The following is a 67,036-nucleotide window of genomic DNA, read 5'->3' on the forward strand; positions in this document are numbered from 1 at the left end:
GAAATAAATGATAGCACTTCACTAAATTCAGTGAAAAAAGTAATGGGCAAGTAAAATATACAGGACTGATCCCATTAGTGTGAGCACAAAATCCAATTACGAAGTCTCTTTTTCCCTTTGGGTATGTGTCAGCTTCATGAAGAAAATAAGCTATATATTACTCCATTGTTAATTTTGCCTCTCAAGGCTATTACCCTGAAATTAACCAGGTCTCCTGCTTATCAAAGCAACATTTTGATTGTTTCTGACTCTGAGGTATCTATTTCTGAAAAGAGTGGAAAATGGAAATGTCTTGTAATTTATCTGCTGGCTATTGTTAAGGGGAAGAAAGGTATCTATGCAAACTGCAGCTTTTATATAAGAAAAACTAAACTGTGTTGCCACCTGTTACTCTGCTGTGAAGAAAACATTTCTGAGGAATTAAAATTTTTAGGTAATTCACAGACTCTATAAAGCAGAGGGATGTTTATCAAATGAGGTGTGTCATACAATTAATGTAAAACTGTAGCCAAATCTTTGTGCTATAATCTTGTTGCCTGAGGCTATAATAGAAATGAGGAAAGGTGGTCAGTAGAGACAGGAAACAGTTCAAACATTGATTCTTGCCCCAAACTCCAAAAATCTACATATTCAGGATAGATGTTCTTTGCCTTTTCACATTATGAGCAGGGATAGATATAGGAGCTTATTTATTTAAACAGCACTATTCTACTTAATGATGAATTCCATCTTGCAGATACATCCATGGCAAGTTAAAGCCATGTTGCTATGGAAGTCTCCCTAGCTGCTGAGAGAGGAATAAAAATGCAAGTTATTTATTCTATTGAATTATACTTTTACATTTAATTCTATTAATATTACATGGTAAACAATTGTATTGCAATGTATCAAGTAGTATGCTAAGTTCTGAGAAGAAATTCAAAGATGAATAAAAAAACAAATTTCACGGGTTAAAAAAAAAAGATCTAGAAGGAGAGACATTAAAAGTTCCCAAGTTAGAAGTGATTAGACATTTTGCAGAGGCTATGAAAGTTCAGAGGAGCATGATAGCTTCCAGTTCTGTGGATCAGAAAAAACAATTCAGAAAACAACATGTTATGTTATACAGTAAGAACCATAAGGATGTTTATAATCACAATCATTTGCAGGAATTTAATTATGAGAAAAAAATTGAACACTAATAAAATAAATACCTACAAACAAGAAGATGCTCAATGCAATGTTATCTATAACACACATCTAATTGCCAAAATAAAACTATCTAAAGGTTGAACAATAGAAGTTAGCAAATTAAGATAGATAATATGAAATATTATTATGCAATCATTTAAAATAGTAACTGTTAATATGATTTTAAAAAACTGGAAATTTTAATAGTGAGAGACAGAATATTATATTTAAAAAGCATAACATAAAATAGTGTGGTTGAAAATATATAAAACACATAGGCCTATGAAAAGAACTATAGAAACTATTATGTAAAAATATATATCATTAAATGGGGAAATGTGATTATGAATTGTCTTTAAATGTGTGTTTATATTGTTGGTGACCTTTATTAAAAATCACAGGCATTTATGAAAAAAAAAAAAAAAGAAGAATGTGTGCATGCCAAACTTTGACTTATGATCAAAATTTAGAATTTAAAAATTTAAAGATGATGCAGTTTAAGCAATTCCAGAGGGGGGTCAAAGTATGAACAAAGGTACACAATGAGTAAATTAAAGTGGGAAAAAGACAGTTTTCCTAATCTCCAATCTACTTGAAACAACACACTCTGGAAGAAAATCTAGAAAATCAGACTGAAACCAGAGGTAGAAGATGCTGAAAGTCATCCAAAGAAGTTTACATAAAATTTAGGAAGAAACAGAGACATATAAGGTCCTAGGACAGAAACTAATGAGATTATATCTGTTCTCAGTAAGACTCTTCTAAGACACATGAGATGAGTTGGAGAGAAAAAAGAATCTGGAGACAGCACAGTTAGTGAAGACAAATGTGTTAGTTCAGTTGGATACTTGGGTAATGCTGGTTGATTTGTGTCATTCTTGTTGTTCAGACACACAGCCATGTCCGACTCTTTGTAACTGCATGGACTGCAGCACACCAGGCTTCCCTCTCCTCCACCATCTCCTTGAGCTTGCCCCAAATCATGTCCAGCAGTGATTCCATCCAACCATCTCTTCTGTCATCCCCTTCTCTTCCTGCCTTCTATTTTTCCCAGCATCAGGGTCTTTTCCAATGAGCTGGCTCCTCACATCAGGTGGCCAAAGTATTGAAGTTTCAGCTTCAGCATCAGTTCTTCCAATGAATATTCAGGAAATACTGTTTTCCTATAGGACTAACTGGTTTGATCTCCTTGCAGTTCAAGGGACTCTCAAGAGTCTTCTCCAACACCACAGTTCAAAAGTGTCAGTTCTTCAGAGTTCAGCCTTCTTTATGGTCCAACTCTCACATCCATACTGGACTACTGGAAAATGCATAACTTTGACTAGATGGACCTTTGTCAGCAGAGTAATGTCTCTGCTTTTTAATATGCTGTCTAGGTTGGTCATAGATTTTCTTCCAAGGAGCAAATGTCTCTCAGTTTCATGGCTTCAGCCACCATTTGCAGTGATTTTGGAGCCCAAGAAAATAAAGTCTTTCACTGTTTCCATAGTTTCCCATCTATAGGCCAAGAAGTGATGGGACCAAATGCCATGATCTTACTTTTCTGAATGTTGAATTTTAAGCCAGGCTTTTCACTCTCCTCTTTCACTTTCATCAAGAGGCTCTTTAGTTCTTCTTCACTTTCTGCCATAAGGGTAGTATCATCTGCATATCTGAGGTTATTGATATTTCTCCCAGCAATCTTGATTCCAGCCTGTGATTCATCCAGCCTGGCATTTCACATGATATACTCTGTATATAAGTTAAATAAACACGGTGATAACATACAGCTTTGACGTACTTGTTTCCCAATTTTAAACCAGTCTGTTGTTCCGTGCCTGGTTGTAACTGTTGCTTCTTGACCTACATACACGTTTCTCAGGAGGCAGAAAGGTGGTCTGGTATTACAATCTCTTTAAGAATTTTCCATAGTTCACTGTGATGCATATACATGACTTGTGAGCTATATACATATGTGAGGGATATCTAAATCTGATAATACATTATCTTCATGCATGTATGCATGCTAAGTCGGTTTAATTGTGTCTGACTCTTTGAACCCAACGGACTGTAAGCCTGCCAGGCTTCTCTGTCCATGGGATACTCTAGGCAAGAATACTGGAGTGGGTTGCCATTCCCTTCTCCATGGAATCTTCCCAACTCAGGGATTGAAACTGCGTCTCCTGAGTCTCCTGTATAGGCAAGTGGGTTCTCTACCACTAGTGCCACCTGAGTAGCCCATATTAATTTACATAAATAACATTAATAATACCAAGTATAACGTTTACATAGGAGAGACTGAGGGCATAGTAATGGTCATAAGCAAAAACTGAAGAATCAGTGATAGAAGATGAAATGTAAGAAATTCATTTTTGACACATTGGATTTGATGAGTTTGAGGGATAATCAGCAAGGAGGTATGCAACAATTGGCAATGTGGCAATGAGACTGATTTTGGTAATTAATTAGGTGGTTATAACATAGCAGATTGTATTGATTTATATACATATATATATATGAATATATACACACACACACACATATATATATATATAGGCTTCCCAGGTGGCCTAGTGGTAAAGAATTCACCTGCCAATGCAGGAGATACAGGTTCAATCCCAGGGTCCGGAAGTTCCCTTGGAGAAGGACATGTAAACCCAATCCAGTATCCTTGCTTGGGAATTCCCATGGACAGAGAAGCATGGTGGGCTACAGTCCATGAGGTCACAAAGAGTCAGACATGACTGAACATGCAGGCATGAAAATATATATATGGTGGTAGTTTATTCCCTAAATCATGTCTAAATCTTGTGACCCAATGGACTGTAGCTGATGGGATTTCCCAGGCAAGAATACTGGAGAGGGTTGCCATTTCCTTCTCCAGGGGACCTTCCCGACCCAAGGATCAAACCCGGGCCTCCTGAATTGCAAGCAGATTCTTTACTGACTGAGCTACCAAGGAAGTCCAGGAGATTGTACTGATTCCTATATCCATATACAGTAATAACAGTTAGCTATAATTGGATGTACACAGTTTAGCCATGCCACCAAGGCCACCTAAAGCAGAGAATATGGAACCCTGGGTAAATAGGAGTTCTGCATTCTTGTTTAATCTGACTGCATGTAGCAGTGCAAACTCTTCACCATTTACTTTCTCCCTTGCTCCTGGATCAAAGAGCTATAGGTAATCTGATAAAAATTATATTATTTTAAATAATAGATGTGTTTAAACTGTTTTTCAGCCTTATAGAGTTATAAACAAATGACAACTTTATACAGTTAAAACATATAACTTTGTGTTTTGATATAGGTAGACAATGTGAAATAATCACTTCCTTCACATCCTCATCAACACTTGTTATCTTTTGGGTTTTATCATAGCTATCCTAACAGATGTGAGGTGATAGCTCACTGTAGTTTTGATTTTCATTTCCCTGTTGATTAGTGATGTTGAGCACCCATTCGTTTACCTGTTGACCATTTATATGTCTTCCTTTAAGAAATGTCAGTTCATGTCCTTTGCTCATGTTTTAGATCGGGTTACTTTATCTGTTATTGAGTAGTATGAGTTTTATTTACTTATTTATTTTGACCATGTCACATGATATGTGGGGCCTTAGTTCTTAGACCAGGGATCAAACCTAAGCCCCCTTCAATGGCAGCTCGGAGTCTTGACCACTGGACTGCCAGGGAGGTCTCCATATGAGTTTGTAATATATTTTGTATATTAACTTCATTAACCCCTTATTAGATATATGAATTGTAACTACTTTCTCCTATCCTGTAGTTTGCCTTTTAATTCTATTAATTGTTTTCTCTGCTCTCCAGAAGCTTTTTCATTTCATACAATTCCATTTGTCTATTTTTTCTTTTATTGCCTGTGCTTTCGGTGTCATATCCAAGAAAACATTGCCAATACCAATGTCAAAAAGCTTTTCTTTTTGTTTTTTTCTGTTAGTTTTATAATTTTAGGATGTGTGTAAGTCTTTAATCCATTGAGTTGATACTTGTACAACTGGTGTAGATAATGGTCTGTCCACTTTTTTTTGTATGCTAATACATACTGTTCAGAAAATCAGGCATACCTAAATACCTAATAAGTGGCATAGTGAGAGTAATGGTTAAAAATTATGCCACAGGTACTTAATTCCTGAAATCATTAAACTGATAATTTAATCATTGTTAATCATTAATCATTGTTGCTTAGTTGCTAAATTTTGTCTGACTTTTTTGCGACCCCATAGACTGTAGCCCTCCTGGATCCTCCATCCATGGAGTTTCCCAGGCAAGAATACTGGAGGGAGTTGCCATTTTCTTCTCCAGGGGATCTTCCCAACCCAGGGATCAAACTTGTATAGCCTGCATTGGCAAGGGGATTCTTTATCACTAAGCCACCATGGAAGCCCCAGGGTAATCGTTAAATTCCATGAAATCATTAGACTCATAGGCTAGAAAATTATAATGCTATAGGAAATAATGAAAATTATGAAATAATAATGAAATAATGAAAAATAATTTTCATTATGAGATAATGAGAAGTATTTACTAGGGACTTTAAAAATGGATATAAAATTATTTCTACTTTTTGTTAAAAAAGTAACATTGAAAATATATTTACTGCTTCTCCTTCAAGAGAAGGAATACCATTGTGAAGTAATATTAAAAGAATAAATACTGTATATAAATACTGGATATAAATAAATATATATCCAATATAAAAAAGACATTTGGAGAAGAGTCTTGAGTAAAAAAGATATTTTTAATTTGAAAAAGTTAAATGCTATAAAAAAGAAAAAAAGATCATGCATCAGGGCAAATGAAGCAGAATCTTAGACTAAAGGTTCACAATGGCTGAAAAAGACCAAAAATATAAATGTAAACCTCAAGATGTTCACAATCTACTTGGTAAATTGAAGATTCAGAAAAAGAAAACAAACCTTAAGAGAAGAAATTATTGGAAAATAATGAAGGAAAAACTTTCAGATCTAAAGAACATAAAGCTCTATATCAAAATGATCATGTGTCCAGTTTATTAGGTGAATGAAATAGAACCACACTAAGTAATAGTATTAAACTATTTCATGAATCCAGCAACAAAAAAAATATAAAGAGATGAGAATCATATGGTATCAGTCATCAGCAGTGTTGGATGGAGGAGGATTGGGCAGCAATACTATCAAAATTACAAGGGAAAACGGTTTTAAACCTAAATTCTATCCCACTCAAATTATCAGTAGTATATCCATAGGCAAAAAAAAAAAAAAAAATCCCCATACAAAAGAAATGCAACATCTAAATTTCCACTTTATATACACATGAACTCTAAATGGATCACAGAATTAATCATAAAGCATAAAACTCTAAATTGTTTAGAATAGGAGAAAATGTTTAAAACCTAGGACTTGAGGGGGAAAGTCTCAGAAACAGCCTCAAAAGCACATCCATAAAAGAAAAAAAAATTAATACGTTGGACTCCTAATATCAAAAATGTTGCTCTGTGAAAGACCCTGGTAAGAGGATGACATACATTAGGAAAGACTATCTGGAAGCTACATATCTGATATATATATATATATATATATATATATATATATATATATTTTTTTATCAAAACTCTGATATATATAGTTATCAAAATTCAATAGTTTAAAAAATAAATAGAGGTCCAATTAGGAAATGGACAAAACATATGAAGAGGTACTTTACTGAAAAGGATATACAGACTGTAGATAAGCACATGAAAATATGCACAATATTATTAGCTATTAAAGAATTAAAATTAAGACCACTAATGAGTTATCATTACATGCCTATTAGAAGAGATAAAATTAAAAATAGTGACAAAACTAACGCAAACAAGGAAAATAAAAGCTATCTTAAAATACTTTGGTTATTTTTAACATATATTTATGTATATACATATATGTAAATGAATACATATGTATATATACATGTATATACACAGCTATGTGAAAACATTTTGGCTATATTTTTTTTACACACATATATATTTAGATGTATATATATATGTATGGGCTTCCCAGGTGGCGCTAGTGGTAAAGAACCTGCCTGCCAATGCAGGAGATGTTAGAGATGCATGTTTGATCCCTGGGTTGGGAAGATCCCCTGGAGGAGGAAACAGCATCCCACTCCAGTATTCTTGCCTGGAAAATCCCATGGACAGAGGAGCCTGGCGGACTACAGTGTGTAGGGTCGCAAAGATTTGGACATGACTGAAGCAACTTAACACGTATGCATATATACACACATATATACACATATGCACTTATCCTATGACCCAGCAATTGCAATTCTCAGCATTTATTCCAAATAAATGAAAACTTTGTTGCTGTTGTTTACTGGCTAAGTGGGTTGCCATTTCCTCCTCTAGAGGACTTACATCCACACGAATGTTCATAATAGTTTTATTTATCATAAACCAACCACTCTAAACAATTAATATGTTCCTCAGTAAGTGAATGGTTAAGCAAACAGTGCTACATCCATACTATGGAACGCTATTCATCAATAAAATGGAACAACTTGGGTGACAAAACAACTTGGGTGACAAAACAACTTGCGTGGATCTCAAGGACGTTTTCTAAGTAAAAACAACCAGTCTACAAAGGTCACATGATATTCGATTTCATACATGTATGATAATGTAACAAGATCAAAAGACAAGAAAGAGAGATGAAAACAGCCTATTAATTCCCAGGGGTTAGAGATGAGGCGGAGGGATGACTGTAAACGAGAAGAATGGGGAGGTCACTGAGGTTCTGTGTCTCTATTGCAATGAATCTAGATGTAGCAAATGACAGAAACAAACACACATGTACAAATGTCAGTTTGCTGGTTCTGACATGGTGCTGTGATTTTGTATGACACAAGCCCTGGGGAAGACTGAGTGGAGGGTACACATATGGTTCCCCTCTGTCCTATCTTTATAATTTCCTGAGAATCTATAATTATGTCAAAATAGAAAGCTTATAAAAAAGTAAAATAAAACATATTGTATGGCTTAAATATAACTCAAAATTATACCATTAGTCTCATGGAAAGAGTGAACTACTTTAACATATGGCTCCTTAAACGCATGCTGGATATAAAAAGATGGACTTCCTGTACACATCTTTGAGTCTGCATGCCCTTTGCTAATCTAGGCTCCATGTTAAAACAGAACTTCTCATCAGAAGTGTGGTGGAAAACAGATTAAGATTTAGAGAGATGTGAGCTTCAATCTAAGATCCAGCAGTTATTAATTTAAGAAGTTTGCTACTTATGTGTATGTGTTGTGTGTCAGTCACTCGGCTGTGTCTGACTCTGTAACTCCAAGGACTAGAGCCCCCCAGGCTCCTCTGTCCATGGGATTCTCCAGGCAAGAATACTGGAGTTCATTGTCTTTCCCTTCTCCAGGGGATCTTCCTGACCCAGAGATCGAATCCGGGTTTCCACACTGCAGGCAAATTCTTTACTATCTGAGCCACCAGGGAAGCCCAAACTACTTACACAGTCATACATAAAAACCTTACTGTATTTTCTAAGGTTCAGCTTATAATATTAAAAGTACAGATACTAAATAGTGAATATACAGTTTTGTGGTCCAGAAAAAAACACGATTTACGAAGTGATCTCTACCAACTTCCTTCCATTTTATTTTAAGAATAGAATTATTGGTATGCTGGGAAGAACTTACATTTCTTCACATAAAAATGAGTATAACCTACTTTTATGATTGCATCATGAAAGGTCACCTAACGTTGGCTTTTCTCTAGTCGAGAAACTTTACAAAATAAAGAGAACAAATGATGTCTAATTGATGAAGTGATGTCTAATTTATGCTAGGATATATGTAGGAAACTTAGGATGACCACCACCCAAAAAATATCAGAGAAATGCTGAAAAGGGCAGAGATGGTGGAATAAAGAATGAGTTGCAAAATTAGGAAGAGACATGAGGAGATAATACATAGTGTTTATGAGTGTGTGTGTTTAGTTTAAAAAAGCCCATGTAACAAAGGCATTAAGTATGTTAAATCGTATTGGCTAAAACTGCAAAAGTAAACATGCCCTATATCTACCCATTTCCTTTCCCTTGTCTCACCAAATTTAGGCTGATACTAGTGTAGTGCTTCTTTTAAAATAAATCATAATCCATACACCACTTACGTTACTACCAAACTTGAAAGCCTACCTAATGAGTTTGCATAAATTCTATTTTCATGTTTTATTTCATATATTCTTCCAATTAAATATTTATTAGTATATCTGCATCTACAAATAAGAGTATTCAGATACGATCCTGAATAAATACATTCATTATATTATTCCCCCAGACATATCTTCCATAAAATAATAATTTCATAGGTTGTTAGAAAAATGCTTGATACCTTTGTTCCTTTAAAGCTATTACAAATACCTTTACAGCAAAAGATTAATCTAATTAGAGATTTTAAATTATATGCAAGGAAAGAACATAGGTTCTGGGATCTGGGAAGCCCATATTTAATTCCTTACAAAATCACTTAAACCAAATAACTTTTGGAAGGAAAAAAATGACTTTTTTAGTTTGTTTTCTCACACATGGAATGAGAACCTTAGAGCTTTTATAAGAATGAACTTGAACATGCTATATAAAGCTATATACACATCTGGCACACAGCAGAGGCTTACTAATGGAAATCACTATCATTAATTATTTTATTTACCCTCTTCATTGTTACTTGTGGGTTCTTTCATATTTCCAATATGTCTCCTAGATTTCTATATGGTTTCCTACCATATCTGGCTCACTTTATTCTTTTTACAAATATTCAGAGGGCATTCTTAGAGGACAAGGTACTATGCCATGTGCTGTGAGATGAACAAAACTTTATCTTGGCCTCAGAAAAGAAAATAAAATTGAGACACAGACTGCGACAAGTAGAACACAGATACTAAGAGCCTTGCAGTATTACCAACTGAAGGTGAATGACACAGTGGTTCTCCGAAGAATACCAAAGGCTTCTAAGTAAAGGCAACTTGAAGAAAAACTATTGATTTACAACTGACCGTGAAGGGTCTTTGTTGCTGTGGGAGGGCTTTCTCTTCTTTCAAGGAGCAGGGGTTACTCTCTAGTTGTGGCGAGCAGGATTCAGCAGCCGTGGCTCACAGGCTGAGCTGCTCTGTGGCGTGCGGTCTCCTCCTGGACCAAACCTGTGTCCCCTGCAGTGGCAGGTGGATTCTTAACCAGTGGACCAGCCAGCAACTCCCCATAAAGGCAACTTTTAGGCTATGCTTTTAGAGGTATTTCTAAAGACAAAAAAAAAAATGGATAGAATAGTAAAAAGTCCAAGAACGGAATGGTTAGATTGCAGAGGCACCCTCAGGGAATGCAGGCACTCAGTTTGTCTAAAGGAAAAAAAAATCTGTGTCTTAGAGAAACAATTTACATGCTGCCATGCTAAAGACTGTGGGCTTACTGGATAAGCAATGGGAAACTAGTGCTCAGGAAAGCACACTCACTGTAATAGTATAGGCTAACAACTCATAATATCCTTCTGTGTAAAGTACACTGTCTAAAAATCAATTGATTGAAAATTAATGTACGTATGACATTTCTGAATTTCCTGTAGCCAGTCTATAAGTCAAGCCTAAGCACCAATGATCAGAAGATTAAAAGGCTCAAGTAGTCAAAGTGATAAATTCAATGGAAGACGTTGCTACTGTCTGATTCCCAGCAGTGCACATATTTGATGACTTCCTGCCTACTTCATAATATTGCAAAGAGAGTTCTTCCAGCAGTAATCTGCAAATTAAGGGAAACCCATTCAGCCTTTCAAAAATTAAATGGTTTAAAATCTTGATGTATCTAGTCAGATATTTTACTAATACCTGCTACAAAGAGTGAAAAGCTGTTCATTGCCTTTACCCCTTCTCCATTCTAGGAAAAGATATTTCACATTTAAAAGCTGAAATATATATGGATATATATACATACACAGACAGATATACATACATATATATATATATATATATATAATACATGACAGCAAACTATTTTCTAAGGGGAAATACATGGCTAAGAAGAAAAGAAGTAATCTTGTTATGTGTTGAGGAAAAAGTTGATCGCCTTGGTGAGATTTTTCTTTGCCTTTTTCCTTTTTGATTCTGGGTAACTATAAAAGGGTGTGTCAAGTTATCCCTAGTAGGAATCTGAATCTAGATATAACAGCAGAATTAAATAAACTTTAATTTGTATCATGGCTTAAGTATCTGATTTAGTAATATATTATAAAAGGAATGGAATCACTGGTGTTTAAAATAGTACAGGGCACTGTTTGCTATGTCTGCAACGTATTTGGATGTAACAGAGTTTTGATTCAGGCATATATAGCCTGAATTTGTATTTTATTCTTTCTTTTCAGGAATCAGTGCTCTCAAATACAAGGAGCGTGTAAGCATCTTCTTTCTTTTGTGTATTTTAAGATTATATTGTAATCTTAAAAGAAGACTCATTCTTCTCATTATATCAAAATTCCACTACTCAGACCGTGCGAGTCCCTACTAATGTATTTTGAATATTCTGTTGGTGCACATAAAGTGAACAAAATATTTTTAGCCAAAGATGTACATTGATTCCAGTGGAAATATTGTTTTAAAAACTATAGAACTTACTTTTATTGCTGTCTCCCATGACTGCTACCCTGCCCCACATGCTTTTGTACAGGATTGAATACTGAACTCTATCAGATGATGAGGAAAGGGAAGGCTAGCTCAGGAGAAAAGTCAGATACGTTCATACAAGATGGCAGCACAGAAATTTGAAACATGAGGGGGAAGAAAGTCAATTCAATGGTCATTTTCCTCTAAATTAAAATGTTCAGCTAAAGTAAAGAAAAACCACAAATAGTCAATTAATAATAGATATTATATAGACTATGAGATTATACCGTGCTGTTAAATAGTCTTTACCAAAGGAAAAAGAGAAGTTGATCTTTTGATTTGGTTGATACATTTAGCTTTACTCATTTCTATTATACAAACAAGCTTAATTCTAATTAATTAAGGTATATAAATGCATTAAAATTTAAAATATTTTTTAACTTTTAAAACGTAAAAGACCATTTTACTTGCTTCTGAAGCTTGGTAAACTTTGAAAATTTCACTTTATCAAGGCAAATCAGTGTCCTGGTATCCTACAATAACAAAAAAGTACATTTAAGACATACAATCGTGAGATGTGACTAGCAAGTAATGTGACTGATTTGTCAACCAGCATACTAAACTAAACATTCAAACGAGCATTATATTTCTAACCAGCCACTATGGGAGATCAGACACATTTCAATGGTGCTGCCACTGCTCAACGCATTTCCAACTTTTCCTTTAGAAGGCTCTCAGAAATAATTTATGAGCCACACAATGCTCAGGCTCACTGCTTTATAAATTACACTTCATGCAGCAGCAACTTGAGGCAAAGCAGAAATGAAATATGCAATTTTCTCTTTTCTTTGCTTACAAAAAGAAACAAATGTTAAATTATTAAGCCCCCCAATAAACCGCTTTTATAAGCTTATTATTTAAATCTAAAAAGACAATTGCAAAAATAATAAACATAATCATCATCATTGTTCTTCTCCCCTTTGAATCTACCTGGGGACATAATAGGAACCCATAATCAGTGCAGCTGTGTTGTAAGCGGCCTCACTCTCCTAACTTCATGCTTGATGGTCCTGTTTGTTCTTCCAATGACCACCTTGGCAAATTCCAGTATTTTATTTCTCATTTTTTACAACCTCTTAGTCATCTGACATTCTGGATCATCCTTTTTCCCGTCAAAAATGCTATGAACAGCATTCTTAAAAGGAAATTCCACACCACCACTCTACATCCTTAAGTCTTTCTCTGACTTGCTGTGCCATGTCTCCGTCCCCTGTTCATGTAAGTATTGCTGATCATACAGAGTTACAAAAGCATTTAAATATTTCTTGAATAAATAGTTAAGAACTCTGTTCTTGGCTTTGCTTTTCTGTGCTGTGATGCCGGGAGCCAGCACGAGGAGTCCCGCCTGTGGCAAAGGTCATGAGGTTAAGGGGACCGACAGGCAAAGGCGAGTCGGACCTTAAGGGAGCCTCGCTGGATCTGCTCATGCATCTGCCCCAAAACCAGAGTCTGCCTGCCTTACTGCATTGTGCTTTTCGCCTACTCTTCTGACATTATACAGGGGGCTATCCTCCACCACCTCTCTCTGAAAAAGAGTTAACTTAGGACTCCAGTTAATAAATCTCCTGGGCATGACAAGGGTGTTTCAGTCCAAAAACCTCTCTGCTGGCAGACTAGCTTGTGTGACAGGATGATTGTTTACAACCTCTCAACCGACTTCCCTGGTGGCTCAGACAGTAAAGCGTCTGTCTACAATGCAGGAGACCCAGGTTTGATCCCTGGGTTGAGAAGATCCCATGGAGAAGGAAATGGCAATCCACTCCAGTACTACTGCCTGGAAAATCCCATGGACAGAGGAGCCTGGTAGGCTACAGTCCATGGGGTCGCAAAGAGTCGACACGACTGAGCGACTTCACTTCATTTAGTTATCATAGGGTTTTTCTAAAGATAAAAATCATGTTGGTGAAGGGTTTCATTGCTGAGTTAATGATTGCCTCCAGGCCTCCATATCCTTAGGCACCTGGTAGTTATGTTAATTGATGTAATTGGAATGTAGAAAAAGAAATATAGTAGTTTTGATGTTAGCAATACTAGACTTTTGAGTTAATTAATTTTCTCTTTTGTTATAGATCACTGTACTCCTCTTTCTTTGTTATAAATCATTGTGTCCTTGCTATGTAAACATGTAACTTTATCACTATCTTAAGACTAAATAGATCTTAAGGGGAAACAAGTTTTCTGATTAACTTTTATCAATAGAAAGAAAGGTGGGGACATAAAATGTTAATCGGTCTCCAGACAAGAAGATATTGTAAAACAAATGTAAGACCCTTGTAAGAACAAAGATATGCTAAGAACACTGTCTTTAGATAAGGGTCAGAGCAGCTGACCCTGTGTGAGTCTGTTACATTTATCTCTACGTATAACTAAAAGTATAAAAGTGGACCTAGAAAATAAAGAAATGGACCAGTTCCTGGAAAGACTGGTTTCCCCCACGTGGTCTTTTCTCGTTCCCTTCTTTCCTGGCTGAATTCCCATCTGGAGCGTGGAGGCTTGCCAAGCCTTCCAATTTTGCCAGGGTTTCTAAGATCTGACCGGGGAGGCCTTTGTGTGTCCTCTCCTTCGGGAGAACAGGAAGACGCCTGTGGCCTATGTAGGTGGTGCAAACTCCTTGTCTTGGAGTTTTATTGGTTTTCCACGTAAACCAAGTTATTCAGCATCTTTTTCTCCACTTATTTTCCTACTACACTGTTTCTTTCTAATCTCCCTCCATATGTTTAATTAAACAATTAATTCCTCAGACACCAACACCATCCCCACTTCAAACTACCCTGGATCAACAGGGGCTGGACCCCGGCAAGTGGCACCATTGTTAAGCTAAATATTACACATTTAACTATCACTGCTACTCAAATATCAGGTGCCACTACTCAGACTCAGTCCATTCATATCACTTTCTGGTTATGCAACCTTGATCAAGTTCTCTGACCTTCTGAGTCTCACTTTCCTTATGTGTAAAATGAGGGTAAAATAACAGTCTATCTCATAGAGTAATGATCAAGGAAATCATGCTTAGGAATTCTTTGTTATATTTTAAGTGTTCAATTATTTCAACTATTATGATCCACCCCCACACCAATACTTCATGACATCTTCACTTGGATATCATAAAATCCATTCAGCATATTTTTTATAGATATAAACTTTGTCTAGAAGTTGCACCGAAACAAAATGTTATGCTTTCACAAAACATGGATCTATTAGTTTAATAGATTAAATTTTGTAAGAGAATTAAATTCTTTTAAAATGACTTTTCTCCTACTTAAAGGGACTGAAGGATAGACAGAAATAGCCTTTTTAAGTTAACAGAGAGGCTTCATATGGATGTAAAAGCTCTGTGTTGTCTTGGGGTATGCTGTCAAAAATGCTGTGACCTCTGACTGACAGGAAATTTAATCAAAACTCTGCCAACGTACTGTGTATCCCTAAACTTTCTTTTACCTATTGATTTCCCTAAACTGGCTTTTCTTTTGCTATTACCATGGTCACTCGGGAACACCATTCTTTCAGGCTATCAGGTTTGAAATCTGGTCCTCTGACCTTCTCTCTTCCATCCCTTCTACACAGCCACCAGAATACTGATGGCTACTCTTCCATTCTTCTACAATTGTCCTTATACAAACCCTTGGCATCTCATATGTGGACCACTTTATTATCACATTCTTTCAATTCATTCCACATACAAGTTCATCATGCTAGTTTTCCAGAATCATCAATCTCAGATTGCCTGATTACAGTTTTATATTCCTATCATGCACGTCATTTTGTACACCTATCATAACTCATTATACAAAGTAAACACTCAAAAATTCATAGACTAAATCTCAACTCCTTACACAGAAACCCCCATTGATTGCATGATGATAGTGTTGCCCCATACAAGCCCCATACTACATCTTAACCACCATTATTTGACATTCACCACTCTGTGAATGTCAAATAAGGGAAAAGAATAAGAAACAAACATACAAATACTATATGTAAGGTGTCTTGGCTTAGCATATTTTCATTTGGTTTCACACAATAACCCGTGAAAGAGGCCCTATCTCCATTTCAGTAGCAAAGAGGCTCAGAGATGTCAAGATTACTGTTCGGTAGGAAGGATCCACATTTTATGTGAACTCAGTACTCTGGTCTCAAAATTCATGCCCATTTTATTTCATTCCTGTCTTCTTTTAAGCAGCATTTTTTAAAGATTAGAGTTCCATGGATGCATTAGTTTCCTACTGCTTCTGTAACAAAGGGTCACAAATTGAGAAGCTCAGAACAACACAAATTTGTTATTTGTTATCTTAGAGACCAGGAGGTCAGAAACCCCAAATCAGCTTTACTGGACAGTGCTGGTTGCTTCTGCAGGCTCTTAGAGGAAAACTCGTTTTTCTGCCTTTTTCAGCTTCTAGAGGCCACCTGCATTCCCTGGCCCATCCATACGCCACACCAGCCTCTGGCTTCTGTCCTCATGTATTTTATGACTGGCCTGAACCCTCCTGGCCCTCTCTTGTAAGGACCCTTATATTACACCGGGCCCATCTCGCTAACCTAGAATCATCAACCTCCATTTGCCGTGTAGGGTAACACACCCACAGGTTTCAGGCTATAGGGACATGAACCTCTTTGGGGGCCATCATTCAGCCTGCCACACTGGGCATGACCTCTGATGACAGAGTCTGAGTCCCCTGAAACTAAGAGCTGTTGATAATTAGATGTCCTAGCAACACCAACACGACAATCTTCTCTCAACGCGTATTGAACACAGTTAAGAATCATTTAGCTTAAGAAGACAAGTTTATTTACTCACCTGCTCATTTTATTATGAACTTTCAGGTTGGTAAATAAAATTCAATTCTGTTCTTCCTGAGCAATTAAAAGAAGCTTGAAACGCATAGGAAGTACACATTAAAAAACAATTTATATGTGGGGGAGGAATTATGAGAACGAATATACTTGCAATTGCATTGAACTCAAAACAGAAATTTCATTTTTTTAAGTTTTACTGTAAAATTAGTCTACTCCTGGCTCTTATTTCTTGTAGACTTAGCATGGTTTTTACCATGAGGATCTTTAAATTTGGACAGCTTATTTTTCTAAAATGTACTACATTCAAGGCATATGTTTGTATACTTTATAAGTTAGTACTTCATTATCCCCCTTCAGCAAAACAACAAGCCTAAATATGTTTAATGATTCTGTTTTTGCATCTCATAAGAACATTACTTAATGGTGCTTGAATTAACCAAATGAATGGAGCTAACTGATGGCTTCCTTTCTTAATGATACTGACTTTTTAGGTCATTGCTTCTGCTTTTCTTGGTCTCATTAGCCCAGGGCCACTTGCCTAGGGAATGTCCTCTGGCATTTCTGTAGATCAATGAAACGGGGATGCTTCCATGCAAACTCAGGGACAAGCAGTTTTTCTGCCATCTTCTGACTCCTATTTCTTCCACCCTGAAAATTGTCAATCTTTCAGGAGTGTTTAATTTACATTAAGGGTCATAAATATACACTGGTAGAATTTTATTACCAAAGAACTTTGTCATATTGGCATAAAAGCTTGATGAAACATGGGGTTATAGGTACAAAATTTCAACTACAAATAAAAATACCAATATAAGCCCTTTACCTTGATAAATATATTCAGCTATTATCATCTCAAACATTAGCATTGCATGAAGAAATATTGGCACAGAATGCCTTGAGTTTCATGGTAAAATAAATTGACAAATGTATGTTATTAAACTATAACAAATGCACAATTTTTCAAAAGTATGATGCCTTGTGCTAGAATATTTTAGTTCATGAATAAGATTGGAAAAATCTTAAACACATATACATAAGCATATTAAAACACATATATACTTATATATACATAAAATATATATACTTAAAACATATATACACATATATACTTTAAAAATGTACACATTTTGTACACATATATATACATATATATTTATGTACACATATATAACATGTGCACACACACATATGTACATATGTATGTACACATGTGTATACACATGTGTGTATATGTACATATGTGTATACAATGCATATGTGTACACAACGCATGTGTATACACATACATGTATGTGCACATATATGTGTATGCATGTGTGTAAATATGTGTACATGCATGTACATGTGTGTGCACACATGTGCATATGTGTGCGTATATATATGGACACACGTAACATATGTACACATATATTTTAAATATATGTATACTTAAAGTATATATACACATATATACTTAAAACACATATATACTTAAAAATCTTAAACACATATAGTTAAAATAAGAGTATTAAAACACATATATTAAAACACATGTAGTTTAAATAAGAGTATTAAAAAAAAAGTCTTTCTCGGACTTTGAGAACCGAAGAAGAGAAACAAAATGACTTTTTAGTCAGATTAAAGACCTAAAGGTATACAGAACTATATCTATATGTTTTTTCCTGAGTTGATTTAACCTCATGTGAACAATAGTTGTCTTGGAAATGGATGTATATGAACTTTAGAAACCAAACTTCCAAATGGAATTTGTTCCAGTTATGCTACAGACTGGAGGAAATGCCACACTTATTCAAAGAGTTATTTGTTACTTAGAAGTTTAAGTGTTCTGACCAGTGAAAAGTTAACAACAAAATGAAAAAAGTCTGAGGACAGCTTGATTTAAAGAATGCCAGTTTGTGACCCAGGGGATAGCTATTTGCATACTAATTGTACTGTTCCTGCTGTTGCATTCCCTTCAGCTGGAAGATCAGTCAGAAAGAGAAATTTGGCATCATCTGTGACAGTCAGACAGTGGAACGAAAAATGCCGGTGAAGTGAGTTGCTGTTTAAAGTTCTTTTTATCTCAGAGATGTACAAATGAAAACACTTGAGTCTCCATGAGTCTCGATGTTGCATTTCTTTCATTTATTATAAATATGTTAATTGTTGTCTTCCCTCCTGATTTATACTTTTCTCCTTTCTCAACTGATTTTTCCTTCCTTTCTAAAATCTGTCCACAGTGCATGTGTTTACAGTTAATTCTTTATATTTACTAAGATAAGGCAAGGTTACAAAGTGGAGAAAACCCACTCTATGTGAGGCTCTCCCAAATTATTCGATGCTCAGGTTAAAGACCTAAGATATACACAATCCTAGCAAAAATTATTCGCTGTTGCAACATGGACTGAGAAACTTGAACACAGATATATCTGTTGGTAAGGCAGCAGCTGTCACTTCCTGAAGCACCCGGCTCCTTGTGTGAATCTCCTGCTTGCTAATTGAGTGTAGAGAGCTCAGTTGCTGGAGCCCACATTTTTTTTTAATGGAATACAACAGGTTCTAACGGGCACCATTAGCAAGATAACTGGTAGCTTTCACACAGTTCCCATCTGGCCTGACTCTACTCTGGACACGTAATATGAGGACTGCTGGCCTTGATGGCACTCACATAAGGAAAGAAATCAGCCCAAACCCCATGAAATGCTAAGTGTGATTCTGGTTCCAGATACATAAGTGAAATCTTCATGGCAAGTCATACACACACACAAGTTACCCTGACCATGCATCACAATTTTACAGGAAATATATGCACACACACAAAGGAGACGAGCTGGACAAAAGCTGTGTAAAGTTGCAACTAAAACACAAATAAAAGAGAAAAAAAGAAAACAAGAGAGACAGGAAGGAAAGAGGGAGGGAGAGAAATGTACAATGTCCATTTATTTACGGTACCACATGTCAAGTAAGTTCAACCCAGTCCGTATGTTCTGAAGCCAGCCACCCTCTTTATCCCTCAATTTTAATTCAATAGATTTTTCTTAACATTGGTATAGTTACATTTCTAAAAGTTTAAAAACTATATGTCAGTCACATCTAAAATAAGAAAGGTCCTATTTTGGTTTGACAGCATACAAACTAAAGAATCTCTGTCTTCTGAAAAACTTTCTATTGAGTAGAAATTAAAATTTAACTATGTAGAGGAAATATTTGCTGTGACAGGTAATAAATCCTATTATAGGAAAAGCACTCTAAAATTTATTTGACACATTATATATGTTCCAAAATGTGAACAAAATATACAAGTATATGTATATTGACTCATCTATGCCAAGAAGAATTGTGAAAAGAGTTTGTGTATTTGAAACACAAAAATAAACCTGTGTTTGAACTCTAACTGCCCATTAATATATATGTGATATTACACCAGTTATTAACATCCCTTCTTCTTACTCATCGGTAAGTGAAGTGAAGTGAAGTCACTCAGTCATGCCCGACTCTTTGCAACCCCATGGACAGTAGCCTGCACCAAGCTCCTCCATTCATGGGATTTTCTAGGCAAGAGTTCTGGAGTAGGTTGCCATTTCCTTCTCCAGGGAATCTTCCCGACCCAGGCCTCCCACATTGTAGACAGAGGCTTTATCATCTGAGCCACCAGGGAAGTCCCTCATTGGTAACATGGGATTAAAACAGACTGTCATTTTTAATATTAAATAAGGTAAAGTATGTGACATGTTTAGCACAATATGATATAGACTGTAAACATTTGGTACATTGTTATGCATTTTTGTGCTATTATAAAAATTGTCTTTCAGTTTATTCACATATAGCAATAAATTACTCTTCCACAGAATTACATATAATCAACCCCCAATTTTTTATTTGGACAGCAAATTAACATTGTTTCTTAAAATAATGAATCTGAAAAGCATTGCCTTACAACCAACCCTTCCATTCTATCAGGTTTGATACTGAAACTTTAAGTCAAATTTGAACTCTTAGAAAAGAGTGAGCTGAGGGCATTCCAGGCACAATCACACACAGCAGCGGGTATTTATTCAGAGAGCTGAAGGACAACTTTTTTCCTTTATAACATCCTAGTATCTATAATTCTATTATCACTAATATTCTATACCTATAGAATATCTATAATATCTTAGTATAATCTAATTCAAAGCATAAGGAATTTTCTTTTGTTCTTAGTTCTACACCAGCTCAAAGACTTTGCTTGCTTTTTCCTGTTTTTACTGTTTCCCTACCTTTATGATGATAATAAGAATAGCTACCATTCATTTGAATAATTCCATTCTAAAAAGACTCTTTTACATTCCAACCAGCACTTCACTGAATATTCCTTTTGCTTTCAGCTTAAGCAAACTCTGGCTCTCCCTAAAGGACATGGTTTGCTTTGATGCTTTCAAAATGGATGTTGTCCATTCCCTATAGTTTCACTCATTTGTTGCTGCCCAGTGATGCTTTTACATCACTTCTCCTCTTTCCTCACCCAAAACACACTTTGAAGCTAATAAAATTCAGCTACACCTTCTCATCACTGTCATCTACTAGCATCTTAAAAGTCATTGCACTTCTTCTGCTGAAGGCTTTAATGCCTGCCACTGTTTGGGGCTTGGCCATTCAGTCATTGTTTGTTTATACGTCCAAGAAATATTTCTCAAACCAGGCACACTGCTCTCTGTGCTGGACAATAATATTTTTTTTCCTGTCATTGTACAACTTACAAACAAATGGGGGAGTACATATTCATCCCTGAATGATTCTGCCTAGAGTCTACTTCTCAGGGTTTTCTTTGATGGCTGTTCCTTATTTAAAATGAACGTACTTTGCAGCCAGACTGGAGATCAAATCTCCTCTCTGCCCTCTTCATTAACACACATTCCACAGGCACTAAGGAGAAATTTGAGTACCACGCTAAGCACCAAATTTCAATCTACAAATACAGACAACATTTTAAACACATGCATTTTAAGTTATCATACGAGAATTTTAACACCAGGGAAGCCTGGCGTGCTGCAGTCCATGCGGTCGCAAAAAGTCGGACACAACTGAGAGAATGAACTGAACTGATAGAATTCCTAAAATTTAATAGAAGAACTAATGTTGGACTCATATGAGATATAACATGATCATTTTAGAGTACTAGTTTTTATAGTACACACAAGCTCTTCTACGTAAAATTAGATCTTATATAGGGTCCCATTCTCCATTTACGGAAGATGATAACTGAAAATGCCCATTTGAATGAAAGAACACCATTTCAAAATAGCTTCATGGGAAACCTTGTGTCCCCAAGATTTAGTAGATCAAGGGAGAAAGGAAAATCAGTTGCCTGTCATTGAGGAAACAGTAAAAGAAATGGCAGATAGGAAATCCAAGTACTGGGAGATATCAGCATGTGTTCCCTGTCACCCAGCCTCCCTGTGTGGCCTCTGAGTACAGACATTACCATCTGAAAATATAAGTACAACAGCAGGAGAGAGAAGAGCAATGCAAACTGGGGCAAACCACACAAAGTAATAGAATGTAAAAGCATAGGGACTGCATGACCCTAGCATATTTAAGATTAGTCACCTTGATATGCAAATATAAATTTTATAAGAATGACTGGATGTGAGACTATCAATCTTTTTAATAGAAACCTTCAATTAGATCATTGCTTTCCATAGCTAATAAGTAATTTGCACATCACAGCTACATCATCCAAGATTTTTCTTCTGGGTAGCAGCTGTTTTCTATGGATGGGGGCTTATTTCATTAGGAGCTTTGCTTATTAAGGGGAATAATGCATGATATATTTACATCTCAGAAAGTTTATATCAGAAACTTGATTTATTATTTCTACATCACATCCCCCAAAGTATACCTTCTTCAGAAGACTTAAGTCAATAAGTTTTTTGACTGCTTTGGAAAAGATATTACTCTGTCCTGACAGATACCTAGATTTAAATAAATCAACCCAGATGGAAGCATACCTTTAAAGAGAAATGAAGACTGTCTCAAAATGGGGTAAAGACTCCTTGAAATACTATAAATAAACATTTTCAAGCTCATTCCACATTAAAAATCTTTAAACTGTAAAGAAACTTAAGATGCATAATTATGAAATGGACAATTTTGTATACTGTGAAAACTTAGAAAATAGTTCATTCATCACTATTGCTCTCATGATAACTCTTCAGGAACAGTCTAGTGTAACCCACATAAATTAACAATTAATATAGTTGAGATCAAATTCACTAGGCTCCACAGAGCAATGAGCAATCTCTCTTGTACTTTCATTAGAAATCAAGAATTTGCAAGTATGATCAATACTGTTGGTTAGAAGAGTAAATAATTTGCTGGTGTCAAATCACATTCCCCTTTCTTTGCTATTGCTGTCCACTGTGGAAGATATTATATAATCCTTGTTGACCTTTTGTAGCTTAATTAGTGATGCAAAGCTCATTTAAATGATCTAATTCAACAATACGCATAACTCAGATATTACTAAAGATCACAGAAGAAAAAGATCACAATGCTATTGTCAAGGGTAGATGTTGTTTCCACAGGTCACCAACTACAGAAACAATGGCATGGTCTGAAAATATGGACACACTTTTAACCAATCAAGGTAAGATCCAAATGATATCAGGCCTAAAAATGCAAGGATTAAAATTAAATCAATAAATTCTGAAAGTTGTAGACAGGTTATAAACAATGAGTTTGATCAATATGTGAAGTATAAGATTCCCCAAAGTCTTACAAAACTTATACAGGCCCAAAGTTTAAATGGAATTAGGTTGAGTCTAAATGAAGACAAGATTATAGAAATTACAGACATTAAAAGAACAAGAAAATTCCAAATAGAAAGGAAGTAATAAAGTTGTCTTAGTCTCATTATCATTTGATGTATATCAAATACTGAATTGCATAGCTATCCCCTTCTACAGGGAATCTTCCCAACCCAGGGATCAAACCCAGGTCTCCCACATTGCTGGTAGATTCTTTACCATCTGAGCCACCACAGAAGCCCAAGAATACTGGAGTGGGTAACCTATCCCTTCTCCAGGGGATCTTCCCAAAGCAGGAGTATAATCAGGGTCTCCTGCATTGTAGGCAGATTCTTTACCAGCTGAGCTACCAGGGAAGCCAGTCTCATTATCATTTGATATATATCATGACTATTATTGTTGCAAATTAAAACATACAAACTATTGAAAAGTTGAAATTTTAAACCAATACAGAATTGTAAAGTAAAAATCAAAAATAAATAAATAAATTAAAAAAAAAAAAAAAAAAAAAGAAAAGTTGAAATTTTAAATAAATCATTTGCTTCTTCAGGCTAAAATAAAGTATGTATTCCAACTGAGTTATTCTTACTTTAGAGAATACAAAACCATATTTGAATATATATAAATATGTACATTGTGGATATATACTCGTAATTAAAATCATGGCTTAATAAAGTAAATTTGGTCAATTATAAATAAAACATCCCAGAATTTAATACAAAACAGTCATATACAAAGATATCTAGAATTCTGCTTTTGCTGTACATAAACCTGCTTTACAGCATTTCTGTCACATACAGGATAGAAATGATGCTACAAGAGACATACACAGAAAATATTTAAATGTAGTGCTTGTTCTAATCAAATGACATTTCCACTTTAAATTTATAAAGCAAATATCAGAATATTAGAAATGCTTGAAACATGATAAATCTGAATATGTTCTTCATGGCTGTTTTTTTTTTTTCCATAAAAACAGTTTGATTTAGATGAAATTACACTGTCATTTTATGAGTCTTAAATAACTAATTCCTAAAGTATAGATGGAAGATCCTGGTGGGCTACAGTCCATGGGGCTGCAGAGTCTGACATGACCAAGCACACACGCACACATACGTTGTGCTTCCCAGATGACACAGTAGTAAGGAATCTGTCTGCCAATGCAGGAGACACAAGAGTCTCAGGTTCAATCCCTGATTAGGGAAGATCCCCTGGAGTAAGAAATGACAAATTCTGTGGACAGAGGAGCCTGGAAGGCTACAGTCCATGGGGTCACAAAGAGTCGGACACTACACACACACACAAAGCACAGACGTAAAATAACCTGTCAAAACCCTAGAATCCAACTAACAACATATATTAAAGCTATATGGAATTTCATTTCTGTAAGTTTCAAGCGCATGTTTCTTTTTTCCTTAAATACATGACAAGCGGGACAGGTCAGGTCTGCTAACACCGTGGGGAAGGTGTCTCTGCAGTGCGGGATTGGCCGCGGCAGTAGTTCAGACGGAGGCATGAAGGTTAAAGATGAAGGCAGACGCACCCCCCTGCAGATCTCCTGGGATTTTGTACCTCATGCCCACAGAAAGTACAAAAGTCATAGATTCACCTGCAAAGCTGCTTGGATTTTGCTTTTCTAAAACCAGAAAAATATCTCCCATGCTTTTCAATGCTTTAAACAGATGACCCACCATATTACCTACTTGTCTTGTGACTTGATGATATGCCTTGCACATACTGAGCAGAGATATTAGTGTGGTTTCTGCTACCTGCTCCTGACATATTCCACTCCTCAGCCCCCATCACACCTACCCATAACTATTCCCTCACACAGAGGGACCCTCAGATAATATATGGTTGTGACTGTGGTTATTTTATTCTAAAGTCACTTGACGACCTGAGAACTTTCAAATTGTATGTATATAATAGATGAATGATTCAATGATAGTCTCTGCAAGGAAGAGATAACTAGCCCCAGTGTACCTGTTTATTCTGTTTCTGTGTGTCCAAACAGCAACGGGAGGAGAAAAGGAGGAGTGACTGTTAGCTCAATGTTGCTCTTCATGAATATGGCAGGAAGGGAGAGAATAATAATATTTTTAGATCTCTAACTTCCCATCTCACTGGGATGTATTTAGATAACCCATATTGCAAAATACTTTCATATCCCTTAATGACACATATATAAAATAGTGCCAGACATGCTTCTACAATATTCTTTCAGTATTATTAAAGTATATACTTTATTATATAAAATAGATTTTTTTAGTATAAATTCTATTTAGACCTCTCAAATTCATCACTGTTTCTATCAAATTCATGGAAAAATTTAATTGTGTTACTAAGAGGATTTTTATAACCCAAATTTGTGTCACAGAAGCTTCTCTAATGTATTTTCTAAATACAAGACATGTGCAATTGAATTTTATAGTGCTCACATATTAACAACATTCACACTCTGCAATATTTATACTGAGAATTTTAATTGGTATCTGATAATCTTTTGCAATGACCTGTTATTTCAACTCTACTTCGAATCATTTTAAAAAATTGTTATGTTTAGTTGTAATCCAGGGCTTCTAGATAATCACCCTGTTCCATGAAGACCTTTTCTGTTGTCTGTACTAACCTTCACTTTCCTTCTAACCTGCAGCAACCAACAAACAACTAACTTAGGCCCCTTTCCATACATGTTTCTCTGATACTTACTTTTTTGCTAGTCAATTTCTCCCTACTTTGCAACCTGAAGAGTCAGCCCTCTAGCACATAGTGAGGGAGCAGTGGCTTTGAGCCAGGCTGAGGAACCCCCTCGGCAGGTGTAGGAGAAAACCACCAATGTATTGGAAGGCAAATCCTCTGAAGGACAAACGTGCCAATGAGTGTTTCTTCCTCCAAGACACACAGTCTCACTACGAACAGACGATGCCATAGGAAGGTACCAACTGAAACTGACACAAACTGAAAGGACTGCTTAGTTCAGGCAACTGCAGGAATTTGATAATAATCTTTCTAACCTGGTACCTCAGTAGAGGCCCACTCTTAACCATCCTTGGCTGTAAAAGATTTAGAAACATTGCCTTCTCAAAGGAGTTCTAGGTATACCAAAGAAGATTCTGGGGCACATTTTATATGAGGAAAGTAGAGAAAAGAGTCTAAACAGGTGGTCAGAAACTTAAATATTTATGAACAGGAAAATAAATGTTTAAATGTGGCTGAAAATAAGACCATGAGAAGAGCTGGTACGGGAATCCTAGCATTTCTGGTTGTTATTCAATTTTTTTATGTGCTAATATTAGAAAAATAGATTGAATATTTTACATCGATGACTACTGATCCAAAATCAAGCTTTCTAAAGTTAAAAACTAAAACGTATAAATGCTATATTTAGAGGGATGGTAAATATTTGCCACTGAATCCTCAAATGCTTTCACTAAACAATGTATACAGTTGGTCACATGACTGCACTATGTGATGCACAAAAGTTTTCCTCATGTATTTTATAGCTGGTCTAGATGCTTTTCGAACATTCCTAAAATCAGAGTTTAGTGAAGAAAATGTTGAGTTCTGGCTTGCCTGTGAAGACTTTAAGAAAACAGAAAGTGCAGAAAAAATTGCTTCCAAAGCCAGGATGATTTATTCTGAATTCATTGAAGCCGATGCCCCCAAAGAGGTGAGTGAAATATTCCACAACAGTGAATATTTATCCACTTATCCACTGACACATCTGCTCCCAATTGAAAGACACTAAGTCCACCTCAAGGGAAATTAAATTGTCACCATGTCTTCAAACAGAAGATGTCCGTAAATTTGAACAGAAGTTCCTTATGGTGATCCTCTGGCACTGATTCACTAAATAGTTTCTAGCACTCTCTATGTGCTTCAGTGTTTCTATTTTCTGAGCACAACAAGCAGGCTCTTAAGAAACAGTCTAATGTCCCAAATTAAACAGCTCTACAGAAATCCTACTTAAGCATGCTTCTGGATTTCAAATTCGTTTTCATTTTTCCTTTTGTAAGCACAGGGGTCAATTTGGAATCGAACTCTTGAATACAATTTTTAAAATAAAAAAAGATACGTACGTGAAGATAAAACCTACTAACCAACAGTACAAACTCGTAATATTTAATGTTCTGGAGACCCACATCACTGCAAATAATAATGCCTTACCTTCTCAAAGAGGGGGCTGCCTGACTTTATTTCCTTGATGGCTGTTGGGCTGCACCCTGCAGGCTTGCAGAGACATCCATGGTTCAGTGAACGGGGGAGCTTACACGTCTGAAGTAGGGGGAGCTTACACGTCTGAAGTAGGGTCCTGGAGCCACACCCCATAGTTTGGGGTGGACGGTGGAAGGAACATGGAGGCAGATTTCGCTGCGGGGGTTGGGGAGGAATGGGAAGGTTACTAGTTAACGGGGAAGTGACTGGCATCGGGTTGGCTCTTGGGTTACCAGGGAAACCAGCAGAGGGTCAGGGCCCTCTGAGCACCTTCTTGGGGCAGAGGTCTTCCCGTATTAAACTATCAAAGGGAGTCATTCTGTCCTAAAGATTAAAGCAGTCATTAACTGGGCCTGAGGGGCAAACATACAGATGTTTACTGACTAAGGTCCATCCTGTGAGCGGGCTGTAGGGAACCAGGAACTGCTCCAGGAGCAGGGAGTGGACAGGGAGTGAGCAGCCTTCCTGCGTGGTCAGATCACCGTGGTGAAAATGAGCCACAGCTATGCAGGTGGCCTGGTCCTACAACAGTAAAAATGAGCCACGGGTGCGTCTCAAGTGGTCAGATTCCACCTGTGCTGCATTAAGATCAGGGAACTAGAAAAGGCCTTACAGGAAAACCTGCAAGGACTTTGAGAAGAGCCCCTCAAAAATGTTTTCTGTGTATACCATCTCGTTTATAATTGATTTAATTTCCAGAACCAAATAATGATCATCTCTGCTGCATCCCCTTAATGTTTAACTTTAAAGTTTAAACTATTTACAATTTAAAACTGCTGTAATCCCTCACTGATTATAACATCTAAGCAGAGAGCTTTAATGCCTAAGCAGCAAACGGGAATCTATCTTAAGCCACTAGCACCAAACGTAAACCACCTACATCATCTCTCCCTACAGAGCTGAAATATTGATACCCTCCCAAGTGACAGCTACTATATGTTCTAATCCAAAGTTAAAATTCATGGTATGAGAAGTTATTGTACTAATGAGGACAGAGGACAGCAAAGATGAAATGCAAACATTTTTTAAAATCTATGGCATAAAGTTGCTGTATCAATAGTTCAAGTTTTAGATGGACATTAATTACCGAAGCATATGTTGGTATAGTAAAATTTTGCTGACATATGAACCACTGAAGCTTAGAGTAGAATTCAAAGGGGGAAAGAAAAAGTAACTTAACTCCTGTGGAGCTATTTCAACATTCATTTCCCAGTCACTATCTAAGAATCAATAAATGAGTCCAGAAAAATTTAAATGTAGTGTATAAGATTTGTCAAGTTGATTAATGTGTCATTCCCTAAAAGTCTTTGAAATCAACTCTAAAGGTAATCTATTTATTGTGATATTGGTTTGAAAGCCAGATTTATTTTTCTTCATGAATCTGTCTGCTTAATGATTAAGTTTTTCAAATATTATATATGAAAAATATTACATTAATACTAAAGAAATGTAACCTTTTAATTACAGCTGAACTCAAAGTTATATAATAAATTATCAATTTGGATTGAATAGTTTTATTTTCCTAATCTTTCCTGCCAAAATAAATTAATATGGTAATAATTTAAAAGAATAGTACAGTTACTGTTTTAGAATACAAAGCTTTCAAACATTTTATAATTTGTCCATCTAGTTAATTTTATAGCTGTTTTACAAATCATGGATTATATTGTCTCAAACTGTCTAAAAATATTATTATTGGATATGACAAAATTCTCATTGAAGATGAAGTGTATATATACAATTGAAACTGCCATTATCTTTCCTATTATTTGCCATTAATTATTTCCAATTCAAATTAACTAAAGGGCATTTGTCTCTTACATACCAATTTCAGTCTTCAGCATCAATTATATATTATATAATACAAGTATTAGTATGAGTCATTAAATGGAAATTTTTTAAGAGTCTGTTCCCACAATGAAGAATCTGTTCCCACAATGAAGTCACACAGTAGAAGGGGAGATTGACATGTGATAAAACCAGTCAAATACACAATAGGCAACTAATAAGTTGAATCATTTGAAGCTTGTTATTAGCCGTGTGCGGAAGAGCAATGAAGTCTATCCAGAGATTTATAGGATGGATTTGTAGGGTGGTTCACGTATGAAAACTATGTCATATTTATCAAGAGAGCAAATGAAGAAAGTATTTCAGACTGAGGGCACAGTGTACAGCGTAGATATGCACAACTCCCTAGAGTTTTCCAGAAATCACAAGCATTTTGATATCACTAATGAGAAGCAGTGGGATAAGGCTGGACAGGCAGTGATAAAGATAAAAAGAGGGTGGGAAGTAACCTATATTTATCTAGTAGGCAGACTTCACAAGACAATGTGATATATCTGATGTGGAGGTTGGAAAATACCATTTTCATAAGTAGAAAATTAATGAGAGAATGAGATTCATTTGAAAGCATTCTTCATTTTTCAATATTCAATTACAGTTGTAAAACTGTCTTGCATAAAGAAATCAAAATTATAACCAATTTCCTTGGTAGAAAACCCTAAAATAGAGAACAATGACAAGGTCACATCATCCAGATGTCTATTAAGTCCCACTTACTTTCTTTTCAACTTTTCATGTCTTTATTTCTTCATCTGTAAAATTGCTAGCATGACAATAATTTTTAATTGATGCAATTAGACAATTTACCATCAGACTATTTACTAACAATCCCTCTCTATAAATGGATGTTACTAATGGTTCTTCGTTTCCTATTCTAATAGGCAAAACTGCACAGAAAACTGAACTTTCAGGTCTCTATGAGAGATGATAACTGCAAGAAACTTTATGCCTTCTCCCGTAGAGTTTTACCATCTTTCTGGTTTTCTACAATAATTATGTGATGTAGTAGAAAATCTAAAGTTTAGAGATACAGACTCAAATCTTGTAATATTGTGTTGACCTATTTCATCCCTCTAAGCCTCAGTTTCCTCATCTAAAAACGTAGCTGTGAAAAAGGACACAGCAATCATATAGGATAGATGAAAATGGTGAATGAGACTGCATATCTAGGGTTTGCATCAGGCAGAACAGTCTTTAAGAAATTTTAATTCCTTTTTTCTTTACACAAGTCACTATAAGTGCTACTGACTCTACCCCAAAACATTAACTAACTTCTAAGACCATCTGAGAACAAGCCACTTTGAATGACTTGATAAATGTATACATGAAAGTGAAAGTGTTAGTCACTCAGTTGTATCCGACTCTTTGCAACCCCAGGAACTATAGCCTGCCAGGCTTCTCTGTCCATGGAATTCTCCAGGCAAGAATACTGGAGTGGGTAACCATTCCCTTCTCCAGGGGATCTTCCTGACCCAGGGACTGAACCTGGGTCTCCTACACTAAAGGCAGATTCTTTATTGTATGAGCCACCAAGTAAGCCCCTAAATGTGTATATTTACGTATGTGTATATATAATGTATATATACACAAATGTAATATATATATGTATATATATATATGACGGAGAAGGCAATGGCACCCCACTCCAGTACTCTTGCCTGGCAAATCCCATGGACAGAGGAGCCTGGTGGGCTGCAGTCCATGGGGTCGCTGGGAGTCGGACACGACTGAGCGACTTCACTTTCACTTTTCGCTTTCATGCATTGGAGAAGGCAATGGCAACCCACTCCAGTGTTCTTGCCTGGAGAATCCCAGGGATGGGGGAGCCTGGTGGGCTGCCGTCTGTGGGATCACACAGAGTCAGACATGACTGAAGAGACTTAGCAGCAGCAGCAGCAGCATATATATATGAACACAAATTAGAAAAACATGTTAGCAAATCACAAGTTTCAGGTAGAAATATCTACTAATTGAATGGATCATACCTAGATACTTTCAGAAGATATTGCAAGGGGAAATAAAAGTGTGAATCAGATATTTCTGACTAAGTAGTCTGAAAATGAGAAAATTATTAGATAAGCAATATATATTTTAAAGTGTCCTTACTCCGCACACAGTAAGAACTCGAACATGGCAAGGGAAAAAAATTCTTAACCTTATATTTATTCTTCCTTTAATTTGGACCATTAATTTCATAATATTTTAAAAATTTCAAACAATATTATTTGGTTTCAGAAGAATGTAAATCTTAAAAAAAATTAAAATAGTATGAGCCATCTGGGAAACCCAAGATACTGACATATTTTAAAAATTTATGTTTTATTTCTGTCATTTATGAATTATGTTTGTATCATCTCTTATATTAATAACAAAATTAGTCAGGATGGAAAATATGTGATTAAAGAGAAAACTTTGTATGTTGATCATTATTCTGTGAGATTGGAAAATGTTCCAAATCATACCACACTGTAATGTTTAAAAATTATATAAATTCAAATTCAAATTATGACCAATCTGGGAGCAAATACACTGGCAGTGTTTTAAGTAAAAAAAAAAAGTACAAATTAATTCTTAAATGTATTTATTAACTATGAAGACATCATAACCCCAAAAGAGAAGAAACTATCATCATAAAGGAAAAGAATCTTAATGCGTTATGCAGGACACTTTTAAAATATCTGTCTGGATGTTTTGCTTTTAATTTTTACTGTAGCACAGTGTTATTTGGTGACTCTTATTTCATATCAATAAATTCTTATTCTGTGCCTACAATTAACCACCATAAGACGAATTTCTTCCATGGAAGGGAAGTTGGGTCTAAGTAAGAGAACAGGTAATAAACACAGAAGTACAATGCAATGTGTTGTGTAAATGAGGTAGCTTGATAAGGAAATGCAAGAAAATAGCATAAATTGAAACTATGGTTTGACTCAAAAGAAACAGTCAGTCTAGTTGGGTTAAAAAATTAGATTTCTAGAACCAGGAAAAAGCAGCAAAGCAACAAATGATTAAGTGGAAAATTTTTTTAAACAGATGAAATTGTTTACATTATATCTTTTTTTAGGATTTTCATTTTTCTTTCCTGTTTCTTTTGGTGGGGGGCACATAATGCAGCATGCAGGATCTTAGTTCCCTGACCAGCTATCAAATCTGTGCCCTGTGCACTGGGCATGTAGAGCCTTAACCACTGGACCACCAGGGAAATTCTTTGTTGTTCAGTTGCTCAGTCGTGTCCCAGTTTTTGCAACCCAATGGACTGCAGCATGTCAGGCTTCCCTGTCCTTCATTATCTCCTGGAGTTGGCTAAAACTCATGTCCATTGAGTCGGTGATGCCATCCAACCATCTCATTCTCTGTCATTCCCTTCTCCTCCTGCCTTCAATCTTTCCCACCATCAGGGACTTTTCCAATGAGTCAGCTCTTTGCAATTGGTGGCCCAAGGATTGGAACTTCAGCTTCAGTCCTTCCAATGAATATTCAGGGTTGATGTCTTTCAGGATTGACTAGTCTAATCTCCTTGCTGTCTAAGGGACTCTCAGGAGTTTTCTCTAACACCACAGCTCGAAAGCATCAATTCTTTGGTGCTCAGTCTTCTTTATGGTCCAACTTTCACGTCCGTACATGACTACTGGAAAAACCATAGTTTTGACTAGATGGACCTTTGTCAGCAAAGTGATGTCTCTGCTTTTTAATATGCTGTCTAGGTTTATTATAGTTTTTCTTCCAAGGAGCAAGCATCTTAATTTTATGGCTGCAGTCACCATCTGCAGTGATTTTAGAGCCCAAGAAAATAAAGTCTGTCATTGTTTCCAGTTTCTCTCCATCTATTTGCCATGAAGTGATGGGATCGGATGCCATGATCTTCATTTTTGGAATGTTGAGTTTAAGCCAGCTTTTCCACTCTCCTCTTTCACTCTCATCAAGAGGCTCTTCAGTTCCTCTTCGCTTTCTGCTCTAAGGGTGGGATCATCTGCATATCTGAGGTTATTGATAGTTCTCCCAGCAATCTTTCTTCCAGCCTGTGCTTCATCCAGCCTGGCATTCCGCATGATGGACTCTGCACATAAGTTAAATAAGCAGGGTGACAGTATAAAGCCTTGATGTGCTCCTTTCCCAATTTTGAACCAGTGCATTGTTCCATGTCTGGTTCTAAAGGGACATTGTTATAAAGGTTCTCAATGATCAGGGAAGTCCTTGTATTATATCTAAAAGATGACAATGATTGAATAGTACTAAGGCAGGATATGAGAAAAGGCCTTTATTTCATGATTTTATTTCTTTGTTTATTTTTGGCTGTGCTGGGTCTGCACTTCTGTATAGGCTTTTCTCTGGGTTTGCCGTGATGGGGCCTACTCTCTAGTTGTGGCGTGTGGGCTGCTCACTGTGGCGGCTTCTCTTGCTGCAGAGCACAGGCTGGATGTCATGTGGATTTCAGTACTTGTTGTGCAGGGACTTAGTTTCTCTGAGGCACGAAGAATCTCCCCAGATCATGGATCAAACCTGTCTCCTGCATTGGCCGGAGGATTATTTACCTCTGAGCCCCCAGGGAAACCATGTCTTTATTTTAAATAAGGTTAATTTTGAGAATTCCTTGGTGGTCCAGTGGTTAGGACTCTGCACTCTCACTGCCGAGGCCTTGGGGTTGGAGCTCTGATCAAGGAACTAAAATCCCACAAGCCACACGGTACACCTCCCCACAAAAATAAGATTAGTTTTATAATCCTGAGGGAAAAGATAGACCTCTGAATTCTTGGCAGAGAGAACCCCATGGCACTATAGGCATTTCTTGATATTCTCAAAATGCCAGTTCTGTATCCTCCATTTTATATTCCTATTTTCTCAAAATGGTAAAGAATCTGCCTGCAATGTGGGAAACCTGGGTAAATCCCTGGGTTGGGAAGATCTCCTGGAGAAGGGAAAGGCAACCCACTCTAGTATTCTTGCCTGGCGAATCCCATGGACAGAGGAGCCTGGTGAGTTACAGTCCATGGGGTCACAAAGAGCTGGGCACAACTGAGCAACTAACACTTTTCTCTTCGCATTTTTAAGTGTTACTTCCCCAATGAGCTGATGCGATTTTGAGTCTTGCTCCTGACCCACAAGTTGCTGCTTGTCAACAGTGCCCCCAAACTGTAGAATCACTGCCAGATATAATATTTGCTTATTTATTAATTTCCTAAGTTTTTGTACACTAATCAATAGTTAGCAGTCTGTTACATACCAAGCACCATGCTGATGCAGCTATGAAAAAAGACAGAGTCTCTGAATAAATAAAACTAACCATCTTGGTGGGAAGACTCTAGTTTTTTTAAAAAAATTAGAATAAACTTTCATGGATGTTGTGATAGGGAAATACAGGTGATGTGGTCACTGTAACTGGAAAAATCCAAGTCTAAGGGATCAGGAAATGTGTCTCAAAGGAAGTAATTAGTGAGCTTTGATCAGAGATGTGAATGCAGAAGGAAATAAGACAAAACGGAAGGCTGGAAGGATGATAGGAGAGGAAACGGAAGAAGGGCACCAGCTGGTGCCTAGAAGGCTGGCCCAGTAGAGGAAGAAGCCTAGTTCTGGGTGCCTCCAAGCATAAGTGGAGCCAAGAGCATCTTCTGAATCCTAGTGATTTCTGTACTCTGTCTTAGGCACTACAATCATCCACTTTGTACAGGTGAAAAATGAACTGAGGCTTAAAGAGAAAAATGATGAGTCCTGCAGTCATTAAGATACACAGATCATGAGGAGGGAGGTCTTCTGCCCCTGCTTTTACATTTCAATTTCCTTCCTCTAGGTCTACTACTGATTTTAAATGTTCCTGACACAGCCTGGGAACCTCGATGTGTACACTAAAGGTGAAAGCAGAAAACTATCTCGTCACATAGAGTCTATCTTCCTTTCTGTCAGAAGCTGTATTTCTCTTCTCATATGCTCTCTATTTTGTATAACTTCTTAAACTGTAAAGCAAAAAAAAAAAAAAGTGGCAGGAATCTCATTTAATAGCCTGCAGTATCATTTTGGCCCTCTGAACAAACGACTACTGCCTTTCAACTCGAAAACAAAACGCTCTGAATTTGCACACATCCCTGCGCCACTTAATCTTGGATTAGTGTTGGGGTTCGTCCAGGAAACCTGTCCATCTTATTCTCTGTCGCCTGCTCCAGATAGCACTTGCTGCTTACATCTATTTTCAGCAATCCGTATCCGTCAAGCTTTTATACATTGATTGCATATGTTTAGTTTTTTTTTTTTCATTTCTCTTGTCCATTTTAAGGGGTCAGTGCTGCCTCCCAACTCATGTCATTTATTTCTGTCTTTAAAACCAACTGCGACAAAGGATACACTCCTGTGCAGAATGGATTCCCTCTCAATGTTATAAACTTGGCTATTCTCAACTTTCATAGTAACCCTTGAGAATATACCTCAGGATATTCATGTGCCTTTAATGATGCCAAAAACGAAGTAATACTAGAGGTGTTAGTGGTGATTAAACAGAATTATGTAGCCAAAAACATGATTATAGGCAACTTTAATTTGAACAGTAATTTTTAAGCGCTGCTGTGAATGAGGTTAAGGAGGCTGCCTGCCCCATTTGAGTAAGGCGCTTTCCATATGCATGCACACACTCTTTGCATAATGACCATCTCCTGCTACACTATACATTCTAAATGAGGGAAAGGCAATCTCATTTGAATGTGAGACCTTGACTGAAAACTTTTCATTCAAATTATGTAAAAATATATAAAGCACGGTCTAGGGTCACGGGAAAGCCAAAAGGTAGTTTCAAAGGCATTCTTCCTGCTAAAATAATTTGTTGGAAGCCAAAAGAAGTTAAAACTGCTGTCATAGCAAAGAGGAATTGGATTGCATAACTTGCAGTTATCAAAATCACCTGAGCATTAAAATATCCCTAGCTCATTATAATAAAATCACTTTTTAAACAACAATGCAAACCAGAGGCGCTCATTTTAATGCAATGGATTGCTGTTAATGTCAGCTGTGTCAAGGCCTTTTCAAAAATGACAGCATTTAAAAGTCGCTAAACAGTTGCGATGACATCTCAGCTGTCATTCTGTGAGAATCACAAGCCTATGTCTTGTTTTCTGAGATTGGCAGTGCAGCAGTCTCAGAGAGCTAAGCTAATTCGTGACCTTTGGAGAAATAAGCAAATTAAATATCTTTCTCAGCATCCTTGAAACTTGAGTGTATCCATAGAAACAAAATGCAAGTGACTATTCCCATGAGTAAATAATATAGATATAACTCTCTTCATTTCATCAATCGATATGCCATTCAGCCCCTGCTCTGGACCTAATAATCTGAGCTGCTCAGTTGAGTCTAAGCTTCCCCCAAGGCCCAAGCAGCTCAGGACAGCCTCAGGTCCACACAGTTGGAAGGCCTGCATTTCTAGAGGGTTACCTCCTGTCAGGGTGCCTGCTTTCAATTTACTCCAATCTCATTATCTCCTCTGCGCTTTCTTTTTGAGATAGAAATTGATACAATAACTTCGGCAAAAATCAAACTTGAGATGAGTGCACAATTGGAGGTGCAGTTGGCAGACATGAACCTCAAAGTGATCACCTTCAAGGAATGTATGTATCAAAATATATGCTAGGCTGAATATTTTCACTTTTGTCTTGATACTAAAATTTCAGGGGACTCAAGAAGAAAAGACAGGGCGCTGTGGGCAGACTACACTCAAACTTTATTCAGACCGACTCCTTGGGACCATTTAATGACACGTATGCATCACTTCAGTTGGCTTCCTGTACTTAATTTCTTCCTCTCTTACTGACAATTCTTTGCCAATTTCTTTTACTGTTCCTACCTATAGCCCAGCACATATTATCTTGAGGGGAGGTGGTTGTCATCTATTTTCAGCCTGCATTTACTCCCCAGGGGATTTCTTCCAGTCTCTGGCTCTAAAAGGGCATCTCAAACTTCACTCCAAATCTGAGTCCTTATTTTCTCCTCAAACTTTTCTTCTGAGTCTCTCTGTCTCAGTGAAGGGCAACTCCATTCTTTTTGCTCTGGCTGAATAACTGATACTCATCCTGGGTTCTTCTCTTCAGCGCCATATCCAGTCCTTTGACACTTTGTCATCTCATTCTTCAGAATATTTCTAAAATCCAGTCATTCCAAAAAATGTTGTTGCTTATCCCAGTTCATATATATTCAGTTGCAGGCTTCATCTATTCTACATTCTAAGTACCTCTGAAATCTATACATTTCCCTCCATTCTCTGTGAAATGACGCAGCCTAATCCTCCATGACTAACCACCTGAATTTCTGGTATGACTCACTAATTTTTCTGCCCTTTACCCACAACTAGTTATTATATCACATAGCAGCCAGTAATATGTTTTTTCAGGCACATGTGTTTACATTAGTACCTTACTTAAAATTCTTCTTGTTGCTTTCAAGTTAATTAAAATTATTTAAGAAGACCTATAGAAGTCTATGTGATATGGACCTGCATGACTTTTCAGGCTGTTGCCCCTTTCCCTCTGAAAACCTACTGGGCTTTTTCCAGTTTTCCCTCCATGGCCAGGTGCCTTCCATAATCTTCTATACTCATAATATCTTGATGATCAGTTTACAACCTTATTTCTTTCAGAAAGACTTTTTTTTTTAAGAAGGTAGCTTCTTCCCTTTGGATTATTTTCTCAAAATCTATCTTCTTGATTGACTCTCAACTTAATTATTTTTATATGGTCAGATCTTAGCACAACTCCTAAGTACCCATTCAATGAAATAAGTTAAATGAATAAATTATAGAAATTTACTATAAAACAACCACTTTTTCCAATGAGGTCTTTTTTTATTAAAGAAAAATAAGGACAATAATACTATCCATCTTATAGGTATGTGTGTGTGACATACAGTAGCCATATAAAGACTTAGCACAACAGTAGTAATATTTGATGAATATTATTATTTACAGTTAAAGTTATCCTCTTTAAATATCCTTAGGATTATTTTAGAATGTGTCATTGCTTAAATATTTTGAAACAGGAGATGATAAAGTCGCCAAGGAAAATAATCCATGGAGAGAAGACCGGGCACAGAACTGAGATGATACATGACTCCTCTGCTCGTATGTTGAGGGACAGGTAGAGAAAAAAGAATCAGGCAAAGAAATAGGGAAAGATAGAAGACAGGTTAATTCCATGCCACAAACTACTGAATTCCCTTTGTAGTGACTAACTTTCTCCTCTGATTATCAGACTGAATACTTAACATTAACAGAAGCCACTGTGTCCAAACCTGTTTAAGCAAGAAATCAAATTTCTTAGGATTTTTAAGTCAAAATAATGTATGATGATAAGGAAAGTATAGTGACACTCTTTCTGTAATCAAGGAAGGGTTCTTGGAGGATACTCAACTTCAGCTAAATCATAAAGGGTGGAGGATAATCTGTACAGAATAAAGTTGTGGAGGAGAGAGGGATTTTAGATGGTAAAGCAGCATAAACAAGAGCTTTAGAAAGAAAATTAACTCAGAACAGAAAGTAGATGAACTTCTGTTCATCTCTGGATGTCACCAAAGATAAGTAGGAGGTAATTTCATAACAACATTTGAAGTCCAGGTATGAGGAAGCTCAAATGCAAGGGTAAGTCATTTAAATTTTATATTATAGAAACTAATGTTTGTCGACTGAACATTCATACAATGAAAGTGATATTTTGGTGAAATTGGCATAGTAATGCTGTCCACTGTGTGTACAAAGGAAGGGATCAACTAAGAGAAAAATTCCATTGTTCAAGATATTATGTGATACAAGATTAAACTGGAGAGACAGGAGTGGATTTAGAAAAGAGAGAGGAACCAGAGATCAAATTGCTAACATCCATTGGGACATAGAAAAAACAACAGAGTTCCAGAAAAACATCTACTTCTGCTTTATTGAAAATGCCAAAGCCTTGGACTGTGTGGCTCACAACAAACTGTGGAAAATTCTTAAAGAGATGGGAATACCAGACCACCTTACCTGCCTCTTGAGAAATTTGTACACAGATCAAGAAGCAACAGTTAGAAACGGACATGGAACAACAGACTGGTTCCAAATCAGGAAAGGAGTACATCAAGGCTGTATATTGTCACCCTGCTTATTTAACTTAGATGCAGAGTACATCATGTGAAATGCTGGGCTTGATGAAGCAGAAGCTGGAATCAAAATTCCTGGGAGAAATATCAATAACTTCAGATATGCAGATGACACCAACCTTATGGCAAAAAGCAAAGAAGAACTAAAGAGCCCCTTGATGAAACTAAAAGAGGAGAGTGAAAAAGTTGGCTTAAAACTCAGCATTCAAAAAACTGAGATCATGGCATCCAGTCCCATCACTTCACGGCAAACAGATGGGGAAACAATGGAAACAGTGACAGACTTTATTTTCTTGGGCTCCAAAATCACTGCAGATGGTAACTGCAACCATGAAATTAAAAGATGCTTGCTCCTTGGAAGAAAAGCTATGACCAACCTAGACAGCATATTAAAAAGCAGAGACATTACTTTGCCAGCAAAGGTCTGTCTAGTCAAAGCTATGTTTTTTCCAGTAGTCATGTATGGATGTGAGAGTTGGACTATAAAGAAAGCTAAGCACCAAAGAATTGACACTTTTGAATTGTGGTGTTGGAGAAGACTCTTGAGAGTCCCTTGGACTGCAAGGAGATCCAACCAGTCAATCCTAAAGGAAATCAACCCTAAATATTGATTGGAAGGAGTGATGCTGAAGCTGAAGCTCCAATACTTTGGCCACATGATATGAAGAACTGACTCATTTGAAAAGATCCTGATGCTGGGAAAGATTGAAGGCAGGAGAAGAAGGGGATGACAGAGGATGAGATGGTTAGATGGCATCACCGACTCGATGGACATGAGTTTGAGCGAGCTCTGGGAGTTGGTGAAGGACAGGGAAGCCTGGAGTGCTGCAGTCTATGGGGTCACAAAGAGTCAGACACGACTGAGGACTGAACTGAAGGAGTGAGAAATAAAAAGAACATTGTGAAATTACAAAAGAAAAGGTGAATAAGGAAAGTTCTATATATAGATAGAGAAAGAGAGAGATCAGAGGGAAAAAAGATTTGTCAGAGATGATTCTCAAGTTTCCAGCTTGAACAACTTGGAGAAAAATAATGACATTTATAAAAACATGTGGGTGTGATATTTTGTCACTGACATTAAAATGAATTGCCAAGACACATCTTCCTAAGTCTACTGATTATCTCCTGGGAACAGTGTCTCTGCTCATCACTTAGATATCTATAGCTGATGTTGGCAGCTTATTGGTAGGAAAACAGGCAAATCAGAAAAGTCAGAAGTACAAACTTAGTATATTTGAACAAATAATATTAATTATCAGTAATATACTGAAATGAATAGTTCTGCTTAAAATGCTACCATGATTTTTAACAAATGTAGAAGCTTTTTTCACTTTATTTACACAACACACATGTATTAAATCCTTACACTGTGCAAGGCATAGTGAGGGATAGGCAAAATGTAAATATAATGTAAGTAACACAAAGTCCCTTCACAGGTCAGAAAAGGTAAACCTCACAAGGTAGATGTTATTTGAATGTAACTTTAAGGACATAAGAGCTTCCCTGGTAGCTCGGATGATAGAGTCTTCTTCCAATGCAGGAAACACAGGTTTCATCCCTCAGTTGGGAAGATCCCCTGGAGAAGAGAATGGCTACCCACTCCACTATTCTTGCCTGGAGAATTCCATGGACAGAGGTGACAGTCCACAGGGGTTACAAAGAGTCGGACACAACAGAGCGACTCACTTTAAAGACATAAAAGACTGTGAAAGACTTAGATGAGGAGTGGGTTTCAGCTAGCCTGGGATGGTCAGGGAAAATATTCATTGGTAACAATGTACATGAATTTGAGCAAACTCTGGGAGATAGTAGAAGACAGAGAAGCCTGGCATACTGCAGTCCAGGGAGTTGCAAAGATTCAGATACTACTTAGCAATTGAACAACAGCAACAAAATATAAGAAATTTGAGGGTAAGATTCTACCTTGGTGGTGACCCAGGGCACACAGAGAGGAGAGAAAGTATATAGGTTTGGACCATATTGTATTGGGCATGAATGCCAAGCTCAGGGCTTTGGGCATTTTAAAGAGGGAATAAGGAGCTATTGCAGATGTTCCGTTCTGAATAAAATAATAAGGCAGCACTCTGCACACACTGTCCCTGCTATCAGTGAAAATTCACCCAATGAATGAATGCCTAAAGGAGTTTTCTTGGTATATTTACCATTATGGGGGATATAAAGTTAAACAAATTGCAGATGACACCATTGAAGAATTAACAGCGCATTTAAAGAGGAAATGGGCAATCCATATTCTCATACCCTAGCAACACAAAATAGGATATGAAAAAGATCCCACTATATGTTGAGAAACCCCTACAGAATCTTGATAACACCCACTATTCTTTATTCCCACTACGGGAATCAGGAACTATACCAGATTCATGGCATGATATCATGTCATCTCTCTGTTCAAAAACCCTTCTGTATCTTCCCACTGCTTTTAGTAGAAAGTCCTTTACCACAGCAGATAAATCCTACAAGACTTGACCTGTACCTCCTCTCCCAATCTCCGCACAGGAACTTTATCACCCCCTGCACCCCCACCACACAAACACAGAGGCTCTTCAGAACATCACCAATTCGTTCTTGCCTTTGGGACTCTGAATTTTTTTTTTTTTTTTGGCCAGAAACCTTCTTCCTCAGATTCTTAGAGAACTGGTTCCTTCTCATTCTTCAAGTGTAAATCTAAGATAACACTGTAGAGAAAATATATAGTACTTTCTCCAAATATAGAAAGCATCCAGCACATAACAGACTCATAAATATTTGTGTAATCAATGATTATACGGATTATCTCACTTTAATTCTTATAACAACTCAATCAAGAATGACTGGGCTTAAAGATGAAAAATAGCTTGGTCACTCAGGTCACCAAGGTCATAAGCATCAGAGTACAGATTGGAAAACTATCCTATAATCTTACCACTACTCCACACCATCTTTCTGTGTAAAGAAGCAGAAACTGATTATAGATTTTGAAGCCTTGGAGGACTTTGCAGAATTTCATCTGGAACTTTGATGCAGGACCTGAGAGGATGATCAAAGAAATAAAAACAAGATGTAATCTGAATCCCCAAGTAACTGAAATCCTTAAGAAAGAAAATATCAGTGAGCAAATAGTGGCCTTTGATGATTCTTTTCAAAATATTTTTTCTTTTTTCTTTTTACTAGAATAATAATACTGAAATAATACTTATCTCATTTAGCCCTTAAAAGACTTCAAGATGTTATTATTATCCTTTTTTAACATTATGGAAATAGAAAGTTGAAGGAAACTGTAAAACTTGCTTTACTCATGTGAACAGCAAGTAAGTAGCTAAGAAATTTGATTGACGGTCTGTCTGCCTATCTTTTAACTTCAACTCAATGAACATAAATTATCATTTATAGTTTTTCACCAGATCCCCAATTTTTAGCCTTTTACAGTCTCCCTCATTTTGCCAAGAGACATAATTCTATGCAACAAATAATTTTGACTGCCTATTATAGCAGCAGCAGCACCTGCCTTTGGTGAGCTTTGAGTTTTAAGATTCACATCTCTTTGATAATTCACAAATATTTTCAGTTTAAGTGAAAAAACTTGGATGTGAAATTTTCTGCTTCTCAGAAAGTATCCTGGAAATGGGTAGAACTGGACAAGAATTTCCATGAGGTTTGGGGCATTTGTGTATTTGCAGGTGTGTTGTGTTGCAATGTGGGGAGATTGGAACTCTCCTGCACTGCTGTGAAAGGGTAAAATGGTGTAGTCACTTTGGAAAACGATTTTTTTCTCTAACAGTTAAGTAAGAGTTACCAGATGACCCAGGATTTCCATTTCTAGGTATATATCTAAGAAAAACATGTCTGCACAAAAACTTGTACACAAATGCTTATAGCAGAGTTATTTATAATAGCTAAAAAGTAGAAAGTACGCAAGTGTCCATCAATGGATTAATGAACGGATATACAAAATCTGGATATCCATGCAATAGACTATTAATTGACTATAAAAGGAATGACGGACTGATTCATGCTAAAGCTAGGATGAGCCTTGGAAACATTAGTGAAGCCAGTCTCAAGAGCCTACGTAATAAGTGATTCAGTTCATGTGAAAGTCTGGAATAGGGAAAGCTATAGAAACAAAAGTATTAATATAGATTAGTATAGAACTGGTGGAGAAGGAAATGGCAACCGACTCCAGTATTCTTGCCTGGAGAATCCCAGGGACAGAGGAGCCTGGTGGGCTGCCGTCTATGGAGTTGCACAGAGTCAGACACGACTGAAGCAACTTAGCATAACTTAGCATGTGTTGCAATATAATAGATTTCTATTGGACCTTGCTGAGAATGCTTACTTGTGGTAGTGCTAAGGGGCGAGAATGTACATACACACATCTGCACATGTGTATGTACGTTCCATAGGAGGCACGGTGTTCTGTGAACAGGGGTAGAGTGTTAGTTGGTCCATTTTGGCAAACAAAAAGAAACACAATTTAGGATGAAAAGCAACATTATGAGAAACAACACCAGGAGCTATGGAGAATGGGAATGTGCTGGTGAAGGCCAGTTTATTAAATTCTAATTACTGCTCTGCCTATAGAAGAACATTTCAGGTATTAAGGCCAAGTACTAGAAAGAAAGAAAAGATGGTAAGAAAAAGAATGTGAAATCATAAAAAATCTTATATGAATCTCCTTTGTAATTTTTTATAATCTCAAAATAAGGTTTGACCTCTGTTTGCTGTCAATGCCAACCCTCTCAACCTACGTAAAGTGATTAAACCAAGCATGTGTTCTGCATTTCAGAAAATGAACGTGTAACCTTTCTGTTGTTTTGCATAAGATTAACTTTAAAAACAATTCAAATCATATGTGGCTCTCCCATCTGTATAGACCATGCAGTCTTTATTAAACTAGTCTAATGAAATGCAATTTATTTCCACAGATTAACATTGACTTCAGTACCAGGGACCTCATCTCAAAGAATATTGCAGAACCAACTCTCAAATGTTTTGATGAAGCTCAGAAGTTAATCTATAGTCTGATGGCCAAGGATTCTTTTCCTCGATTTCTAAAGTCAGAGATTTATAAGAAACTGGTAAATAGCAAAGAGATTGGAAATCATAAAAAATGGCTCCCTTTCTTATAAAGAAGGTAAATGACAAGCTAACAATCAGATTATAATTTGGGGGGAAAGAAGTGATAGGATAGATTAGCTCAATCGATAAACTTCAAGGCTAAAATGTTTTAAATATACAAACACAATGTAAGTGTTTTTTAGGATTTAGAAAATATGCTTTACTTCAATAGAAAAATATGTTATATCTGAAGCCTGAATGTTTAAGTCACTTGTTTAGAATGTGTTTATTTTATCAGGTACTTAAAAATCTCTTACTGGGAGAGTACAAAAGAAGTTTATGGAGCTATAATACACTCTTAAACCATAAGTGGATAATCTCATAACATTATAAATTCAGGAAACTATATATCTTCATGCTGCTGCATGGGAGACTGTTTAGCATCATACAGATGATTTTAAATACCATTTGCATTATTCAAAACTTCACCTTTGTAAAAAGAGAAATTCTGAACCAAAACACAACCCTTCATTTGGTATATCAACTATTTCTTTGCAACCAGGATCTGCTACATAATGATGCAGCAGTTATCTAAACTGCTATGGCCCTCAGATTAATGACGAAGAGAAAATGGCATATATATATATGCCATTGATTAAACCTTCAAAACAGATCACTTGGTTTAATTCTGTGGCATCACACAGGCATGTATGAAATGGGCCTTGTGGGTGGAAGGATTGATTTTTTTAGCTCAATAAAAATATAAAGGAAAGAGGAGGAATAAAGAGGATGGATAAGTGTATATATGATGAGCTGCACAGCAGTACCTACCCCATAAAACAAAAAATTACTGCAACATTATCTACTCAAATAAGTATGGAGTTAAGCATTCACTCTTTCAGCACTGTAATTTGTTTATAGAACTCAAAGAGATTTTCAAAATGCATTTCTTTTGAGATGTTCCTACGTCATACTCTTTCTACATGTAAATGTCCTCAGTTTTGACCAAATCTGCAACCCATGGACTGTGGTTCACCAGGCTCCTCTGTCCATGGGATTTTCCAGGCAAGAATACTGGAGTGGATTGCCATTTCCTACTCTACTACATGTAAACATTCCATGATAATTTCGAATAATTTAATGTCAATATGAGAAGCTATAAAGATTCAATAGATCTTCCATGTTTCCATTTTGTTTTCACAGATTTACTTAATTTTGTTGATATGTCTATTTTACAGATTATTTGAACATTAGAAAATGGAGGGAAAATAGCAGGATTTGTTTTATGTTTCCACAGGCTATTCATTTGATAAACAAAATTCTGTCTACTCTTTGTCTTTAAAAATAAACATTTAAACACATGCAAATGGAGTGTTCCCTGGATACTTGCAAATTCTTTAAAGGAAAACATAATGAACACTGATTGTGAATATTGAGTGTTTCTTAAGCGGCACTTAATGGAAAAGAGCTATACTCTGCATCATTTATTTGGAAGGACCCAGCCTTAATTTAGCCTGAATTTAAAGAGGAAATTTAAAAATTATTCCTAGAGACAGAAAAAGAAAACTTTATTTATTTTTTTATTGTTGCCTCTATTTATTATTTTTTAATATAAATTTATTTTAATTGGAGGTTAATTACTTTACAATATTGTATTGGTTTTGCCATACTTTAAAATAGAAATTAAAATCACATTCATCCTTTTAGACAAAAAAAAACATGATCTTGGTTATTTCCTAGGGCACATGCTCGTAAGAGGCAGAGCTAGTAGGAAGAGTGCTTTCCACATGGGCCACAACCAGCACCTTGTTCCCACAAGAGCAGAGCAACGTCCTTCCCATTAGGACCTTGCCGAGTCCAGAAATCTACTATCCTACTCAACCTCAAATACTTAGGGGCCTTTTCCTTTCGTTCAACATGCAAATTGCCCTTTTACAGTCAGTTTGCAAAGTCCTTCTGGTTACCTTAGAGCAAGACTTCCTGTTCAGTGACTGCCTCGGGTTTTCTCTAAGAATGCACAGGCAGTCACAAGTCAGACTTTCACCACCCAGAAGCAAATGGTGGGTAGTGGGTAAAAATACAGTAGGTGTCAATGAGATCTGTTAAAAAACTGGATGTTGAATCACCTCTCACAGATTCCAGTCAAAGGCCCTCAATAGCAATCCTTTCCCCTTATCTCCTCAACTATAATGATAGGTTTTCTGACTTAGAAAAGGAAACTGCCAGTTTGGGGAATAAAATCAGTTTTCAGGTATTTGGAACACTTAGTAGAGATGAATTTTGGTAAGATATCAGATCTTTATCTTTGATACGTTGTTCTCTGTAGGTCTCTTTTACTCCATATACTACTTTATTCATCAGTATCACTGATCAGTGATTTTATAGATGGGATTTTTAAATAAAAGGTTAATTTTCCAAAAAACTGAATAACATCATTAACATTCCCAGTAACATTCTTAAATATTCAACAATTGTTTAATGCATTTTCTAAAAATATTTACATCAGCTTTAAGAAATGAATTACTTATATGAAAAACTAAGCTAAGCAGTAAAGCAGTAATAAAATAGAGTAGTGACATAGATATAATCTTCAAATTATAAAAAGAGTTTTCCCAAGCCTAGTGTTTTCCATTTTCTGATAGTTTTTACTATGTGTGTGAAAGTTGCTCAGTTATGTCCGACTCTTTGTGACACCCATGGACTGTGGCCCAGCAGCTCCTGTGTCCATGAATTCTCCAGGCAAGAACACTGCAATGAGTAACCATTCCCTTCTCTAGGGACTGTTTCCAACATAGAGAGAAAACCCACACCTCTTGAGTTTCCTGCATTGTCAGGCAGATTCTTTGCCACTGCACCACCTGGGAAAAGTGTAAGTTTATGCAGATACTTGCTTCAGTTCAGTTCAGTTCAGTTCACTTCAGTCGCTCAGTCATGTCCGACTCTTTGCGACCCCTTGAATTGCAGCACACCAGGCCTCCCTGTCCATCACCAACTCCCGGAGTTCACTCAGATTCACGTCCATCGAGTTGGTGATGCCATCCAGCCATCTCATCCTCTGTCGTTCCCTTCTCTTCCTGCCCCTAATCCCTCCCAGCATCAGAGTCTTTTCCAATGAGTCAACTCTTTGCATGAGGTGGCCAAAGTACTGGAGCTTCAGCTTTAGCATCATTCCTCCCAAAGAAATCCCAGGGCTGATCCTCCTTTAGAAAGGACTGGTTGGGTCTCCTTGCAGTGCAAGGGACTCTCAAGAGTCTTCTCCGACACCACAGTTCAAAAGCATCAATTCTTCGGCACGCAGCTTTCTTCATAGTCCAACTCTCACATCCATACATGACCACAGGAAAAACCATAGCCTTGACTAGACGGGCCTTTGTTGACAAAGTAATGTCTCTGCTTTTGAATATGCTATCTAGGTTGGTCATAACTTTTCTTCCGAGGAGTAAGCGTCTTTTAATTTCATGGCTGCAGTCACCATCTGCACTGATTTTGGAGCCCAAAAAATGAAGTCTGACACTGTTTCCACTGTTTCCCCATCTATTTCCCATGAAGTGATGGGACCAGATGCCATGATCTTCCTTTTCTGAATGTTGAGCTTTAAGCCAACTTTTTCACTCTCCTCTTTCACTTTCATCAGGAGGCTTTTTAGTTCCTCTTCACTTTCTGCCGAAGTATCTATTTCAACCTCAAAATATAATCAACTTTTTTTATACTAATACTATATTATAAACAACTAAAATCTTTTGGGCATTACAAACATGAGCTAGTGTCAAATTTCTTTCCCCAAACTTTTTTTTTTTCATTCTGTGTTTATATAGAACTCATTCTATTTACCTTCATTGTTTTACTTTTTTATATAGTGTTTCAAATTTTGTGTGGTGTAGTTATTATGTATATATCCATAATATTCCCAATGAGCGTATATGTTGATATAATAAAAGCAAAGAAAAATGTTTCTTTTGTTTCTTTTCCAATATCTTTTCTAATGAGTTTAATATCATCTTGGCTTTTAAACAAATAGTAGCATCCTGGCCCATAACTTTGGAAAATAGTCTAGATTTATTTTCCAATATTTCAAGGAACGTTCAAATCTATTATCTAGGACTTGAAGTTTAAATTAAATGGACCTTCCCTTTCATTTAAATGGAAGCTGATCAGCTAATCTTCTGAATTATACAAGCCATGTCCTAAAATAAGTGATCAATAATAATCATTGTTAGATAAATAAGTGAAAGTCGCTCAGTCGTGTCTCACTCTTTGTGACACCGTGGACTATACAGTCCAAAGAGATTCATTTTTTAAAGAGAGGAAATTCCCCTTAAAAACAAAAACAGTCTAGTCTCAGTATCATAGCCTTCATACATTTATTTCTTATGTAAAAACTCCATTTCTAACATTCTCCCACACAATCCTTGTATCAGTTTCACCCAATTATATCTTATGTGGGCCTGATTTTCTTCCCAACTACACAGTTTTATAATTTATTTCATGGTGATGCCAATTAATTTAAAATGAACTGTTTTCACAACTATGTGGAAAAGGTGAGATGTTGTCACAGCAGTAATCAATTATTATATGAATAAAGAGGACTCGCTCTGTGTTCCTCTTAGTGTTTTGTCAGATTTGTCTTTGCATTTTAACTGGGAAGCATGGGGAATTAATTTTAAAGAAAAACTACTTACTTTAGCTATGCCACTTCAGAGGAATTTTATATGTTTTATTGAAATTACTATTTATAGTATACATTTGAATGTAAAATATATATGCATAGTTAACTATAATGATACATGGATAAATATTAGTGTGTTTCCAAGTATAACAAACAGGAGGTGGGAAAATAACATTTCTAACAATAACCCCATTTCTCTAAGAAACATAATTTTTCTCTCCTTATTTCATTTAAGATACAAAAATAGGATTGGATGTCTAGTAGAGAACAAAAAAGTTTAATTGGGTCATTGTTTAGCCATTGCATATTTATGCTTTGTGTTACATCCAGATTGAAGTCAGCAACGAATATTTTTGGAAAAAGAAACCTGTCTTCATGAGTTTACATTTTTCCCTGAGGTGATAATTGTTTAGTTATTCCTGAATATCTCACATAAAACATTTCATCAATTTATATTTTTACAATAAGAATTTTGAAGTAGTAAATTTTTAACAAATATGGTATAGTTTCCTTATTCTGATACTTTTACTCATTTTGTGAATTAGGGAAAATAAGTTGTAAATTAATTTTATAAATGATGATGTGCTGTGCTGTGCTTAGCCACTCCCAACTCTGCGACCCCATGGGCTGCAGCCCACCGGGCTCCTCTGTCCATGGGGGTTCTCTAGGCGAGAATACTAGAGAGGGTTGCCATGTCCTCCTCAAGAGTTGGCTTGGATATAAACTATTATAAATAACGGGTGCTTTTTAAAAACTGATAAAAAATCAGCTGTTTCATAATGTAGGTTATATTAAATATTCTTATAATTGTTTCATCTATTTTAATTAAACCATCTTATTTTTAAAATATCAGTTTAGGTTTTTAAAAGTCAATATTTTTAAAAAAGTAAATATTTTTGTGAGTGATGCCTTAGAATTATTATTTTTATTCTACTTTCCAAATACATTGTCTTTACCACAAAGACATAATCAGGAATCAAAACCACAAAGCTGGTTTTCATTACTGCTTATAAACAGAAAAGACAGAGGAAATTCCTATTATGTACTAGCGAAAATATATTTTGAAATTCATATTTCAAAGCAGTATTTCTTTAATACCTAAACATGAATCTTTTGGGGGATCATACCAAAATCCATTATTAAAAACCAAGAGCACATTGAAGGAGATTTAAATGTTGAATTTATGATTGAACTATTAAAAATTTGCTTTAAAAGCATGTTTATTGTCAAACAATTCTATAAACTCTTTTATAGGATTTTATTTTTTGCTAGAAGTGGTCTTTTATAAAGAGTAAATAAGCCTCAACAATAGAAGGTTACAGATTGATTGAAAACTCAGTATGTTTTAAGCCAGATAAAAGCCGTTCTCCCAAACGTAGTTTTTATATTAAGTGGTAGAAGTCAATGAAGAGTAAAAAGTATCAAGCTATTGCACAATGGCTTGAAGTAAATTTAGAACTTCATTGAAAACTCTAAAGCTGTATGTATCTACAAACACATACATATACCCAATTATGAAGCTCTGTTTCTACCTTTTGAAAGAATTCACTACTTATTTCAATTGATTATTTTTAAGCTCAAATAAACTGTATTTCATAATACCTCCATTTCAAATAGGAGTAAAGCCTCAGAAAAAAATAAAATGCAAGTAAATATTATATATTTTTTCTAAATTAATAACTGAAAAAAGAGGCTAACTGTAAGCAAAATATATTTATTTTCTCATTCTGTAATTAAAATGGAATCATTTGCCCTGAAACATAAATGAACATTTCTTGAGTCAATGCTGAAAGTATATTTATGAGTCTATAATTAAGGAGTCATTTTGACGTTTTTCTTTTGATCTCAGATCCAATTAATTGATAAGTGCTACCTATTTAATTTATTTTCATCAGCACTGTCATTGCTATAAATCAGAGCCACATCATTGTTTCTGCCTTTCCAACAGGCACCTAACTGGCACCCACTTTGCCAGTCTTACTTCACTGGGACTCACTTTTGTGTTCTGCATAGAGTTTTCTGAATGAAAAATCTATCAAGTCACCCTCTTGCCTAAATGTTTAATGGACACTCACACATAGGACAATCTCCAAACTTCTTGGTCTGGCATATAAATGTCTTCAGTCTTCATAGTTCCTGATTTTTGAGCCTAATCTCTCTTGTACTATCTACCCCTCTTCTCTATACTAGCCTATATTCCGGTAATACTAAATCATTACAATCGATTACACCATGTTCAAGTATTTATATCCATTGCTCCGTCTGTCAGAAATATCACCCCCTGGACAACCTGGTTAAAATGCTCTGGTCTTTTGACTCCATTCCAAGAGGCCTTTTGTGACACTTGATGCCACTCTAGCCTTTTAACCTGAATCCAGACTCACTAGATGAACCTAATCTGTACCTTTATTAGGATATGAGTCATGTATTATAATTTATATCCATATTCATATTTTAAAAATCCACTAGTATATCCAGCTTTTGTGAGCAAGACACTGATACCTGGAGGGCACATGATGGTTTTAGGTTTGTCGTATAACAACATATTGATATCTTGTTAAATTTTCCATGAGAGTTGATAATAGTCCAAAATCACTCATGAAGGCAAAAGCTATGTAATTTTCATAAACTCAGATCTTTTTTTTGTTTTGTTTAAAATCTCAGAGATTATCAAAATACCTGCTCAGATACCTTTATGCTTTTTAAGCTCCTTATGTGACTGCAAGTCATCTTGTTCAACAAGATCAGAACCAGTTAAAGTGGGGAGACATAAAAATAAACAAGTAAATAAGTATTATTAAAACATTTTTCTCTGAGTATGAATCTATGATTTTTAACTTCAGCTTATCACCTCTATCTTTTGAGTTCATATCCACCATAAAAGGTCTTCAAATTACAGTTCTAGTTTCTTGAAAGTGAATGAGAACCTCAAGAAATAGTCTGAGTATAGGAATTCTTCCTGATTTTTAATTTTCCAAGTATAGGAGCCCAATCTAGTGCAGTCATCACTCAGAATATTTACAGTGATTCCCTACATTTTCTGACCCGGGGTACAGACGAGGCCAGCTATTTAGAGCAACAGGCACACCAGCTTCCCTGTGCTGCCCCCCTTGCCAGTGCCTCCCTGGTGACTCTGCATCTGCGGGCTGTGGGTTAAGACAGAATAGTTTCCTTGTGCCTGAGCTATATAACCCCAATGAGCCCTCCTGTTAGCCCAAACCTACACCTCAGAAGAAAATGTCACTGTGCAAAAGTAATAAGCTTTCTAGTCATTATGAGCCAGAAAGCATAAAGTTGTCCACATTAAACAGAGGTGACTGACAAGCAGCACAGGTGCTTTCAGAACTGGGCAATTCTAAGCAGAGGCCTGGGACAGCCAAGCATGCCAGCCTCTGGCTACTGCTTCAACCAGACTTAACTGCACAGCAATTAACTAGCAATTCATTTTTGTTGAGTCTGCTCTAAGTTTTCAGTGTCAACATCAGTTGAGTCGCTCATTGTGACCTCATGGAGTGCAGCATGCCAGTCTTGCTTGTCCATCACCAACTTACAGAGCTTATTCAAATTCAGGTCCATCAAGTCGGTGATGCCATCCAACCATCTCATCCTCAGTCATCCACTTCTTCTCCTGCCTTCAATCTTTCCCAACATCAGGGTATTTTCCAATGAGACAGCTTTTCGCACAGGTGGAAAAAGTATTGGAGCTTCAGCTTCAGCATCAGTCTTTCCAATGAATATTCAGGACCGATTTCCTTGAGGATTGACTGGTTTGATCTCCTTGCAGTCCACGGGACTCTCGAGAGTCTTCTCCAACATCACAGTTCAAAAGCATCAGTTCTTCAGGGCTCAGCCTTGTTTATGATTCAACTCTCGCATCCAAACATGACTACTGGGAGAACCATAGTTTGCCACACAGACCTTTGTTGGCAAAGTAATGTCTCTGCTTTTTAATATGCTGTCTAGGTTGGTCATAGTTTTTCTTCCAAGGAGCAAGCGTCTTTTAATTTCATGGCTGCACTCACCATCTGCTAACAGACAGAAATTAAAGTCTGTCACTGTTTCCATTGTTTCCCCATCTATTTGCCATGAAGTGATGGGACCACATGCCATGATCTTAGTTTTTTGAATGTTGAGTTTTAAGACTTTTTTACTCTCCTCTTTCACTTTCATCCAGAGGCTCATTAGTTCCTCTTTGCTTTCTGCCATAAGAGTGGTATCATAGGCATATCCGAGTTTATTGATATTTCTCCCAGCAATCTTGATTCCAGCTTGTGCTATATTCATACTGGCATTTCACATGATGTACTCTACATATAAGTTAAATAAACAGAGTGAGAATATACAGCCTTGATTTACTCCTTTCCCAATTTGGAACCAGTCTTGTTGTTCCATGTCCGGTTCTAACTGTTGCTTCTTGACCTGCATACAGATTTCTCAGGAGGCAGGTATGGTGGTCTGGTATTCCCATCTCTTTAAGAACTTTCCACAGATTGTTGTGATCCACAAAGGCCTTGGCTTAGTCAAAAACACAGTAGATGTTTTTCTGGAATTTTCTTGCCTTTTTAGTGATCCAGCAGATGCTGGCAATTTCATCTCTGGTTCCTCTGCCTTTTCTAAATTCAGCTTGAACATCTGGAATTTCTTGGTAAATGAACTGTTGAAGCCTCGCTTGGAGAATTTTGAGCATTACTTTGCTAGCATATGAAATGAGTGCAATTGTGCATACTTTGAACATTCTTTGGTGTTGCCTTTCTTTGTGATTGGAATGAAAACTGACCTTTTCCAGTCCTGTGGCCACTGCTGAGTTTTCCAAATTTGCTGGTATATTAAGTGCAGCACTTTCTCAGCAAAATCTTTTAGAATTTGAAATAGCTCCACTGGAATTCCATCACCTCCACTAGCTTTGTTCTTAGTGATGCTTCCTAAGGTGCACTTGATTCCGCATTCCAGGATGTCTGGCTCTAGGTGAATGATCACACCATCATGGTTTTTGGGGTCATGAAGATCTTTTTTGTATAGTACTTCTGTATATTCTTGCTACCTCTTCTTAATATCTTCTGTTTTTGTTAGGTCCATACCATTTCTGCCCTTTATTGTGTCCATCTTTGCATGAAATGTTCCCTTGGTATCTCTAATTTTCTTGAAGAGATCTCTAGTCTTTCTCATTCTATTGTTTTCCTCTATTTCTTTGCATTGATCACTTAGGAAGGCTTTCTTATCTCTCCTTGCTATTCTTTGGAACTCTGCATTCAGATGAATATATTTTTCCTTTTCTCCTTTGCCTTTCACTTCTCTTTTTTTCTCAGCTATTTATAAGGCCTCCTCAGACAACCATTTTGCCTTTTTACATTTGTTTTTCTTGGGGATGGTCCTGATCACTGCCTCCTGTACAATGTCACAAACCTTTCAGTGTGGTCTCGATTAAGTCAACTCTGTCTTCCTGCACCAACTTTGTTTGTGTATTATTTAATCAAATAATGCATTAACAATAATAAGTAAAACTTACATTTTAAAAAATGAAAAAAAAATCACCGTCTCTTGATAAGAGCTACCCTAGTGGCTCAGATGGTAAAGAATCTGCCAGCACTGGGGGAGAACTGGGTTTGATACCCTAGAGAAGAGAATGTCTACTCACTCCAGTATTCTTGCCTGGAAAATCCCAAAGAGTTGAACATATCTGAGCAAGGAGATGAGCACTAGCAACTGTGATTCAATACTGTGGAAATCAGATGGTGCATTAAAAAAAGTAGAGAAAGTGGAACAATTCAGAGAGGACTTTGATAGGATTTTTGTTAAGAGAACACCCAGACTGAGTTTTAAGACGGACAAAACCCACACATAGTTGTCCAACATCAAGTTGTATTATGCCAAATACTTTGTGTGTATCACAACAAACTGGGAGAAAGTCTTAAAGAGATGAAAACACTAGATCATCTTATCTGCCTCCTGAGAAATCTGTAGGCAGGTCAAGAAGCAATAGTTAGAACCAGACATGGAACAACCTTCTGGTTCTAAATTGGGAAATAAGTATGTCAAGGCTGTGTCACCCTGCTATTTAATTTAAATGCAGAGTACATCATACGGAATGCTGGGCTGGATGAAACACAAGCTGGAATCAAGATTGCTGGGAGAAATATCAGTAACCTCAGATACGCAGATGACACCATCCCTATGGCAGAAAGTGAAGAGGAACTAAGGAGCCTCTCGATGAAAGTGAAAGAGGAGAGTGAAAAAGCTGGCTTAAAAGTCAACATTCAAAAAGCAGAGACCATGGCATCTGGTCCCATCATTTCATGGCAAATAGATGGGGAAACAGTGAGAATAGTTACAGACTGTGTTTTCCTAGGCTCCAAAATCATGGCAGATGGTGAGTGCAGCCATGAAATTAAAAGACACTTGCTCCTTGGAAGAAAAGCTATGACCAACCTAGATAGCATATTAAAAAGCAGAGACATTACTTTACTGGCAAAGGTCCATCTGGTCAAAGCTATGGTTTTTCAAGGAGCCATGTATGGATGTGAGAGTTGGACCATAAAGAAAGCTGAGCACCAAAGAATTGATACTTTTGAACTGTGATGTTGGAGAAGACTGAACAGCCCCTTGGACTTCAAGATGATCAAACCAATCAATCCTAAAGGAAGTCAGTCCTGAATATTCATTGGAAGAATTGATGTTAAAGCTGAGACTCCCGTACTTTGGCCACCAATGCAAAGAATGGACTCATTGGAAAAGACCCTGATGCTGGGAAAGATTGAAGGTAGGAGGAGAAGGGGATGACAGAGGATGAGATGGTTAGATGGCATCAGTGAGTTGATGACATGAGTTTGAGCAAGCTCTGGGAGTTGGTGATGGATAGGGAAGCCTGGCGTGCTGCAGTCCATGGGTCGCAAAGAGTTGATATGACTGAGACACTAAACTGACAGCCTGACTGAAGTTGTATAAAAATTCTGAAAGAACTGAGAGCCAAATAGGAAAGATGGAGGTGGCCCACTTATCATCAAAGCATAACTTTCTAAGAGTTGAAAATATCATTTAAATGCAAATATAAAATAAATACATACTGACAAGATCATTTGACTTCTTAATAAGGGAACATGGAGGATAGTTAAGTCTTTTCAAATGAGAGATCTTAAACTATGCACAATCAATTGAAGATGCTAAAAGGTAATTACAAAACTATATGTGAAACTAATTAACGTCCTATAGCCATATTCTTTTCTACCAGACACAAATCCATTGCTTCTCCAACAGACAAAATTCATTGGCAACTTATCCATGTTATCATAAACCCATATTGAGTCTAAATTCTGATTAATAGTAAGTAGTAAATCAAAAATAGCTCATTCTCCCAGAGCAGGGACTGGCATACGTTTTCTGTAAAGTGCCTGATATCTACGTATACAGAAAGATATAAATATCTATATACATAGAGATATAAATACCTTTTTAGGCCTGATAGGAAATATTTTAGTATTTGCATGCCATATAAAATCTGTCTCATATTGGTTTCTTTCTTTTTTTTTTACTTTATATAAATGTAAAAAATCCATACTTAGTTCAGGGGCTGAAAAAACAGGCTTTGGTCTGGACCTTACTTGTGGGCTGAACAAACAGGTCTCAGTCTGGATCTTACTTGTGGGCTGTAATTCACTAAATCCCTGCCTTAGACAATCAAATAATCCTTGAATAAGCCTGTTGCACAAGCTCTAGTGTGACACTGAAAAAAAACCTTGCATCTTCCCTTGCCTTTCTTCCAAGATCTGGATAATTTGCTCATCACAGAAAGGAGGTACCAGAGACATAAAGACTTGATTAGCACAAAGCTCTAAAGCAGAACCCACAACCGGGACTGGAATGTGACCTCGGTGTCCTGCTCTCTCGTCCCTCTTAATCACATATATGCAGACAATACACACACACACACACATGCAAATGAATTTTGATTAACTATTTTTTAAAGACTATTTCACTTACTCATTCAGTAATATATACATAAGATGTTTAATAAGAAATTCAGTTGGCATGGTTTTCCATATTTCTATATTAGGTGGTTGTAATCATCATCTTTTACATGCAAAACAAGTCAAAGCCAGTTGAAGAGTCAAGAGCTAAAAGAGAAGAGAGAAGAATCTAGAAGGAAGAATTAAAGAAGAAGCTCTGACTAGGACGAGAAATAAATATATTTTATCCCTTTAAGAGAGTTGTCAGAGTCCGAGAAGGCAAACAGAAACCATTCTGGGTATGTTAAAAAGAGGAAATTTAATACACAAACTAGTTATAAAAGTGAGGGTGGGTTGAAAAGCTAAGGAAAGGACAGTGATGAAACACAGACATTAACCTCATCAGGAAGCAGTATTGTCTTAGGGCTAGAGGCACACGAGAGGAGGAGGTGTGAACAGACCTCAAGAGTCAGAGGGGTCTGCTGGGGCCAGAACACCATGTGGGGTTGCCTGGCAGAAGTCGGAACCACAGAAGAAAGGCTAAGTTGGAGACATGGAGAAGACACAGTTCCTGCTGGAGGTACCACTCAAGGCAGAGAGACAGGGAAACACTCTGGAGTCTCTCCGCTTTTCCCCAATCCACCCCTGTCTGCAGCTCCCATTTGCCAACTCTCAAAGTGTATTTAAAAAAAAAAAAAAAGGAGAAAGGAAGGAAGGAAGGTATAGAACTAGGGAAAAGACAAGAAATGAAGAGAAATTAAGAGAGAAAAAAGCAGGGTGCACAATGAAACATGCTTCTCCAAGGTAAGCTTTCATTTCTGCACAGCAGAAGTTGCCAGCCTCTAATGTACAATTGCACACATTTTACTTGCTAGCAAGATAATGTTCAAAATCCTTCAAGCTAGGCTTCAACAGTATGTAAATCGAGAACTTTCAGATATACAAGCTGGATTTAGAAAAGGCAGAGGAACCAGAGATTGAGATTAAATCACTAACATCCGTTGGATCATTGAAAAACCAAGGAAATTTCAAAAACATCTAATCTGTTTCATTGACTATGCTAACACCTTTGACTGTGTGGATCACAACAAACTGGAAAATTCTTAAAGAGATGGGAATACCTGATGATCTTACCTGTCTCCTGAGAAACCTGTATGCAGGTCAAGAAGCAACAGTTAAAAACTGGACATTGAACAATGGACTGGTTCAAAATCAGGAAAGGAGTATGTCAAGACTGTATATTGTCACCCTGCTTATTTTACTCATATGCAGAGTTCACCATGTGAAATGCTGGGCTGGATGAATTGGAATTAAGAATGATGGGAGAAATATCAACAACCTCAGATATGTAGATGATACCACCCTAATGGCAGAAAGCGAAGAGGAACTAAAGAGCCTCTTGATGAGGGTTAAAGAGGAAAGTGAAAAAACTGACTTAAAAAAATCAACATTCAAAAACTTAGATCATGGCATCTGGTCCCATCACTTCATGGCAAATAGATGGGGAAAATGTGGAAAAAGTGACAGATTTTATTTTCTTGGGCCTCAAAATCACTATGGACGGTGACTACAGCCATGAAATTAAAAGACTCTGGCTCCTTGGAAAAAATGTTATGACAAACCTAGAGAATGTTTTGAAAAGCAGAGATATGACTTAGCCAAAAAAGGTCCATATAGTCAAAGCTATGGTTTTTCTAATAGTTATATACTGATGTGAGAGTTGGACGTAAAGAAGGCTGAGCACCAAAGAATTGATGCTTTCAAATTGTGGTGTTGGAGAAGACTATTGAGAGACCCCTGGACTGCAAGGAGATCAAACCAGTCAATCCTAAAGGAAATCAACCCTGAATATTCATTGGAAGAACTGATGCTGAAGCTGAGCTCCAATATTTGGCCACATGATGTGAAGAGCCAACTCACTGGAAAAGGCCTTGATGCTGGCAAAGATTGAGGGCAAGAGGAAAAGAGGATAACAGAGGATGAGATGGTTGGATGGCATCACTGACTCGATGGACATGAGTTTGAGTAAACTTCAGTAGATAGTGAAGGACAGAAAAGCCTGGCATGCTGCACTTCATGGGGTCACAAAGAGCCAAACACAACTTAGTGACTGAACAACAAATAAAACACCCAAATTAACCTATGAAAGACAGTGTGTTAACAAGAAAGGTAAAAAACTATGAAATATACATAACCAACGAATGTCAAACCTATCTATCACCATTAACGTAATTATCAGACACTATTAAAAATCTAGATTTGCATAATGAAAAAGAATACCATTATATATCCCTGAATTTCCATTTTCAAGTAATTCTAAATCAGAAATATAATAGCAAATTATTAGGCTGAATTACTTTTATTAAGCCTACAATATGAAATTAAAAGTTATTTAAATTCAAGTAAAGTACTTAATGAAAATTCTTATTTTATGAAATGCAACTATTATGAAACTATATTTGAGTTATTTAAAACTGTTGTTTAAATTAGGCTTCTTAAATATTTTAAAAGAATGCTCCCAAACCTATAAACATATAATCATAATGTTTCATAAATTCAAAATAATATTTAGCAGTAATTAAACTCTACCAGTTTTAAAGTATAACCATATTTGAACATGAACAAACATAGCGAGTTTTATTAACCAGGCACATTTCGAAACATGCCTTAGAAAAAATAGAAACTAGGGGGGGCACGAAATATAAGAAAATAATTGAGGAACTTTATGGTAGAACGTACCTGAAAATTTTTAATTGTACAACTCTTTTAATTTAAGGTTACTTTTCTCTCAAGTTTAAAATGTTAAGCTTAGGAAAGTAGCAACATTTCAACAAAACATGCAAAGTGCTGGCTGTGAAGAGCTACGCTATACATATGCAAATTTAATTTTACCCTTGCTGTAACACTGAATAAATGCACATACTGTGTGATAATGAAGCATTTCTTCTTAGCACTATTTTAAACTTACCATACAGCGCAGCCATCAGTAAAACATTATTTAATATACTAGAAGTACAAGTACTTGTTAAAACCAAAGCTTTCATTAATTAATTCTACATCAGAATGCTGAAAATAACATCTTACCTCCCTGTTCTCCCTTACTGGAAGGATATGAGATGTTATCCTATTTCCAGGCTAACAAGCTGGCCTACTGTAATCCCACAGATGCTAGCAGAAGACACAAGACTCCTGAATCTGAAACTAATGATGTTATTACTCAGAGTAAAAGCAGCAGCCAAAGTTTCAGGATCTTTGAGTTCCCGCTCCCACAATGTAATGAGCAGAGAGCTGGTTGACACCTGCATACCCAATGGTTTGTGTTATGAAAGGTTGCTGCTGAGCCGCGAACGACACCGGGATTCTTGGCCTCTGGAGGAGAGGAACTCCATCTGGGGCCAGTGACTTGGCTCCATCCTTGGCTCTGGAGAGAGACACACTATTTTTCAAGGCTGTTTGCAAAAATAACTGCTCCCAAGATGGGCAGAAATGTGAGAGGTTCATGGAGAATGGTCTCCGAACAACTACCCAAAGCCTATAAAATAAGTAGTCTTATTAAAGGGAACACAGGGAAAATGCTCAGACATCTTTGCTCTGTGGACTGTGAATGCAGGCCTGCAAACTTGCAGGAAGTCATGCCCTGAGAGCAGGAGGCAGTAATCAACAGTGGAAAGGTAACAGTCATTTTTCATTAGAGAAGACACTCTCCACAAAAATGTCAAAGTATACTACTTTGCATGAGATGGGATTTTTCTCTTTGGATGCTCTTCAACAAGCTGCCTGCAAATGGATATGAGAAGTGCCCTGGAAAAGAGGCCTATATTTTCTAAACATGGTAAAACTTGGAGTTAAACAGATTGCATTCAAAATAAGTGTCTCAAGTGAGATGACTCAACTGAAACTTCACTGCTCCTGGATCTGCTGTTTGCTGTCATCTAAAAAGAAGTCATCATTTCAGATCTTAAGTGTACCAAATCTGGTTTCAGTTGTGTCACACTCCTTGTGGCTCTGTATTTCAGTTATGCAATATTGCAGTGGAGCAATTTTGCCCACTTGAACGACAGCTTCATTTACTGTGTTGCTATAGTTCTGAGAACCCTCTGAGTAGACATCAAAGCAATTGCTCCATTTCTACTTAATCAATGTGTGTCTATTGGGAATAAAACTAAATAGTGGCACTATACAAATTTTTAAAATAAATATGTTTTCCACTATAAGAGGCATAGGACACATCCTTACGAATCCACTAATTCATTAAGTACACAGCTATAATTTATGCACACACTAAATAAACGGTATAGGAAGAAGTTTTAAGGAAAACCATAATCAAAACAATGAACTAAAATCAATGATTTTTTCTTTGGTCTCATTTACAAAAATGTGTACTACCTCCATTCTAAACCTAACAAAAATCTCCACACAATAGGAAACTATCTTAAGTAACTTGATATATGTTATATAATATAAATGTTTAAGACTGTGCATGAGACTATTTGCAATGAGATTGTTTTACTTTACTTATTATTTTGCTATTAATTCCTTCCTACAGAGGTTTTGCTCTCATCTATTAACACCTAATCTATTGTTGGAGTATAAGAATTATCCCAGTTGACAAGATAATGTAAAAAAGAAGTTACTGCTCCATTTCATCCACCATCCATCCATTCCTTCACCATCCTTCCAACCATTCACCATCCATCCATTCATTCATTCATCCACCCACCCATTTTCCCAGTTATCTATATAATCCTTTCAACCATTAATTAATCCAGCAAATAATAACTGTTGAGTTACTTCATAACTGTGGTTCATAGAAAAGTGAGTAGGGACCTCTCTTGATGGGTTAAATAACATGTTACTTTCACTGATCATACAATAGAGAAATTGTTACAGGAATGCATGATAGAAGGCCTTGTATAAGTCAGCTGGGATGCAGCAGAGAGTTTAAGAAAACGAGAAAGGTGTGTGTGTGTGTGTGTGTGTGTGTGTGTGTGTGTTTGGAACATGAATAGAGTCAAAAGAAAGAAATTGAAGGAATAAGTTAGGCTTAAACCAATCCTAAAACCCTAGCAGACAGTTCAGTTCAGTTCAGTTTCTCAGTCGTGTCCGACTCTTTGTGACCCCATGAATCGCAGCACGCCAGGCCTCCCTGTTCATCACCATCACTGGAGTTCACTCAGACTCACATCCATCAAGTCCGTGATGCCATCTAGCCATCTCATCCTCTGTTGTCCCCTTCTCCTCCTGCCCCCAATCCCTCCCAGCATCAGGGTCTTTTCCAATGAGTCAACACTTCGCATGAGGTGGCCAGAGTACTGGAGTTTCAGCTTCAGCATCATTCCTTCCAAAGAAACCCCAGGGTTGATCTCCTTCAGAATGGACTGGTTGGATCTCCTTGCAGTCCAAGGGACTCTCAAGAGTCTTCTCCAACACCACAGTTCAAAAGCATCAATTCTTCGGCGCTCAGCCTTCTTCACAGTCCAACTCTCACATCCATACATGACTACTGGAAAAACCATAGCCTTGACTAGATGGACCTTTGTTGGCAAAGTAATGTCTCTGCTTTTGAATATGCTATCTAGGTTGGTCATAACTTTTCTTCCAAGGAGTAAGTGTCTTTTAATTTCACGGCTGCATTCACCATCTGCAGTGATTCTGGAGCCCAAAAAAATAAAGTCTGACACCGTTTCCACTGTTTCCCCATCTATTTCCCATGAAGTGATGGGACCAGATGCCATGATCTTTGTTTTCTGAATGTTGAGCTTTAGGCCAACTTTTTCACTTTCCTCTTTCATTTTCATCAAGAGGCTTTTTAGCTCCTCTTCACTTTCTGCCATAAGGGTGGTGTCATCTGCATATCTGAAGTTATTGATATTTCTCCCGGCAATCTTGATCCCAGCTTGTGTTTCTTCCAGCCCAGCGTTTCTCATGATGTATTCTGCATATAAGTTAAATAAGCAGGGTGACAATATACAGCCTTGACGTACTCCTTTTCCTATTTGGAACCAGTCTGTTGTTCCATGTCCAGTTCTAACTGTTGCTTCCTGACCTGCATACAGATTTCTCAAGAGGCAGGTCAGGTGGTCTGGTGAATATTCCCATCTCTTTCAGAATTTTCCACAGTTTATTGTGATCCACACAGTCAAAGGCTTTGGCATAGTCAAGAAAGCAGAAATAGATGTTTTTCTGGAACTCTCTTGCTTTTTCCATGATCCAGCGGATGTTGGCAATTTGTTCTCTGGTTCCTCTGCCTTTTCTAAAACCACCTTGAACATCAGGGAGTTCACGGTTCACATATTGCTGAAGCCTGGCTTGGAGAATTTTGACCATTACTTTACTAGCATGTGAGATGAGTGCAATTGTGCGGTAGTTTGAGCATTCTTTGGCATTGCCTTTCTTTGGGATAGGAATGAAAACTGACCTTTTCCAGTCCTGTGGCCACTGCTGAGTTTTCCAAATTTGCTGGCATATTGAGTGCAGCACTTTCACAGCATCATCTTTCAGGGTTTGAAACAGCTCAATTGGAATTCCATCACCTCCAATAGCTTTGTTCGTAGTGATGCTTTCTAAGGCCCACTTGACTTCACTTTCCAAGATGTCTGGTTCTAGATTAGTGATCACATCATCATGACTATCTGGGTCGTGAAGATCTTTTTTGTACAGTTCTTCTGTGTATTCTTGTCACCTCTTCTTAATACCTTCTGCTTCTGTTAGGTCCATACCATTTCTGTCCTTTATTGAGCCCATCTTTCCATGAAATGTTCCCTTGGTATCTCTAATTTTCTTGAAGAGATCTCTAGTCTTTCCCAATCTGTTGTTTTCCTCTATTTCTTTGCATTGATCACTGAAGAAGGCTTTCTTATCTCTTCTTGCTATTCTTTGGAACTCTGCATTCAGATGCTTATATCTTTCCTTTTCTCCTTTGATTTTCACTTCTCTTCTTTTCACAGCTATTTGTAAGGCCTCCCCAGACAGCCATTTTGCTTTTTTGCATTTCTTTTCCATGGGGATGGTCTTGATCCCTGTCTCCTGCACAATGTCACGAACTTCATTCCATAGTTCATCAGGCACTCTATCTATCAGATCTAGGCTCTTAAATCTATTTCTCACTTCCACTGTATAATCATAAGGAATTTGATTTAAGTCATACCTGAATGGTCTAGCGGTTTTCCCTACTTTCTTCAATTTGAGTCTGAATTTGGTAATAAGGAGTTCATGATCTGAGCCACAGTCAGCTCCTGGTCTTGTTTTTGTTGACTGTATATAGCTTCTCCATCTTTGGCTGCAAAGAATATAATCAATCTGATTTCAGTGTTGACCATCTGGTGATGTCCACGTGTAGAGTCTTCTCTTGTGTTGTTGGAAGAGGGTGTTTGCTATGACCAGTGCATTTTCTTGGCAAAACTCTATTAGTCTTTGCCCTGCTTCATTCTGCATTCCAAGGCCAAATTTGCCTATTACTCCAGGGGTTTCTTGACTTCCTACTTTTGCATTCCAGTCCCCTATAATGAGATAGGGTGATAGGATATTAAAGGTGTTGGGGAAAGAGAGTGAAAGCACTATGAGGCTAGGAAACCTCAGTGCCCAGCCAGCTCCAAGCTTGAGTGAGTGGTTTACAGTCTCATCCTATCTCTGTTCACATTCACTGGTCTCCTCATTTCTGAGTCTGAATCTGACAGTGGAGACATACAGCACCCTAGAAATTCTATCACTCCTCTCCCCAGCCAGTACCTTTTAAGCCAAGGCTGCAGAGGTCCACACAGAAGAGAGCTTCTCCTTTCGGCTTTGCTTTGTTGCCTGCTGATGTACCACAAGTTAGAGATATTAATAGTCACATGTTCCAGTCATTTCTGGAGTACTGAATACTTTTATGAAGTATTCAAGGCGCTAGTTTCTAGGGAGACAAAAATAAACAGGGAAGACAGAACACCTGCCTCTTTGGAAAATGCAGCTTAGCAGTGGAGAGGCAACGAAACAAGGCCAATGATACCTTCTATTAAAGGGAAAGGATGGGGTTCATAGAAAGATATGATGGAGAACTCAAGCAGGCAGGAAGCTACTGGAAAGTCTAAGCAACAAAGTAACAAAATTGAAATTTTCCTCTAGAAAGATGTCTGAATTGTTGAAATACCTTGGAAATAAACAAAACTTCCACTTTTAAAGGTTAAGTGTTGGTGTATGATCTGATAAACGTAGGCATGTTCCCTCAAATATTCTATATTATCTATCTCCTTTCCACATATAAATTATAAACATCTTTAGGGCCAGAAGGTTTCCTTTCACAGAGTAGTGGGACATACACAGTAAACATATTTTAAATGCTTGTAATGTCTAATCCAAACCCAGAAAATACAACACACTGAAACTGTGTCCGTGTGCCTTCTGTAAGCAATAAATAATTTCATCATAAACCCTAAAAGTGGCTACAAATATGATTGACATGATTATAAGCACACTGATTTTGTAAGACTTTCATGTTTCATATGCCATGAAATAAAGAAATTATGTCAAAGTTTGACTAAAATGCTATAATCAGTTCTTTAAAAATATCACCCAACTTCCCTCTCTGCCTATTTCCTTGGTCTGCACCAGAGGAGGGTGGGTTCATGGATAGGAAATCAACTAACACTTTTCTCATAGATTAAATTTACAATAACCTCTCATCTTCAGGTGGAACTCCCTGTGGGACCCATATATGTATTTTAGAATGATAGCGACTTCCTCCCTGGCTCTCCACATCAAAATTCATATCATTAGGGGGCAATTTTTACCTCTAGAATTTCACTGTAAATATCTAAATATGGGAAGAAGTGAAAGAGCACCTGGTGGAAAAATCAAGGCTTTCTGCTAATTAGCGTCTCCACAATCCCCTCCACAGAGAAGGGGGGTGGCCAATTAAGTTTAATTGCTGAGCACCAGGCATGGAGTCTGGCTCCTCCCGAGTTCACAGCTGTAGCTAAAGGGATGTCTCCCAGAGCAGTGTTTCAGCCCCAAACTGACCTCCATGACACTTTACCCTTACACACTCAAGCTGAAAAAGGGCAGACGAATCTTTAGAATGTGACTGTATTATTTAGGATTGATTTTCAATTAAATTCCCTTCCTGAATGTTAAGTATTCCCTGGTCTTTGCTACTTATTTGGTTTATGATAAGATTAATGCTGGAGAAAAACACACCTGTGGGTAAAAGTGAGTGCAAAATTTTCATTAAAAAACTCAAAACACACAATTCCATAAAGTTCAGAATGCACTACATATATATATATACATATTTTAATTCTATAAAAAAGTTACTCCCTGTCTCTAATTCCAAAAATACCTCAAAAGCTGTCAATTATAGCAATCTCAAATAACCTGAAGATGAGTATATTTTATATTCCCGTCTTTGTAGGGTTGGATTTTCTGCTACTATTCCTTCTCTAACGCTTTTTTCTGGGATCCTGGTAACTAAGATTTTCTACGTATATTCTCCACCTGACATTGACAGGAGTGAAATAGAAAATTTGTGCCTGATACACTCTCTTTTCAGATTTATTTTTATAATTGAGTGAGTTGCTATGCCACCTAGTCACCTTGACAGTTTTCTACAGTGCCTAGAACACACCCTTTCCCTCTGACACTCCTGTCCTAAATGAATGAATCCTGAATGACATTCCAGGCCTTCTGCAAGCATCTCTGCATCCAAGTTGCTGCTGGAGTGTGAGTAATTTCCACTCTGCATTCATTAGTTAGAGAAAAAGCAAAGAGAATTTATGGGAAATGATGGAATCTGGAGACTATTTTCTTTTTCTCTCAGGTGATTTCTTG

At 36.9% G+C, this 67,036-nt stretch overlaps 1 protein-coding gene across 1 annotated transcript; it reads left to right on the plus strand.

The window, feature by feature from the left end:
• Positions 1 to 18,671: 18,671 nt before the first annotated feature.
• On the plus strand, positions 18,672 to 44,697 carry RGS21 (regulator of G protein signaling 21). The gene is made up of 4 exons (XM_040262883.1): positions 18,672 to 18,682; positions 23,177 to 23,253; positions 26,917 to 27,083; positions 44,494 to 44,697. Exons 1-4 carry the CDS (start codon positions 18,672 to 18,674, stop codon positions 44,695 to 44,697), a joined length of 459 nt encoding a protein of 152 aa, XP_040118817.1.
• Positions 44,698 to 67,036: the final 22,339 nt, after the last annotated feature.

This window comes from Oryx dammah, unplaced genomic scaffold, assembly GCF_014754425.2.
Source record: "Oryx dammah isolate SB20612 unplaced genomic scaffold, SCBI_Odam_1.1 HiC_scaffold_21, whole genome shotgun sequence".
NCBI classification, from domain to species: domain Eukaryota; kingdom Metazoa; phylum Chordata; class Mammalia; order Artiodactyla; family Bovidae; genus Oryx; species Oryx dammah.

Coding starts and splice junctions, on each gene's coding strand:
- RGS21 (XM_040262883.1), top strand. Junction 23,254..26,916: donor CACACTTTTAACCAATCAAG/GTAAGATCCAAA, acceptor TGTATTTTATAG/CTGGTCTAGATGCTTTTCGA. Junction 27,084..44,493: donor AAGCCGATGCCCCCAAAGAG/GTGAGTGAAATA, acceptor TTATTTCCACAG/ATTAACATTGACTTCAGTAC.